The sequence below is a fragment of the Mustelus asterias genome, chromosome 27 (assembly GCF_964213995.1).
Source record: "Mustelus asterias chromosome 27, sMusAst1.hap1.1, whole genome shotgun sequence".
In the NCBI taxonomy this organism is placed as follows: domain Eukaryota; kingdom Metazoa; phylum Chordata; class Chondrichthyes; order Carcharhiniformes; family Triakidae; genus Mustelus; species Mustelus asterias.
In genome coordinates, this window is record NC_135827.1 from 13,514,761 (window position 1) to 13,586,849 (window position 72,089).

The 72,089-nt window shown below is 43.3% G+C and overlaps 1 protein-coding gene across 3 annotated transcripts; it reads right to left on the reverse strand.

Moving 5' to 3' along the window:
* Positions 1–15,287: 15,287 nt before the first annotated feature.
* msantd2 (Myb/SANT DNA binding domain containing 2) lies at positions 15,288–48,216 on the reverse strand. 3 transcript variants are annotated; one of them, XM_078198842.1, is made up of 5 exons: positions 47,823–48,216; positions 45,702–45,764; positions 39,582–39,930; positions 22,329–22,386; positions 15,288–19,469 (listed from the first exon to the last, which is right to left on the reverse strand). In XM_078198842.1, the coding sequence occupies exons 1-5, from the start codon at positions 48,198–48,200 to the stop codon at positions 18,602–18,604; spliced, it is 1,716 nt and encodes a 571-aa protein (XP_078054968.1). In that variant the 5' UTR covers positions 48,201–48,216; the 3' UTR covers positions 15,288–18,601. The 3 variants fall into 3 exon arrangements, with proteins under 3 accessions (XP_078054968.1, XP_078054967.1, XP_078054969.1); XM_078198841.1 differs by having other exon boundaries at positions 22,329–22,389; positions 47,823–48,206; XM_078198843.1 differs by lacking the exon at positions 45,702–45,764 and having other exon boundaries at positions 22,329–22,389; positions 47,823–48,208.
* Positions 48,217–72,089: the final 23,873 nt, after the last annotated feature.

Below are 72,089 nucleotides of genomic sequence, written 5' to 3' on the forward strand. Positions count from 1 at the left end.
TGTTTTAGAAACTACCAGATGTTACAAGGACTAGATTTACTAGGATGCTACTGGGACTTGATGGTTTGAGTTATAAGGAGAGGCTGGATAGACTGGAGCTTTTTTCTCTGGAACGTAGGAGGCTTAGGGGTGATCTAATAAAGGTCTATAAAATAATGAGGGGCATAGATTAGCTATATAGTCAATATCTTTTCCCAAAGGTAGGGGAGTCTAAAACTAGAGGGCATAGGTTTAAGGTGAGAGGGGAGAGATACAAAAGGGTCCAGAGAGGCAATTTTTTCACGCACAGGGTGGTGAGTGTCTGGAACAAGCTGCCAGAAGTAGTAGTAGAGGCGGGTACAATTTTGTCTTTTAAAAAACGTTTAGACAGTTACATGGGTAAGATGGGTATAGTGAGCTATGGGCCAAATGCAGGCAATTGAGACTAGCTTAGGGGTTAAAAAAGGGGCGGCATGGGACAAGTTGGGCTGAAGGGCCTGTTTCCATGCTGCAAACCTCGATGACTCTATGACTCTAAGCATAGAGACAGGAATAGCCCATTCAGCCCCTTGAGCCTGCTTCCCCCTTTCAATGATTTGATCTGTTCCATTTTGCCTGACGCGGTTCACACAACATCAAAAACCTTAAAGCCTCAGTATTGAAATTTTCAATAGGCTTGTCCTCAATATTTTAGGAGTGAGTTGACATTTCCACAACCCTTGGTGTGGAGAAGCATTTCCTGAGATCACTCCCGAATGGCCTAGCTCCAATGTTAAGGTCATGTCCCCTTGTTCTGGATTCCCTCAACAGAGAGTTTATCTTTATCAACTCCATCAAATCCTTTAATCATCTAGATCACTCCTTAATCTGTTATGCTTCTGGCTTTGCCTATGCACCTGTCCTCATAATTCATCCTTTTAGTCTTAGTAATGGCCTGGTGAGTCTGCACTGCATCCCTTTCAAGGCCAATATATCTTTCCTGGAGTGTAGTGGCCGGAACTGAATGCAATCCTCCCGATGAGACTGCATAAAGAAATGACCTTTTACAACTATGCTTTATGAGCTTTTCTACATATTTATTTCTGACCTAATTCAAACAGAAGCTGCAACGCCCAGCAATCAGTTTTCACACACGCTTCAAACAAAATATAACAGAAAGATGAGGAATGTGGAATGATGGCTCTCAAACTCCAGACGATGCCTAACTTGGTCTGTGTGCAGCCAAGATAATGTTAAAACACTGAGGTCAACAGTTTGGTTTGGCAAACTCCAGCACTGAGCGTTCTTGCCAGAAAGCAAAATCAGTCATCACAGAGCAAATTCCTGAAATGTGATTCTTTCCAATTTTCTCCCCTCTTGATTGTTGTTGCCATTCAGGCTAGCCAACCAAAGCAGCGACAAAGTCCTGTCTGTCCTTGCCCGACATCACCACTCTTTGGCCAAAAAATATATGCCCAGCATATATCCCAGTATGAATCACTGGAGCTAATCAGGATCATAAAAAATAAATCCTAACAGTGCAGAAGGATTTGGCCCATCGAGCCTGCACTGACTCTTACCCAGGCCCGACCCTGCCCCTTTTGATAAAGTGAACACAGGGAGAATACTTTCACTATGATGCACAACTAAAGGCCATCAACATGTCTACACATTCTCCTCGTGTCTGTGTGGGTTTCCTCTGGGTGCTCCGTTTTCCTCCGACAGTCCAAAGATGTGCTGGTTAGCTGGATTGGCCACGCTAAATTGACCCTTAGTGCCCCAAGATGTGTAGATTAGGGGATCAGCAGGGTAAATGCTCCGGGTTACAGGGATAGGGCAGGGCTTGTGCCTGGGAAAGAAGTTCTGTTGGAGAGTCAGTTCAGAGCTAATGGACCAAATGACCTCCTTCTGCACTGTAGGGATTCTATAATATATGATAGTCACCAAGAAATTCAATAGGGAATTCAAAGGAACTTTTTTGCCCAAAGAGTGGTGAGAATGTGGAAGTTGCGACCACAGATTGAAGCAAATAGATGTTAATAAGGGAAAATTAGTCAAATGAAGCATTTGAGGGAGAATGTACTAGAGGATTACAGTGATAAATTTAGTTGGGGAAAGATCAAGTGAAGTATAAACGTCGTTGTTGACTGGTTTGGCCTGTTTCTGTGCTGTAAATACTATGCAAATTAATCTCACCAATCCACATTAAGGTCATTTGTATCAACTGTAAATTTATAAGCAGCAAGTAGTTACTGCTAATTACTCTGACGTAACTGAACTTCCTTTGAAACCTGTTATTGTTGCAAATAACCATCTAATTACTTATATACTTGCTGTTTAATTGCTGCTAACTCTGATTCAAAGGTTAATAACTCATTTTTTTCCATTCTTTCACAGGATGGGGAACTGCTGCATTTATTGTCCATCCCAAATTGCCCTTGAGCAGGTGGTGATGAACTGCCTTCATGAACACTGCAGTCCATGTATTGTAGGAACACCCACGGTGTTGTTACAGAGTTCCAGAATTTAGATCCAGCAACAATAAAAGAATAGTGATATAGTTCCAAGTTAGGATGGTGCATGGCTTGGAGGGGAACTTGTAGGTGGTGATGTTCCTTTGCATCTGCGATGGTAGAGGTCACAAGTTAAGAGGGAGCTATTAAAGGAGCCCTGGTGAGCTGCTGCAGTGTATCTCATAGATAGTATACACTGCTGCACTGTTTGTTGATGGTGGAGGGAGTGAATGTTGAAGGTGATGGATGGGGTGCCAATCAAATGGGTTGTTTTGTCCTAGATGCTTTCCAGCTTCCTGAGTGATGTTGGAGCTGCACTCATTGGGCGGCATGGTGACACAATGGTTCGCACTGCTGCCTCACAGTGCTAAGGGACCCAGGTTCGATTCCAGCCTTGGGTGACTCTCTGTGCAGTTTGCACATTCTCCCCATGCCTATGTGGGTTTCCTCTGGGTACTCTGGTTTCCTCTCTGTCTAAAAGACGTGCTGGTTAGGTGCATTGGCCATGCTAAATTCTCCCTCAGTGTACCCGAACAAGTGCCAGAGTGTGACGATTAGGGGATTTTCACAGTAACTTCATTGCAGTGTTAATGTAAGCCTACTTGTGACACTAATAAATAATCTTAAACTAGGTGGTGGACAAGCTTTGTGGAGTTTAGGTATTGAGCTGCTCACCACAAACATCCCAGCCACTGACATAATCTTGCAGCCGTAGTTTTCTGTGGCTGATCCAGTTCAGTTTCTGAATTGAGTTGTTAATTCATGACTTTGATGCCTTTTTTTTGGTTAATTGTCAGTAAAAGATTAATCCATTCACTTGGTAGCTTGTGCTAATGATATAGAAACTCATTGATGCAAGATAGTTCAGTGATCTAAGTTTAGACATTGAGGGAGCGATTCTCCCAAAAAAGTTCTAAGTGCTGAGTTGGCAGGAAAACTGGTGTAAATCATGATTGTTTTTTTCAGTGGGAGTTCAGACTCGAATCTCCCCACTCTGTGCAATGCAGAAACCACAATTGTGAATATCATTAAAAGCTCGGGAGAGGCAGGGCCTATTCACGCCAGAGTCTGACAACTCTGCACATGCGCAGTGGCCCCAAGCTGTCAGCCTTCACTTTGCTGGCCAGCTCGATCGCTGGCCAGCCCAGGACTCCCGCAATGCTGCCCTTCCCAACACCCCCATGGCTCGATCGCGGCCTCCACAAGCATTCCCGGGCCAGCCCGACCCCCCTGATCTCCAGTCCACCCCCACCCCAGCAGTGACAATTCCCCCCACCCAGGCAGAACCCCCTGGGTGGCAGACACCGCCCCCCCCCCACCCAGCAGACCCCTCCGGCAGACCAACCCCCCAGCCTGCCCCGATCACTGGCCTCCCTCTGGACCCGACCAGATCCCAATGCAGTGTGGCAGCGGGACCCCCCCAACCCACCCCACCGACCACCCCCTAGGCCCTGCCCACAATAGGCCCCACCCCAATGGGCAGTGCCAAGGTGCCCCTGGGCATGGGCACTTTGCCACGTGAGCAATGCAAGGGGCACAAGCTACCACTACCAAGATGCCCACACCCAGGGGGCACTATCCCATCACTCTATCCCCTGGGGAGCCCCGATTGCCCCCCCTTCACTCTAGCGGGGTCTCCCACTAGTTCCCTGAAAGTGGGGAACTACTCTAAGCCCTGGAGTGAAGTTGCACTGGCGGGGTGGGAGCTGCTATCAGGCCCAAAGAGTTCAGTCCCAGGCTCTATAATCACATTTAAATCACATTGAAAATTGATTAAAATGACTTCCTGGTCTTCCCGCTGGTTTCCTGCCAAACTACTAGCGGGTCGGAATGGGAGAATCACCCCGAGTGTCAGTCAAAGACTGCATGGGTATACCCTAGATAGTTTCTTAATGAAGAATTTAGGTGGCAAGTTAAAGGGCCTTCAGATCTCTTGCCATCTACAAAATGTTACTGCTCTTTTGGAAACGTGTTTAATTTTCTCTCTCACCTCTTGTTGACTAAGGCTATTTAATTACACAAGTGAAGCTTTTACTGTTGAGGGATATGATCATGTGAAATAAAGCTTGGGCTATCTGGTGCCTATAATGAATATGTCAGAGAATCGAGCTTACGGTTAACAAGAGCTTCAGAAGTTCACTCCACCTCATCACTCTGCTTTTATCCCCCTCTTTTACAGAGGAGGGATTAGATTAATTACAGGGAGGAACATTCCTGAATTCCATCAGAATTGTAACTCCCATTCTTTCTGCCGGATATTAAACTGTTTCTTCCCATACGTGTGTGTGTGTGTGTGTGTGCGCGCGTGTGTGTGAGACTCATTTACTAATCCTTTGAGGTTCTGCAATTTAATTCGTACATTTAGCCCCTCAAATGCCTCAATATGGGTGCCATGGTGGCACAGCTGCCTCACAGCACCAGGGATCTGGGTTCGATTCCCGGGTCGGTTGATTGTCTGTGTAGAGTCAGGCACCAGAGTGTAGCAACTAGGGGATTTTCAGAGTAATTTTCATTGCAGTGTTAATGTGAGCCTATTTGTGACACCAACAAACTAAACTAGAATCTCATTCTTAATGTAAGTTTGTTCGTTCCTACATGGACTCTAACAATTGGATTCTCCTCCTCCTGCACAAGATGTTCTTATGCCTGGCACCAGGCAGGCAACACAACCTTCAGGATCCCCCAGTCTCAACTGCAGAGAACAGTATCTACCAGATATAGTTTTATAGTTTATTTTTGAATGGTCTCCACTATTATCAGATATAGATTTGCTCTTTCCACTTGAATGATCTCCAGTACTGAGGTCAATTTGTCTATCTTCCCTGCCTGGTCTGGAGAATAAGGTACAGCTGTATAAAGCTCTGGTTAGGTCCATTTGGAGTACTGTATTCAGTTCTGAGTACTTCCCCTCAGGAAGGATAAATTTGCCTTGGAGAGCATCACAAAGCAGTCACAGGAATTATATGGAGCTAAAAGGGTTAAATTAGAAGGCCAAGTTCAATAGACTGGGCTGTTTTACCTTGAATATAGAATCTGGTGTTTAATGATTAAAGGTTTTGTCAGGGCAGGTGCAGTTTCTTTGGGTGGGGAGTGCACAACAAAGAGAAAGTTAATATTAACATTCAGGGCGGTGTTAGGCAACACCTCTCCAAACAAAAGGTGATGGAAATCAAGAATTTGCCCACCACCCCACTCCCAACCCTCCACAAATAAGTGTCGAGACTTGGTCAATTGAAAATCTCAAAATCGAGATCACAGAATCGTAGAATCCCTCGTGTCGAAGGAGGCCATTTGGCCTATCAAGACTGCACCGACGCTGACAGAGTGTCTTATCTAGGCCTTCTCCCCCGCCGTATTCCAGTAACCTCGCACATTCACCACGGCTAATCCATCAAACCGACGCATCTTGGGAACTAAGGGGCAATTTACCATGGTCAATCCACCCAACCCACACATTTTTGGACTGCGGGAGGAAACCGGAGCATCCGGCGGAAACCCATGTAGACACGGGGAGTACGTGCAAAGTCCAGTCACTCGAGGCTGGAATTGAACCCGTGTCCCTGGCACTGTGAGGCAGCAGTGCTAGCCACTGGGTGGCACAGTGGTTAACACTGCTGCCCTCTTTTTAGGTCCAACCAAATAAACAAACTCAGATTAAGTTGGGATCATAGCACCAGGGACCCAAGTTCGATTCCCAGCTTGGTTCACTGTCTGTGTGGAGTCTGCCCATATCTGTGTGGGTTTCCTCCCACAGTCCAAAAGTAGTACTGGTTAGGTGCATTAGCTCTGCTAAATTCTCCCTCACCCTCAACAGGTGCTGGAGTGTGGTGACTAGGGGATTTTCGCAGTAATTTCATTGCAGTTAATGTAAGCCCACTTGTGACACTAAAACATTTTTAAAAAGCCACCATGCCATCCTAACCCGCAATCTTCTGATATCAGCATCACCATGATCACCAAAGTCAGATGGGGAGCTTTCTGTTAGCTTTGTGTATTACAGGTTACAGAACCAACGAGGATGTATAGAGCTGAGTTACAGATCAGCTGTGAGCTAACTGAATGGCAGAGCAGGCTCAAAGGGCTGAATGGCCACCTGCTGTTCCTATGTTCCCATGGAAGTGAGGAAAGTACCATCATGGCCACCCTTACACACCTTCCAGTAGTCAAGTTGATTGACACACTGGCAAAAGCATTGGTACAGATTTGGTTAACGAGGTTTAGGTTTGACATGTTTGAACTTGGGTAATTACAATACCTCACAGAGGTATTTTATGATTGCTACTGTAAGGAATGAATTGTTCCACTTTACTGGAAAACTGTTGCAGTGTACTGTTACAAATTATTATTTTGAGACAGATCTATTTTGTGAAATCTGATCTGTATTGTACTAGTTAAGGCAACGGTGGACTCCTAGAAATCAATAAGTTAAGGGATTCATTCCACTGGAAAAACCATAGATTGCCTTGCAAAATAAATAAATGTCCCAGAACTGTTTTATCATCACTAAATGTCACATTTTGGGTTACTACAATCATTGCCAATCTATACATTCTCACCATCCCCAGCTTGCCAAGTGGGACCATACACATATTTAGTCTCCTTAACAGACTTCTAAATTATTCCTCACACGTTGTGAAGAGGAGGCATGTCAAACATTTTCACCCCCTCATGAAAATCGTAAGATTTTTCACAGTGAAGATCACACGCACACGTGTTTTTCAAGCTGCCAAGAGCTTGAATATTTAAATCAACTGGGATTGCTCAATTATTGCACTTATCATTCAGAAGGATTCACTGTACTGGAGGCAAAATGGATACCTTGCACCAACTCAGGTTTGATTCAAAATTGTGCCTTTTGATTTTCTCCCAATCACGGAATGCCTGTTCATCAGCCAGATCAGATCCAATGCAGAATTCCAACTTTTCATTTGGCTGTATGTATATCTGGGATACATGGGAGTTTTATGTGACAGGCCAAGTCCCTCTGAGACATTGCCAGCCACACAGTGTGGTTTTGAATAAGGGTTAACATTCATTGATGTCCCAGAGTCCTCAGCCCTTTATTATGCCTCCAAGTAACTGGTAATGCAAATCAGCAGACACATCCTGGAATCTCACCTCGACTGAAGAGCCAAAGGATTATCAATTCTGTCTGGTAGTGGATAGGGGTCAACACACCTCCAAGTGCATGAAGTCTGGAATTATGGAAGAGGCGGGTAATCCTATGTTATGCAAACATAAACCAGATTTATCTAGAATTAAGATTCTAATTTCCAGAGAATCACTTGTAATGGTTTTCCTTTCTGCTGTTCCACCGTACCTTTATCTAAAGCACAGCATTAGTCTTCACGTGTATGCTAATGACACCAGTTCTACCTCAATACTACCTCGCTCAACTCCTTGATTGCTCAACTATCAGACTGCTTATCTAACATCCAGTATTGGATGAACAGAAATTTTCAAATATTGGGAAGACTGAAGCCATTTGCTTTTGGTCCTGACTCCAAGCTCCAGTTCCATTCCTGTCCAAGTCTGACCAAAGCAGTATGTTTACAACCTTGACGTCACATTTGACCGCATTGTACCATCACCAAAGCTGCATATTTCCACCTGTCTGACTTCACCCTTGTCTCAGCTCAACTGCTGCTGAAACCCTCAATCATGCCTTTGTTGTCGCTAGATGTGATGATTACAAGACACTCCAGCCTGGTCTCCAACACTGCAGCCTCCATAAACTTGGTCAACCAAAACTCTACAACTCATGCCTAAATTTGCACCAAATCCCATTTCCTGAGCATGTCTGTGCTTGCTGACCTATATTGGCTCCCAACCAAGTCAACTTTAAAATTCTCATCCTTTCCATTCCCCCCACCTTCATGGATTTGCTCATCCCCATCTCTTTAATAACCTCCAAGCCCACAACCTTCCTGGATATCTGCACTCTTCTAATTCCAGCTCCTCGAGTACTTCCGATTTTATTTTCTCCACCATTGGTGGCTGTTCCTTAGTTGTCTAGGTCCTAAGCCCTGGAATTCCTTCCCCACGCCTCTCTAGCTGGTTTTTGTCGTTTAAAACATTCATAAACCTATCTCTTTGACCAAGTTATTGGCAATCTGACCAAATATTTCCTAACATGACTGTCTCCAAATTGTGTGTTAGTAGTTCAGAGGAGATTCATTCAATTCAGTTCCTGTGATGAATTGTGCTTATCTTATGAAGAAAGGTTGAACAGGTTGGGTCGATACTCATTGGAATTCAGAAGAATGAGAGGTGATCTTATTGAAACATAAAATCTTGAAAGGACTTGATTGAGTGGATACTTGAAGATTGCTTCCTCTTGTGGGGAGACGCGAAAGCTAAGGGACACACTTTTAAGAATAAGAAGGTTCCCTTTTAAGACTGAAATGTGGAGAATTGATTTTTTGGCAGGGGTGGGGATATTAGTATTCCTCAGAGTGGAGGCTGGGCCATTGAATTTATTCTGAGCAGAGTTCAATTTTTGATAGATAAGGGAGTCGAGGGTTACGGGAGAAAGTGGGATTGCGACCACAACTAGATCAGCCATGATCTTATCGTGCGGCAGAGCAGACTCGAGGAGCCAAATGGCCTACTGCTGCTCAAGTATTAAACGTCATATTTTGTTTTAAAATTATAATTAAATGTTCCAAGGCACTTTACATTATTAAAGATGCTATGGAGGGTTGGTTAGCTCAGTTGATTAGACGACTAATGTATGGTTCAAAGTGACGCCAACAGCGCAGCTTTGGATCCCCATTCCAGCTGAGGCAACTTGGAACCTGCCTCCTCGACCTGCCCTATTGTAATATTACAACATGAACCATGATTGGGTGACCTTCAAATAATCAAGGATGCTACCTGAAGAAAGGCACTATGCATACATATGTTATTGTTAATCCAGCACCAGATTCTATTGCCGATTAAGTTTTGCACTGGTAATTTTAAGATTTAGAAAACGTAACTGAATGCAACCATTTCCTTTCTGTTTTGTGAATCTTCTATCCATTTCAAAACACTTTTGTACATTGTAAGCAAAATGGAAAAAAGTCATGTTTTTCTTTTACCTCGTGTTGCTTTTCCTTCCAGAGTCAGGGACACCAAGGTCAACTGTTGCGTGTCAGGTTGTGATCACATAAAGCTCCACCAGAGTATTGCCAGAGCATTGGCAGTACTGCACCAGGGAGTATTTGCTCCGTAAGGACGCTTTCTCTGCTTTAAAATAAGGTTCCGCAGTACCAATCAGTAATATACATCATCTTGTACCAGCAACATATTAATCAAGTTCTTACAAAATTGGGAAGGGGCACAAAAAATGGTCCAAGACATGAAAATGGTTTGTTTTTAAAAGAATCAACAGTTCTGAATATTTAATTTTTTTTACTTACCACTTTGGATCATCAATTCTCTATTTGCATATCTTTGTTCAGTGTTGGATATTGCCAGGGCCCAAGGCACACAATGTGCTTGTGCAAGGCCTGGCCAAATATGTTATTCGTCTTCCTGCATGGTGCTATGCTCTGATTCCAAGTGTCCCCACCCACTGGTTTAGTAGACAGTACTTTAGTTGTGCCTCTTTGGCCACTCATGTGGCACTTCTCCTTATTGATAGTGAGACCTTAAAACTTAGCCTCTGCAAAAGGTTTAAAGCTAGACAGTGGTATCTCTGGTCATCTTTTTAGCCAACCCTGGTTGCAATTGCACTCTGTTTGGGCGCCATCAGAAACTTGGAATGGCAATTGAAGTGGCAAATTGTAGAACTGCCACAGCATCGAGCTCAGAGCCACAGGACAGGTTGAAGCTACACTATTCTCCAAACATATTAGTGGGCAGTCATACCTGGGGTGAGGCGAGCAGTCCCCCGTCCCATATTTTCCCAGCTGTAAGAATGCTGGCCTTTATTTCAAAGGAAATGGAGTACAAAAATAGGGAAGCCTTGCTAAAACTATACAAAACACTAGTTCGACGACACCTGGAATTCGGTGAACAGTTTTGGTCCCCTTATCTAAAAGATATACTGGCATTGGCAACTGTCCAGAGAAAGTTGATCCTTGGAATGGAGGAATCTTATGAGCGATTGAGTAGGATAGGCCTGCACTAATTGGAGTTTAGAAGAATGAGCGTCGACCTTATTGATTCATATAGGATTCTCAGGGGCTGGACAGGGTAGAAGCTGAGAAGTTGTTTCTCCATGTAGGAGAGTCTAGAACCAGAGGGCATAACCTCAGAATAAGGGGTCACCCATTTAATACAGAGACGAGGAGGAATTTCCTCTCAGAGGATAGTGAATCTATGGAATTCTTTACCATAGGGGACTGTAGAGGCTGGGTTGTTAATGATGTTCAAAGCTAAGATAATTTTTTTTTAAATCAAAAAGGGAATCAAAGGTTATGGCGATAAGGTGAGAAGTGGATTTGAGGATTATCACATCAGATCAGTAATCTTCTCACTGAACAGCAGAGCAGATTCAATGGGCCAAATAGTCTAGTTCTGCTCCTATGTCTTATAGTCTATCAGCACATTACACCAAATTTAAATATCACGTGGCATGCCATGATAGAGAAAATACTATATTTAAAATGGAAAAAGGAGCAAATCCTAAAGTGAAAAGCTATTGCGTTTCAGCCTCAGCAATGATAGAGCCTTCAGCCATCATCCTTTTTCTCTGAAATTCTTCTAGGCTCTTTTGACTGGCTGGCTCCCAGCTTTTTATCGCTCCAACCATCACTCTGGCAATTTCCACCAGCCTTTTTAGAAGGTCCTGCTCAGCGGTGAAGCACTTTGCAATGTTCTGAAGTGTTGAAGATGTTGCAGTAGCGTATGTTGTAACTTAATGAACCCGTTTAGCTTTAAATGATATAACCTAAAAAAGTGTTTCCAGGTAGCCACACACAAACAAGAATAAAGTCATAATGGTCTTTAATATCTAATAATTTATAGCTTAATGCTGCATCAAGAGAAGAATACAAGACATATCTCACCAAAATATCCCAAAGCCGCTGGGAGTTCCCATTGAAAATAATGGAAAATCCCTAACATTCTTATGTAGGGGCAGTGAGTTCGTGAATCAAAAGATGATCGTATGTCTTTCTCACTTGGAGCCAACATTCTAATCCATATTTATTTTTAGTCACAAGCATTTGCTGATCAGCAGAGATGCTTTTTCTTTCCTTCTTAAAAGGATAAATCATTTCATAAAGTATTACAATATAATCAATAACAGCAGGGATAAATACCACATAATATTTCAGTTAAGAAAAATGGGGAAAAAAACATGTTCATGTTTTTCTTTGCCATTCTGTGATTTTCTTTTGTTGTCAAAGTTAGGTTTTAATTCCAGCACTAAATGTGGGTATTTGGACATTAGTGCAACCATCAGCCAACTGCTGATGAAACATCTTTGCACCTTGTCCTGATCTGGCCGACGTATCGTTTGTGTTACCTGGAGTGTGTGCATCAATGGTCAACTACATAAGAGGAATAGCTGCCCTGTTTAAAAATCAAAGCTCTTTAGACAGCTTAATTACCAGAGGGCAAAGAAACATCCAAAATAAAACTTTTTGGAAAAATCAAAACACAAAAATGTAAAAAATACAACTTTTTTTGTTTAAAGTTACATCTAACTATATCTTCATCTTTATATGATCAACAGTGTCTAAACTAAGAACGATAAAGTTCAGCCTGCCTGGTTGGTCATCGTTCAGAACAGTGGCTTGCTCTGGGGATTTTCTCCAGTGATTTGGTTTTGCTTTTCTGACTTTCATTTGGTCTTCATTTAAATGGGAACTCCAGTAGTCCTATGTAACTTAGAGAGTACTTAAAACTCCCACTCGGCGAATGCTTGCACTATGTAAGAACATAACATTGCACCTGGGCAAGTTTCAACATAGCGTGTACTCTGGCAATCCACGAGAGCAATGGGGGCTGTACACGATTATTGTAGATCCAGGGTCCGAAGCATTAGTGCCTTAACTGGCTGATATATTATGTACAGAGCAGTCCTACGCTTTTTGTGGTGGGATTGGAATGTTTCCAGACTGTCCAAATTGTAAATTAACGAAACCTTTCATTGGCAATTTGTGATTAAGTTGAGTGCACACTTACTAAACTGTATTTCTAAACAGAGGGATCACAGACCCAACTAATAGCGTTAATTGGATAGCTGCTGAAATCAGCAGAATTAAGAGTTTGTGTTCCCAAGGAATGAGAGATTGGAGAATGTCTTCTAGAGTGGTTCAAAATATAAAGTTGGAAGCTCCCCCACAATATTGTGGATAAGGGCACCATTAGGTACATAGCTACACTAAACACACAAGGTTCGAGATCTGATTCCTGAGCTGTATTTTATTAGCTAATACCCTAGGTAATAGCAGAATCTGTAGTTGGTTTCAGTGACCTCAATGGGACTGGGAGGAAGAAATAAAAATGAGCAAAATGTTCTTGAGCATTTTCCAATGATGCTACTAGATAAAAGTGAACACACTGATGGGAGAGATCAAGATTGGATTCAGCTGCCACACTCTTGGCCTGAGAGTGTTTGCAAATTAACAGATGAGATACTGATGGACTACTGTGCCCAAAGAACTCTACTCCAACACGAGGGGAGAAACTGGAAAAGGGAGCTAATACTATTTTCAGCTGGATGGAATTAAATCGATGTATAAAGCTGTTTCTGAAATAGAGGTTGATCATTTTTAGTTTGGATTTGATTTGGATGCACTTGACTATTATTTATAAACTGTGTTTCATTTGAGATCAGCAGCAAATCAGGAATCAAATCCAAACTAAAGGATTTATGTGAATGCCACATAGAAAGGTCATTTGCATAGTTTTCCAGAACTGGGTTTATACATTACCCAGGTTAACCCATTTCTCAGCTATCAAGCTCATAGATATACATGCTGCACTGTTATGGTTGACTTCAATTCGATTAGCTTATTTTCTTCTTAGTTAGATCTCTCATGGCAGTTTTTCAACTCTTTTGCTGCTTTATAGAAACTCTAGCTTCAAGCAACAAAGTGGTATAGATAATTTCAAAGTTCAAACATTGCGTCCAATGAAAGTTTTAAAAAAATCAGAGTGTTCTGGGTGACCTATGCAGTTACCCAGGATTAGGCATTGAAAATAAAACCCAAGTTCCACCTCTCATCACCGAAGCATAATCACACTACAGAGAGCTAGCAACATCCCCAGACCTTTCTTAATCACAAAACGTGTGGGTCAGTAAGTGTTTCAGAAGCGTGTCTCAAGTATTTTCAATTTCTTGTTTTTCATATTAAAAGCAGGCAACTGCTTTGCCAAAGTACAATATTTAAAACAGTAACGTGCAGAGTTCACCCTTGAAGATTGCGCAATGATGCTCATTTACCCAAGGCGGAGATTCTTTAATGATTCTGCAAAACAATTTGCAGAATATTTAATGATTCTTTAAAGATTCTGCAAAACAATTTGCTCAACTTCAGGGTTGTTTTACCAACTGAAAGACAATTACTTCTGTTTTTGGACTTGAGAGACAATCCCACAAGATTGCAACAGTGTCTTAAGAATGTTCATCAGTTTTCAAGTGATCTCATTGAAACATACAGGATTATGAAGGAGCTTTACAGGGTAGATACCAAAAGGTTGATTCCTCTGGCTGGAGAACCTAGAACACGGGCCACAATCTCAGGATAACAGGAAAATCATTTAGGTCTGAGAAGAGAAATTTCTTCAAAGGCTTGTGAATCTTTGGAATTCTCTACCCCAGAGGGTTATGGATGTTTCATCGTTGAGTATATTTAAGGCCGAGATAAATTTTTGGTCTCTCAGGAAGTCAAAGGATATGGGGAGTAGGTAGGAAAGTAGAATGGAGGCAGAAGATTGGCTATGATTGCTGAACGGTGGAGCAGACTCAAGGAACCACACAGTCTATTCCTGCTTGTGTATAGGACAACAGTTTGGAAATGTGATCAATACAAGAAAATTCCTACTCTTTGTGACATAAGACTATCACAAAAGTTACTGAATGTCTAGAGGGTAAGTTACTGTGACTTGCAACATCATTATGCTCAACTCTAGTACCTTTCACATTTCACTTGTCAAAAAGCTCTCTGACTAACTGGCGCTGCTGCAGTATTTTCAACACCATCTTTCACTGTTTAAAAATATGTGGGCGTACACAATTAGCGATAACAGGATATCAAATCTGGTCTGCGTAATTAATTTTTATGTTCAGGTTTGCAAATTGTCACACCTTTTGGTTACACTGTAGAGATTCCACGGAATAACACTTAGGTTAGGACTATACAATCTTGGGTCCTCACACAATGGTTCAAACGGAAGACACATCCTGGGGAAAGCTTCCGGGATACCCAACCATATTTCAGTCATAAATGTACCACCATGCCCTTTCTACACCTGACAGGAGAAAAGCCAATATTAAAAAATGAAACTTGTGGTGCACTATAACTCACCCAACACATCCTGGTTCTCAGAAGTGGAGAATCCATATTAAAAGCTGCAACGTGGCTTTACTTTTAACACTTATCTCTATGACTTCAAGACTTTATTAAGTGCCTCAGTAAATCTTAAAACATAGTTCTGGCCAACTGCAAGGGTTGACATTTTTCCAGGTCAATGGAGAATGGTGCAAAGCACCATCCCAAAAACTGATCATCGTTTCCATTAATTAACAGCACATCTCTGCCCATCAAGTTTTCTCCTTGCCAACTTTGATAGAGCTGATAGTTCGATTGATTTCCTGAAAACACTGGTGTAGACTGAGATTTTGCACTTTTGATTTCTTTGGGCTCAGGTGGTTAGGGGCTCAGGTACTCTGAATGATCAAATGTGTCAGAATATATAGGGGCTTGATGATCTTCATGTAACCTCAATGCATCTGCCTTCAGTGTAATTGCGTGATCCCTCTCAAAATGCACTGCAAATTAAACTGGTTGCACTTTGGCTCTAATATGGCACTATTATTCAAAGTACCACACCAAAGGAATTCAAGGGTCATGTCTGTGGGTAAAAAGGAATGGACAAACAAATAGCATGGAGCCATAGCACTGCAATTGACTTCAAGTAGGAAGGGAATGAAAGATCCACTTTGGACTCCCTAAAAGAGAAATTTCAGTGTGGAAGTATAGAAACAAATCGCTTGCTATCTTGCTTTAAATAATCCAAATTTTAGTTGCTCCCATGCATAACTTTGTCCCCCAAAACCTCAATGTCTGACACACCAGTCAGACCAAGGATTTCCCAAAACACTTCAGCTTTTTGCCATAGCCTCACTTCTCTCCCTCCTCTTTTGATGGAATCAATTCAGAAGTAGTTTGCATTGCTGATAAGCCTCGTTATCCCACCCAAGTAACCATTCTTCTTGTAAGCCCAGACAGCAAGTAACAGTAAATTATTTTTGAGCACATAATGGGAGCGAGGAACAGGAATAAAGTTGAAGCATCTTAACCTAACTTGATCCAGTTATAGCAACGTATCCAATGATATATGCGATCAACTGTCAATAAGGACAAGACTGATACCAACATCATGTTTGATGGTGAAAAGTAATAGGAGACCTGATGGATTTTTCCCTTCATTTCATAGAATCACTGCAGTGCAGAAGGCCATTCGGCCCATCGAGTCTGCAACGACCACAATCCCATCCGGGCCCTATTCCCATAACCTCACATATTTACCCTGCTAATCGCTGACACTAGGGTCAATTTAGCATGGCCAATCAACCTACCCCACATATCTTTGCACCATCTACCATATATGGTATATGCCTCAGCCTTGATGTGCTTACCATCTCCCTATCTAATCAGCACAGGCCGAGGATCAAACCCTCCCTGGTTCTGTTCCACTTGCCTGAAGAGTAGCCAACTGATGAAATCCATACTCTGATTTCATCTTAAAAATGTTACTCTATTAAAGGTGAAAGCACATTATTTTTTAACCTTGGGGAATAAAAGATTGTAACTACTGAAGTCCCACCAATTGCCTGTAATAACTGGAAGGCAAATATTGTTGACAGGACTTTTTATTGGACCTGCTTTTTAATGTTAACATTCTTTTTTCAATTTAGGCTCATCTGTGTTATGGCCCAGAAAACAGTACGCTTCTGAATTTCAGGTACAATAGTGCTATCAGCTGAATGACCCATTTGAAGCCTCCCACAGGATTTTACTGAAAGGTTATACATTTCCAAAGTTGGGGGAACAATATATTTAACAAGCCAGAGTTAGATTCTGAGGTACTTTGGGAGCAGTGCTCTCTCTAGTAAAAATAACTGGTCCAAAGGGAATCAATGCAATGGCCGCAATTTTTTGTTCCCTTATTCAGTCACTTGGGTCCTCAATGTATCTCAAACTTTGAAACCACACCACAAAAGATAAAAACTGATATGGGCACTACGTTTTAGACAAGGAAGAATGAAAACAGAACAGGTTCTACTGGAGACATTTTGCGCAGGAAAAACCTTGGCAGTTAACTTGTACTGAAATCTACATTGATTAAGAAGCGCCCCATGTAACTCACAACAGATAATCAAAAGGTTTAATCCATGGTGCACAGCAATGCACAAAGCCCCATTCCCTACCCCCAACATCTCAGTCACATGTGCACTGCAGGTACCCAAAACTGCACTGGAAACCCCAGTGGGTTACACCAGCGTGTAAAAGCCACAAACGCACAATCAGAACAGTGGCTTGTTAGAATTAACTAGGTACAAAGGATTGCTTTGTCTGTAACCATGATGCTATTTGGTCCTAACACAGCATTTTACTTCCATTTGTCTAATGGTAACACTTTGTTTTGCATTGAATAAATATAAGCTTCGAAAAGAAAACTGTAAAAAATAGAAGAGATCAGCTTAGGGTTGTTCTGGAAGAAAATCACTAAGATACAAATCATTCTGGGATGCTTTGCTTTGAATCTCATTCCAGGATGTTACTTATACTCATGTATAAAATTAATAGATTGTAACAGATATCTAGTCTATGTAGCAATGCACTACTGATATTAAAATGCTCCATGTAGAAATGGCCAGTGGAGGGCATCTAATTACTTGAGTCACTGCCATCATGATACTCAGGAAGCCCAATAGAATAGTTTGCACCAGGGCTCTCCTCATTAAGGGTTCTTCTGCCTTCCTGGCTTCACTCCTCCACAAACATTTTCTTCCAGCCATCTAACTTCACTGCATTTTCCCCACAACTGTTTAGCACACGCTGGAACCAAACGCTGGGATATTTTCAAGGCACTGTGCACATCAAGTGCCAGGACAATCACAGCTGTGCAGGTTGGCGCTGGGTCAGGATCCAATATTCAAAAAAAAAAGGTTCATGGAACTGTGTTTCTGATAATGGGAAGGTCATGATAGTTAGCCACAGAAAGGTTGTTCGATTGACACTTTGGTCTCCCAAGGCTACTTCTGAGCAACACGGAAGTATCCACTCCGACCATCAGATCTTGGCTAACTTCAGTAGATTAGGGATGCCTGCAGCAGACTGCGGCCCCGTTTCTCTTTCCCTTTCCTTTCCCCACCTCCAATCAAAATGCATATCTGCTACTCAGCTCACCAGTTTGTAACTTGGCCCCTAACCCAATGAAGTCACCACAAGAACGGCTGGTGGATTTTGAGTGCTGGCTAGCACCAAGACCACAGAATACAAGTGCAGCATGCATCCCAACATAATACCAGACCAGTGTGATAGATAGATGCTCTCTCACAGCTTGTATTCATGTCCTAGATGTTCGGACTGTACAGTGCAATGTACATTAATAGGGCTGTAACCAAGACATCAGACCGTTAAAGCCTTTTTAAGGTACCAAGGCTCCACCATTCACTTTCTAGAGTTGAACATTCTTCCCATAGAACCCAAATAACTGTAAACTCTTTCCTCCATGATTTCAGGTCTTGCCTTGTGCTTCCAAATCGATTCCACCCACAGTCTTGAACCCTTCAATCTTTGTTCCACCCAATCCCCTCCCTTAGCCGCAACAGCATCAAAACCCTTAGTACAGAGTGTGTGGGAAGCTTCAAAATCAAAACCCTGACATTATTACAGCTCTAAATATGACCAGGCAGAACTCTTTTGCGCATCACAACTGAATACGTGCGCTACTGTTGGGATTTACTTTGTGAATCGTAAAGAATACCCCATGGCTTTTTCCAAACACTCGAGCACGCAGCCAGCAGAGAGAGACTCTTTTTCTACTTCTATAAATTTGATGTAAATAGATCTGGAGATGGCTCCCGCCCGACAGTTTTCAGAGAGGAAGCCGTTGATGGTACATGTCTCTACGCCCAGCATCTTGATGGGTGGTTGAAAGTGTTGCAGTATACAGTGGCGGATGGTCGTCTCCTCTGCTACGCCCAAGTAACAGTAGCGGATTTTTGACTTCACCTCACCGCCGTCAACCAGTTCGTTCTCCAAGAGGGACGGTCCCGCGGTGGCACCACCAGAATCCCGCCGCAGTGAGACCCTTGGCAGCACCCGTATCCCATAATCTCGCCGTGGAGAGAAAACCTCACCCTCCGCCTCCTCGCAGCCAATGACGTAGAGCCCATTGGTGTCCGGGATCCCGCCCGGAAGCAAATACTGTATAGTGTTGTCGCCAGCCGCTCGGGAAAGTGCGATGGGTATCCATTCGAAAGCAAAGTGCAGCTCGAGACAGCGTGCCTCGCTTTTAGTGATCTCAAAAAGCTTGAAATAGACTTTCTTCCAGTTCATTTTTTGACGCTTCATAGCTATCACTTTGCCCTCTGGCTTATCCGGGTTTAAATATTCCTTCAGTCTCTTTCCAACCAGCACCTGGGAGCTGATTTCCGCGTAATGGTACCGGATGTCCTCGAACCACCTCGTATTGTAACCAATGGCGAAGATGCCCAGTTTATTTGTGAAGTGTGCACCGCTGAGGTCATCATAGCTTTGGAACTCCTGCCATCTTGGCTGGACAGCGTCTAACAATGCCGTGAGGGCCTGCAGAATCTCCGGCTTCCTTGAAAGGAGAAAACAGTAAACAAGTGAGGAAAAGAAAAAGCCCGCAGATCATAAATAACACTTTAGAATCACAGGAGGCCACTCAGCCCATCGTGCCTGGTCTTTGAAATAACTATCCAATTTTTTTTTTGTTTATATCCAATTCAATCCAATCAAAGTCCAATTCGAAGTCTCAGCAAGTGAGACATTCCCGATCCAAGCTGACAAGACAGGCTTCCCAGCTCCTGTCTTGGGCTTGATCTGCACGATCCAAGCTGATTGGAGCAGGCATTGCACCTCCTCCAAGGCTTAATCTCATTTGCATCTTAGCCAAAAGGCCTAGATGCCACTTTAAAAAATTGCTTCAAATGAAGCCACAATGTAACCTCATGACTTCAACCAAGTGCAGGATGCCAAAACTACACTTGATCTTAGCCAAAAGGCAAATAACTATCCAATTAGTTCCACTCCACAGCCCTCTATTTCACCCATGGCCCGACAAATTTCCTTTTTGTCGATACCATTAGGGAATCTGCTTCCACCTCCTTTTCAGGCTAGGCATTCCACATCATAATAGCTGGCTGTGATTTAAGAAAATACTCAACTCCCACCTCTGCTTTTTGAGAATTAACTTAACTGTATCCTCTGGTTACCCACTCTCCTGCTGGTCTTTACTCTATTAAATGCACCATAAAATCTGGTTAGAAAGTTGAATAGCAGACTGACAATTTCACCAGTTGAGTTGCTGACTGGGCTCTCTTGATGTGAAAGTGTGATTTTAACACACCAGGATGTTGTTCTCCCAGAGAGGACAGAGGTGGATGAGCATTATTCACCCAAGCACCAGGCTGCCCATCATTCCAATAGTTGTGACAATTCTTCCTCAATAGATGGAGCACTGCACTGGTCTAGAAATGCTCTGTTTGGGAAGAATGCTTCTCGTGTAACGGGTGCAGTAAATAATAATAAGGGACAGCGACAATAGGTGGTGAATGGCTTTTCTGGACAGGGAGAAATGTCAAAATACTAGTTTAGGAATAGTGATAATAAATATGCATTTCAGGATATTTAGCTTGGATAAGGATAATCAGATTAATGAATAACAGGTAAGAACGAGAAATTAATTGCAGTACAAGAGTTTTTATTCGGAGGGTGGCTTTGACCAGACCAGCATTCTACTAACAGCTCTTGCAACTGGTGATGTAGGATCCTTCAAATTGAGCAGAGCTTCAAACTTTTAATTCTTGTGATGACAACTCAGTATGTTTTCATTAATTTACACACATTTCAAAGTTGATATGAGGAATCTTGGAGTTAAGTATTTGCGTAACTCATCTAAAACGGGCTTTACTTTTAACACCCAGTGCTTCCGCTGACCCTCTCACCTATGTTAGACAATTAACTATTCACACAACTCGGGTTCATTCAACTGTGCTGTTTTAATGCTTAGTACTGCTGCCTCACTCATTTCATCTTCGGTTCCTGGCTTGGGGGGGGGGGGGGTCACTGTCTGTGCGCAGTCTGCACGTTATCCCAGTGGCTGCGTATGTTTCCTCTGGGTGCTTCAGTTTCCTCCAAAACACATACAGGTGAGGTGCATTGGTCTTGCTAAATTCTCCCTCGGTGTTCCCAAACAGGTGCCGGAGTGTGGCGACTAGGGGATTTTCACAGTAACTTCACTGCAGTGTTAATGTAAGCCTACTTGAGACACTAATAAATAAAATAAACTAAGTCCCGTACAGTAAAACTGGATTGTTCAAGCAAAGAGTGACAGAACGAGAATCAATGCCAACTGAAACAAAACACAGCAAGAGGTCAACCACTGCACTTGCTTTGTTGTCACCCCAAATATTCCTCCTTCAGCCTGGAAGTTATCATTCAGAACTAGAACTCTACTCAACACAAACTGCTTAATTAACAAAGCACCTTCAGACTAATGTTCCTCATCTTAAGCAAGGTCCTTTTACAGTAAGACATCTCACAAGACCAGGTTAAAGTCCAACAATAGATTTGAAACTCACACAAGACTTTAACCTGGTTTTGAGAGACTTCTTACTGTGCCTACCCCAGTCCAATGCCAGCATCTCCACATCAAGGTCCTTTTAACACAGGAACCTAGTGTTGGCAAACCACAGCATTCTTTGCTATTTCATGGGCACCAGCGGTCCTTTGGCACTCAAAGTGTCGTTAGATTCTGCTGTATTTTATTTACTGACCAAAAACACACATGCACACCTATAGCATTCACCGTATAGTTCAAAATCCTTGCTAATGTTTCTCACTCTCTAGATCAGCATCAAAGACAATAGAAACACCCCTACAACACAGACCAAGGACTGAACAGATGCGTTGGGTGGGATTTTCAGCCTATGCTCACCGTCTGTGGGAAATGGGGGCTCGAGACGTGGCAAAACCCAGGAGTCGCGGATCTTGCCAGCAAGATCACGACTTCTAATTTTCGCCATCGCTCTCCCACGATGGGAGCGAGCGCCTCTTCAACACCCAACAGTCAATGCCGTCACACACCCACTTCCTCCGTGGTGGGATGAGGTTTATTCATGTTCTGATCAGGGTGCCCTTTAAACATGGCCCCCCAACCTCAGTGCAGCTGGGCTTTGCCAATGTGTTTAGACCCTGCCCCACGACATGATATGTGAAACACGCCCAGCTGCTTTTTTTTTTGACGGAGTGTGGTAAGATCTGGAGAGAAACACACCAGCTTTCTCGCTGGAACCAACACTGTCAAATTCTGATAAGATCGTCCCCTTAATATCAAATATGAGAAACATTGAAATTAATTCTGTATTCTTGCATGGGATTCCATGCAAAATCCAGTAACCTCAGAGTTTTACATTCAAAATTGTGCTGAATGACTTACTGCATGTTGTCTGTAGAATTGTGCCTTGCTGGTTGCTTCTTCTTCACAAAGTTCATTTCTTCTGGAAAAAAAAGGACAGCGATTAAAAATATAGAAGCGGCCAATTTGACAACTTTAGTTTGACAAGAGGAATTTAACTACAGTACATGTTCTCTATGGTATTTAATTTATTTCAACTGCAATTTTGAAGAAAATACTACAAGTAAACCAACACACCTCAATGTTTGGCAATATGCTTCTTGTGTGATTCTCTAATTCAGTCCCTCAAACTCTTTTCAAAAACAAACTGCACAGTGTTTTGCAGCTCAAATTGTTCTCTTCAGACAACCCGACTCTGAAACCTGTAACTGTGCTGCTAGTTGGCTGTTTTTCATTGGCCAAGTGGACATGCTATCCCTGTACAGGAATTTCACATGCCCACCCTTACACTCTACCGCTGTTGCCAAGACTTCAATAAAGTGCCAGGGCTTGTGTACTAAATCGTAAGTGCGAGTTAGGAGTCAGAAAAAAAAAAGAATTTGACTGTTGGGCAACGCCCTGCCACGCACAAAATATGTTTCGGGCTCAACACCTGCAGACCTGCAAAGAACACAGGTACTATTATTTAAGTGAGCAGGATGTAAGTTTGAATTTAGAGATTTACATAAGATGCAAATCAAAAATTGTTGACATCACATAACTCCATCACTCTTCTTATTAAATTCCTTCATTAGTATATCACACAAAATATGTAGCAGTAATAAATTTACCAATTTAGGAACAGCAGAAGACTTGGAAATAACTGGGTCAAGTCACAAGGAAGGATGTAACTCAGAAATCACTCCCACATAACATGCAGCAACACCTCATTAACAACGTATTCCAATACTCACCTTCTGATTTTAAACAATTTCAATTTTCTTATTCTAGCTTAAGGCAACCTGCTTTAATGCGTAACTCTAAGAGTAACGCATTCACGAACTGGAGTGCAGCTAACTCGATACTGTCGTAATGCCACCCGATGTCCAATTTTGCACGCAGTGAATGGGAAGCGTTATTCAGATCAGTTAAAATGCCCAAAGCGTGACAGCAGTGCGAGTAGAAAAGAGATGCATTGTGACCGTCAGCACAAGATAAAGCGACTGAACTCCAGCCCATGTAATCTTATTGGACAATCGCAAAGGAAGAGCAGGAAGCACCTGTCAGTTTATACATACTCAGGAACAAATAGGCAGCTCTATGCAAAGGTAATAGAACTGTTTATTCAGTTGGACCACAGAGAAGTCTCAGCTAGATCATGGCTCTCTTATCCCCAACTCTCATCCAAGAAGTTGGATTTTGGCATTATAGACTCCGTCAGGCAATCTGTTAAAACTGAAGGAGCCCTGGGCAGCTTGAAAGTCAAAACAGGCTACAGGCAGATAAAGGAGCAACCTCCTCTGGAGACAAGAGGTCGGAGGCTCTTTCACAAGATGCCTGAAGCTTAAAATGACATTATGAATGTTCGGAAGAACCCCGAATCTCTAACAATGGGCTCTACTATATGCACACAAGCATCTAGTTGGAAAACTATAACATAATTAGAAGCCAGAAAGTGAGCAGTTTGATTTAGACTGGCCAGTTGCCAGCAAAGACTCAACCCAAGAAATCTTGGTCTACCTAGTCAAGCTAGCTACCAGAAAGGTAGAAGCAGAGATTTGGTGTACAAACTTTTGACTTCAGGTGACTCCAGCACTCGAGGTACAAATGCTTGGTTCTGCTAACTACTGTTTCGGAAGGGTCTAGATGTACTCTGCCTTAAAGACACACAATAATTAAGCCAATTGCAGAAACTCTTTCTTTTCACCTCATTAATGGGATGTGAGCACCCCGACAAGACCAACATTTATTACCTATCCCATGTTTAACCAATTTATTCTAGTTCTTTGAAGAACTAACAGGTGCTGTGGATCAAGGGAACCGGTGAATGCACTGTACTTAGATTTCCAGGAGGCATTTGATAAGGTGCCACAGAAAAGGTTGTTGCAGCAAATAAAAGCTCATGGTGCGGGGGTAACATATTGGTGTGGACAGAAGATTGGCTAGCTAACAGGAAACAGAGAGTAGGTGTCAACAGGTCATTTTCTGGTTGGCAAGATGTAACAAGTGATGTGTCACAGGGATGAGTGCTGGGCCCCAACATTTTGCAATTGATATAAATTACTCGGATGAAGGAACCAAAGGTATGGTTGCTAAATTTGCTGATGATACAAAGATAGGAAGGAAACTAAGTTGTGAAGGGGATATAAGGAGGCTACAAAGATCTGGAGTGTGTGGGGAAATGTGGAATTGTCCATTGGCAGGAAAAAAAAGCATATTATCTCAAATGGTGAGAGATTGCAGAGCTGAGGCAGAGGGGGACCTGGGCATCTTAGTGAATAGATTGCAAACGGCTAGTATACAGAAAATAACTGAGAAAGCTAACTGAAGTTATTGTTCATTACAAGGGGAATTGAATACAAAAGTAGGGTGGATGTGCCTCAGTTTTAGAGTTTGCTGAGATCACATCAGGAGTGCTGTGTGCAGTATTGGTCTCCTTATTTAAGGAAGGATGTAAATGCATTGGAATCAGTTCAGTGAAGGTTTACTAGACTGAGCTGGAATGTGCAGGTTGCCTACAACGAAAGGTTGGACAGGCTTGGCTTGTATCCACTGGATTTAGAAGAGTGATAGGTGACTTGATTGAAACATGTAAAATCCCAAGTGGCCTTGACAGGGTGGATGTGATGAGGATTTTTCTTCTTGTGGGAGAATCTAGAGTCAGGTGTCACCATTTAAAAATAAGAGGCTCCCCATCTAAAGATAGAGATGAGGAGAATTTTTTTCTCTCAAGAGGGTTGTGAACCTTTGTAATACTCTTCCTCAAAAGGTAGGAGAGAGTCTGAATATTTTTAAGTCGGGGTAAATAGATTCTTAAGCAAGAATGAAATGTTGTCAGGGTAGGAAAGAACGTGGAGCTGAGATTACAATCAGATCAGTCATGATTGTATTGAATGGCGGGAACAGGCTCGAGGGGCCCTGCCCTAATTCATTTGCCCGTATCCCTAATTGCCCTGGAGAAGGTAGTGGCAAGTTGCATTATTTCCCCACATAGTGCTGTAAGGAAAAGGATTCCAGGTTTCTGGCCCAAGCTCCTAATAAGAATTAAAATGTTATTGATTTTTGCAAGGGGAATTGAATACAAAAATAGGGAGTGGCTTGGAGGGGAACTTGCACAGGATGGTATTCCCATGTGACTGTTGCCTTTGTGTTTCTACATGGCAGAGGTTGCAGACTTTGAAGGAAACCTGGTATGTCACTGCAGTACATCCAATTATAAATGGTATACCTACTGCTCGGTGGAAGGAAGGAATGTTTAGGATAATGGATGGGGTGTTAATCAGTGAGTTTCTTGTCCTCAGAATCCCAACAGGGCAGGTGGTGGTCATTCGGCCCATCGAGTCTGCACACAATCCCCCCCAGCCCCTATCCTCACGTATTTACCCTGCTAGTCCCCCTGACACTAAGGGGCAATTTACCATGGCCAATTAACCTAACCCGCTCACCTTTGGACTGTGGGAGGAAACCGGAGCACCGGGAGGAAACCCAACACAGACACGAGAAGAATGTGCAAACTCCACAGACAGTGACCCAAACCGGAAATCAAACCTGGCGCTGTGAGGCAGCAGAGCTAACCATTGTGCCACCATGCCGCCCTGAACAATGACTTGCTCCAACATGGTGTTGGAGCTGTACTCAAACCTAGCAATTCTATCGCATGTCTAACTTGTACCGTGTAGATGGTATGCAGGCTTTTGGGAATCAAGTAGTGAGTTAATCGCCACAGAATTTCCAGTCTCAGCTGCTCTTGTAGCTACAGTATTTGTGAGGCTGGTCTTGTTAAATTTCTGGTCAACTGTAATCCTAGGATGCTGGTGAGAGGGATTTCTGCATTTTAAGTCTTGAATGGGGGGATTGGTTTGGCTGGACAGCTGGTTCGTGATGCAGAACAACGGCAATAGCACGGGTTCAATTCCTGTACCAGCTGAAGTTATTCACGAAGACCCGCCTTCTCAACCTTACACTTCGCCCGAGGTGTGGGAGTTTGACTGAATACTCCCATCTGCCTGGATGAGTGCAGCTCCAAAAATATTCAAGCAGCTTGATACCATCCAGAACAAATCAGCTAGCTTGATTGGCATCCATTCCACCTTAAACTTTCACTCCCTTCACCACAACATGGCAGCCGTGTGAACTGACTGCACAATGCAATGTATCAACTTGCCAAGGTCCCTTAGACAGCACCTTCCCAACCTGCAACCTCCACTACCCAGAAAGACAAGGATAGATGCATGGGAACACCACCGATAGCCACATATCAACCTGACCTGGATTTATATCGCTGCTCCTTCACTGTTGCTGGGTCAAGATCCTGGAACTCCCCCCACCGCCCCCCCACCCTCCCCCCTCCACCCCACCCCATCACCTCACCTCTGGAATTCACTTCTTTCATCCATTACTTGCTCAGAGGTTGGTAATGCTGTGGTCAGTAACTCACCCCAACTATGGATGTATGTCCACCACATGCAGTGGTCCAAGTTTGCTCACCACCACCTTGTCAAGTGCAATTAGAGCTAGGCAATAAAACTTCACACAATGGTTGTTTTTTTTAAAAAAAAGTAAATGGACTGTTGCATTGTAAGCAAATAATTTGAACATTCTGTACTAGATACTTCCAACATGAGACAACAGAGGAGTTTGCCGCCAAAAATACCTAATCCCAAGAATGAAGATTTTAAGAAGTACTCCTTCAGCACCACACTTAAATGCCAGTTTAAAATATATCTTCAAACCATGACCTTTATAACTCAGAACGCAAGTTATATGAATCATATCCGACTGATGCAGTACCATGGTGCTTCTGAAATTGGAGCTAAGGCATTAACCTGACAGTAGTGCAAGTTTCGCACTATACTCAAGTTATACCCAATCGGATTGTACTTCAGTGGCACCATCTGACTGGATACAATTAAAGAAATTAACATAGACAGAGATCAGGTTCTGAGTAGTCTGGCAGGTTTAAACGTACGCATTAGAGACAGAGGTCCAGGAGCTGGTGGCCTCTATTCCCCTCTTACCAGAAGAAAGGAGCAGAGAAATAAAGATGGCGAACAATTCACGATATGTTATTGGGTTAATTTTTTCTGCAAAAAAGACTTGCATTTATATAGAATCATAGAATCCTTAGTGCAGAAGGTGGCCATTCGGCCCATTGAGTCTGCACCGACTGACAAAGCATCTCACCCAGGCCCACCCCCCTGCCCTATCCCTATAAACCCACATATTTACCCCACTAATCCCACTAACCTACACACTTGAGGGGCAATTTACCACGGCCAAAGGCCCTAACTTGCACATCTTTGGACTGTGGGAGGAAACCGGAACGCCTGGAGGAAACCCATGCAGACACGGGAAGAACGTGCAGACTCTGCACAGACAGTCACATGGCATCTTTCACAACCTCGGACATCGCAAAGCACTTTATAGCCAGTTCAATGTGTCTCAAATGTAACAACTGCTGTAATGTAGGAAGTGCAGCATTCAATTTGTGCACAACATGGCCCCACAGACAGCAACGTGATAATAATCAAATAAACTGTTGTTTCGTGACGCTGGTTGAGGGATAAATATTACCAGGACACTGCTCTCCTCCACCTCTGAAATAGTTCCACAGGATCTTTGACGAAAACGTGGTAGAATAGGCAGGACCTCGGTTTAAAGGATCAGCTGAAGGGTTAAAGTGACACACTCACCCATCACTAAAATTAAAACAAACAGATTGTCCCTAATGTTGACAAATCACTGTTTCAAATTTTTATCCTTCCAAAGTCACAGTGTCTCTTTTAAGAGTCATTTAAATGAGCTGCATTGCGTGTGGAGAGAGAGAGACAGAAAAACAGATGTGTATGTGGTCCAACATACTGCAGGAAAGAGGAAGTGTGTTCACTTGAATGATCACGTATTCATGATATAAAGGGATATATCCGTAGCATTACTCGTTACTCTCCGGCTTTACCCCTGTGCTTTCTTAATAGCTGCTGGCGGAATCAGACCGAGTCGGGAGCAGAGACTTGAGTAGATTTCCTCCACAGGTCCACCACTAATGGGAAACATAAAGCAGCCCTCAAGGAGAGATTTGGCACAAAATGGCTGCTCCCAGTCACTTAACAAATAGAAGTTCAAACAGAAGACTGATAGTACAATTATGCTGCTTGATTCGAGCCAAAATGGCTGAGATCCAATAAAGACTGCAGCATAATAGCCTGACTTTGCACCTGCAATCCAGAACAAAACTGAGTTTGGTTCCTGCTTCACGAGGATCTGGGCACAATCACAAGCAAGGAAGGAGGCAGTAAATTTCAAACAGTACACATTCCTAAATGCTGCTCTCTCTGTGCGGAAATCATACATTCCTGTGGGAGGGGATGGCTGTCTGGGCTTAATCCCTCCTCCCCGCCTGTCAAAAATGCTGATTTAAAAAAAAATATTGTTAACTGTACATTCTGTTTAATGTAAATCGGTTCCAGCAGTTGATGCACTTTGTGAATCTATCTTATTTTAAACTTATGGGGGGGTTGGTCACAATATCTTGGATTCAACATGTTCAAAAATCGACAAGCATGTAAGAACACTTGGGACACCTACATTGAATTAAATTCAATCTTTACTGCAAATATCCTTGAAGAAATAAGTTCAATAATAGTGGCCTATGTGCTTGATTTTATCATGTTAATCTTATAATATTTCTATATTTCATTGCCACAATGTAAAGCAAGATTCTCCCATCCTTCCCAGTACCTGTTGCTTTAAGGAAAAAAGATAAATTGAACATTTAATGTTTATTAAAACCAAACTGAATTTTGTCCTCCTTTAAACTTTAATAGAACAAAGAACAATACAGCACAGGCCCTTCGGCCCTCCAAGCCTGCGCCGGTCATGTGCCCAACTAGACCATTCGTTTGTATCCCTCTATTCCCAGTCTGTTCATGCGGCTATCTAGATAAGTCTTAAACGATCCCAGTGTGTCCGCCTCAATCACCTTGCTTGGCAGTGCATTCCAGGCCCCCACCACCCTCTGTGTAAAATACGTCCCCCTGACATCGGTGTTGAACCTTGCCCCCCTCACCTTGAACCTGTGACCCCTTGTGTTCATCACCTCCGACCTGGGAAAAAGCTTCCTACTGTTCACCCTATCCATGCCCGTCATAATTTTATACACCTCTATTAGGTCGCCCCTCATCCTCCGTCTTTCCAGGGAGAACATCCCCAGTTTACCCAATCTCTCCTCATAGCTAAGACCCTCCATACCAGGCAACATCCTGGTAAACCTTTTCTGTACTCTCTCCAAAGCCTCCACATCCTTCTGGTGGTGTGGCGACCAGAACTGGACACAGTATTCCAAACGTGGCCTAACCAACGTTCTATACAGCCGCAACATCATATGCCAACTTTTATATTCTATGCCCCGTCCAATAAAGGCAAGCATGCCATATGCCTTCTTCACCACCCTCTCCACCTGTGCTGCCATGCCACCTTTAAGGATCTGTGGACTTGTACACCCAGGTCCCTCTGTGTGTCTATACTCCTGATGGTTCTGCCATTTATTGTATAGCTCCCCCTTATATTAGATCTACCGAAATGCAACACTTCGCATTTATCTGGATTAAATCCCATCTGCCATTTCTCCGCCCAATGTTCCAGCCTATCTATATCCTGCTGTATTCTCTAACAATGTTCATCACTATCCGCAACTCCAGCAATCTTCGTGTCGTCCGCACACTTACTGATCACACCAGCTACATCTTCCTCCAAATCATTTATATATATCACAAACAGCAGAGGTCCCAGTACAGAGCCCTGCGGAACTCCACTAGTCACAGACCTCCAACCGGAAAAAGACCGGAAATGGAGGTCAAAGGGCGATTTAATTGGGGCACTGAAAATCAGTTTTGAAAGACCAAATAAGGAGAAACTGTTTCCGGTGGCAGACGGGTAGGTAACTTGCAAAGGACCTGAGAGAGATGAGGAGAAATTTGTGTATCCAGCAAGTCATGATCAGGATTGCATTGCCTGAAAGAACGGAGTGGAAGCAGATTCAGGGGCTGCAGCGTTTCAAGAATGCAGCACAGCACCTCCATCTCAGGGGCAATTAGGGATGGGCAATCAATGCTGGCCAATCCAGTGACACCCACGTCCCATTTAAATAAATGAATTTTGAAAAAATATACCTAAATGGAATTAGATAATACTGGAAAGATTTGCAAGCTTATGGGGAAAGGGTAGAGGAATGGAACTCACTGGGAGTTTTTTTTCAAAGAGCTGGCGCAGGCAAAAGTGGGTGAAAAGCCACATTCAGTGCTGTATAATTCCAAGATTTTGAACGCAGGACATTAAGCAAATAGAATTCTTCCTGCCCACTGCTCCCGAGTATCTGCCCCCTGTGGGCTGGGGCTTCCTGGCCTGTGGTTCCCAGTAAGCTGGTCCCCTCATCCTGCCCTTCCCATATCCATGATGTGGAGATGCCGGCGTTGGACTGGGGTAAACACAGTAAGAAGTCTCACAACACCAGGTTAAAGTCCAACAGGTTTATTTGGTCGCAAATACCACAAGCTTTCGGAGCACTGCTCCTTCGTCAGATGGAGTGGATATCTGCTCTCAAACAGTGCACAGACACAGAAATCAAGTTACAGAATACTAATTAGAATGCGAATCTCTACAGCCAGCCAGGTCTTAAAGGTACAGACAATGTGGGTGGAGGGAGCATTCAACACAGGTTAAAGAGATGTGTATTGTCTCCAGACAGAACAGTTGGTGAGATTCTGCAAGACGAGGGGGAAAGCTGTGGGGGGGTTACTGATAATTACTTCCCATATCCCACAGTAAAGAAATAGGAGCAGTCGACCATTCAACCCATCAAGTCTGCTGATAGTTGATCTTGGGCTTTAACTCCATTTTCCTGTCTGCTCCCCATGTCCCTTCATTGTCTGTCTGTCCCAGCCTTCAGTGTGTCCAATGATAGAGCATCCATTCATAACCCTCTGGGCTAGAAAATTCAAGATGGAGCGTGGCAACTTCTTGCGAGCTGTCCCCAGTATACTTACTGTCTAGTTCTAACTTTTACTCTCATTCTATGATTTTAAAACTGTACTCTACAATCTGCTCCATCTCTTTTCCTACTCCCCTATTTACTCTATGAACGGTATGTTTTGTCTGTATAGCATGCAAGAAACAATACTTTTCACTGTATCCAAAGACATGTGACAATAATAAATCAAATCAAGGCTCTCATTTCATTTATCTTGGATGTAAGGAAATCACAGATCGGAGACTAAGAACCAGACTGCCTGGTGTAGGACAGATATGCTGATTGGGTTTCTGTGAATTGGTATTATAGGATAACATGTAACAGATGAGAATATTTAATACTAACCCAGCCTCTTTTGTACCTCAGCTAATCAGTTTAGGATTGCTAATCATACCCTGTAATCCAATAAATCAATAAAATACAGTTCAGTGTTCCCTGGCTTACTCTCCTGTTTGTAGACCTGAACATTGGTTGCGTGATGGGGTTAGTCTCCGAAAGGTCACTTGGGGGAGAGATTTCTGACATATTACTCTAGCTTTTCAAACTTTGCTGCATTCCACGGTCACTTTCAATGGCTCTGTACTTTCTCCATTCCTGCGCAAACCAGCCATGCTCACCTGCTGGCAGTATTTCACTTTCTCCTACCATCCCACACTTCACAAAAGGAACCCGGCATTCTCACACGGGTTTTGTCTTATTCTCAAAAAAAAAATCAAATCAGCGACTGTGGGAGAGGATAACGTTGGTCAGAAAACTGATAACTGTCCTGCTCACACTGCCCCGAGGGAAAGAAATGAACGCAGTTATTTTATTATGTATGCTGCTGATCATAAAGTTATTTATCTCAAAACTGCATACTATTATGTGACAGTCTACTTATAATTAAGATGCTAAATTTGAATCAACGGTTAATTCCAACTTTTTCCTCAAACATCAATTATCCCCCCACACTAATTTTACTGAAATTGCTGAATTTGAACAACGGACTATTCAGCAGAAATTATTTTGAATGAGTAGATTGAATAGGAAAATTGTAATCATCCTAATGCAGTTCTTCCAAGATAATTCAACCCTTCCAATTGCTTTCTAGGTGAACGGGAGACCCAGTCGGTGCTCTTTTTATGCAGCTCAAAATGCTCTCTCCAGAGAAAGTCAGATCTAATAATGCTACAAAATTCAAAACTCTTCCATAGTCATCTAAGAGACAACAATGCACACAGTGCACTAAATGTTAAAATGTGCCCAACTAACTAAATGCAAATTTTGCTTTTTAGTGCAGTTTAAACAGTCAGAATCTTTAAGTTACTAAAAACAGTGGTACAAGAAATATTAAACACATAACATGGTAGATTTTGTAGCTATAATGCACTTAAGGGGCTGCTCCTCTTTTCCACTTATGTTACTGCAGACATTTATAAAATTATGGAAAAGCTACCAATTTGGAATCTCCACTTATATTACATGAATTGTCTCGTGCAAAACAAAGATGCAGTTGAACACTGGTTCACTTAGATACACGGTCACAGCTAGCAACAACTTGAGTGACTTCAATGTAGTAAAACGCCTCACGCCACTTCACAAGGACGTAAACAGACAAAGAAAAATCAAATGAGACATTAGGATGGGTGACCAAAATTTGGTCAAAAAGATAGATTATTAGGATGGTCCTAAAGGAGGTAGGAGAGGTAAAGCCAACCATTAATATTTTGAAATTAAACCAGACCAATTCAAACCCCAGAGGTAGTAATAAAACTACTGGCTCTGCCAATACCTAATGGCAAGTATAATTTGCATTGTGGAACTGAGGCACATCGAAAAGAAAGATCCCAGCTTACATCCACAGTCTGTGCTCAGTTAATCTCTGCTAGGTTTGGTGACAGTAAGGATTGTCCTTGAATGCAATGTGCTTCAGTTGTTTCTCACAGTTCAATTGCTCACCAAGTTCCTTTGGGTATGGTAAAAGAGCAGCCGAGCTTGCAGACCATTTAAACCCGCTATAAGTAGCACGATTTGTGGCAATGCAAAGGCATTGAAGAGTGGGGAAAAACAACAAAAATTAGATCAACACTTATGGATCTGTAAAGCAGCACAATGTACAAACAGAAAGTATGAAAATGGAAGGCCAGTCAGATGTTTAAAACCATCTCGATACTGCTACTAGCTCAGGTTTTCCTTTCCCTGCCTACCATGTAAACAAGTCAAGGGATATGCAAGTACAATTGACAACTACAGATTTTTAACTGTCAGTACAGACTGGTTAATAGCAACCCGACAATGGAGAAACAAGTCTGTGCAGTCCCACTGGAAGAATCCTTCAGTTCAGAAACTTGAAGGTACAGATCCACCCTCACTTACCTCTTTGGCAACGGTTGAAAGTGCAGCGGTAACTCAAAAGTTATTTCCCTCTGAAAATGCAGCATAAGCTCGCTGATCAATGCAATTACAGATTCAATGGGATACGCAACATAAAATTCAACAACTTTTGTGGGTTGGTGAGGAGTTTTACTTGCGGAGGAGGATAATCATTAACTAGATTGCAGAGTAATTGTTGAATTAGTCAAGATACCAATCTCAAGTATACAAACAGCACCCAAGGTTCCTAAGGAGATAATCGACTATTTGTTATGGCACACTACTTACAGCGAGTTCACACAATCTATTTCTGGGGGCAATTGGGTCTCTATACTTGCTACTATGAGAGAAAAGTAAAATTTTCAACATGCAGCTTTTCAGAATAATTTTCTTCAAGAGGAATCTTCAATTTGGTTCCCTTTTACAAGTTAGGCTGTCACCATGGCAGTAAAGTAAACTTTTGAAGCCAGGACGTGACTGTACAAAACGTGTTTGACCAGTACAGCAGATTGTCAGTAACTGTGTCTAAGGCCAAAGTACACAGAACAGGGGCTGTGTCCCTGGATTTCTGGCGTTGTAACTGTTTCTTGCCTTTGTTTATACCTAGGTTTTCTTTACAGACACCTCCACTGGGAACATTCAGCAATACAAGCCAACACTCATTTCTGAATTCACCCTGTTTTTAATCCACAGCAGATTAACCCGTGGTCAGGGGCAGTTTATCACCCATCATTCCTGGCATAAACTCTCCTTGAAGTCAGGCGAGACCATTCAGCAAGCTACTAATTCAGAATCGGTACCCTGAACTTGGGCAAGCTGAATCATAGAATCCCTATAGTACAGAAGGAGGCCATTCAGCCCATTGAGCCTGCACCAACAACAATCCTACCCAGGCCTTATCCCCGTAACCCCGCATATTTATCCTGCCAATCCCCCTGACATTAATGGGCAATTTAGCACGGCCAAATAAACCTAACCCGCACATCTTTGGAGGCAGATAATCGGGGCACCCGGAGGAAACCCAAGCAGACACGGGGAGAACTCCACAGACAGTGACTAGAGGCTGGAATCGAACCCAGGTCACTGAAGCTGTGAGGCAGCAGTGCTAACCACGCTGCCGCCCCAAAATGCTGCATCCCAGCTGCTGAATGTTGCGTCCCAGCCGCTACTTCAAAAGTTCCACACAGAGAACAATACAAATCTTCATTCTCCCATTGACAGCTGCTAGGGAGCAGAAGATGATAAGTCCCTCTCGCATTCCTTCAAAAGCAACACTTCGAGAATGCTGACATTATTTGAGGTTAGTGGAGAATAAAATAAGGGCAACAGCGTAAGGGAGATGAACCAATACGAGATGGGTAATTGAGGCAAGCATGTTACAGAAGCTGGATGTTATCACATCTCCCTCACACAGCCAAGCTCATTAGCTCAACAGCTTCCTGCTGCATCAACTATCTATTACACTTGTCTACATAATTACATAACTATATGTATTTACTGATTTCAAACCATTTGAGTTTAGGAAAAAATCTGAGTAAAAGAATATTGAAGAGGGAGTGTAGTTTATCAAGCATAATCCCAATATTCCACAGGCACATACTCATACCCATCAGCCCCTCAATAGCTCTGCAGTTTCACACTTTTAAGCTGATCAAAGGCAAACACTCAACAACCAATCAGTACCGAATCTCCCCGAGTATCTGCCACAATTCTCAAATCCAACTAATCGGCATCATAGAGAAGCCCATCCAGTCATCAAAATACCAGTGTCCCCCACCCCAGGCTAGCTCTAACATGGCTTCCTTTCTTTGGGAAGCATTTGAATGAGAGTGGTAGCAGAAATTGCTTCAGAACACCAGGTTAAAGTTCAACAGGTTTATTTGGTCCAACGTCGGCATCTCCACATCAGAAATTGCTTTAGCAGATTGTTGTCAGTGCAGGCTCGATGGGCTGAATGGGCTTTCTGCACTGTAGGGATTCTATGATTTGAACAATTAGGATTGGGTGACAACTTTTCTCCGTCAATTAGAATTCCCTTGCCATTGTCAAACTTTAGAAGGATCAATTGCGATGCACCATTCATTGCAAATTGATACAGCAAGTTTAGCCAGTTGCTTACAAGGTTTCTATCCTTTTTCATGCTGCACTTAAGGTTCTTGTTCTTCTCTCTCATCTGGTGAGGAATGAATGCCGTTGGATAGAACTTTGTCTGCTGACTCAACGCTCCAGGGTCTACTATTGAAGGATTCGAGAAGGAAGAGCTTGTGTACATAACCATCAACCTAAATAAACAAGTATAGAGCATCTCCCAGATGAAATGCATTTGCACGTGAAAGAGAGAGAGAGAGGGGGGGGAAGCAGGTCTCAACAAATACATGCTATCACACTGTCAGGAAATATTACCCACTGGGACCTCTATCTGTGCTATGGAGGCTGCATGTGCAACAGAACTTCCCAGCGTTACCACAAACTGTATACACACACTATGCTGAGCTGTCAGAGTTTCATGTTTTAACATGGTCCAAGAATTATTCAACTCAGCCGAAGGAATGGATAAATTTAGATGAGATGAGCATAAATATAACACACGCACACACACACATGCAGAGCAGGTGGCTCCCACCCCAAAATCTGAGCAAATAAAACCCAGGATCATTGAGTACATTAATAACTAACCCTAGGTTCTACATTAACCTACTAGAGTAGTCAATTTCCATACATTAAGAACTGCGAACTGTTTCATGTAACAATATGGTGCAGTAAAGTCAGAGAATAATTAGCACTGATATGTCCATGGTCTAAGGGACAAATATCTAAGCAAACGCTTCTTAATATTGTGATTATTATTCCTGCATGTTCCTCTGAAAATGCCATGACCACCACCAATGACAGAGCTGTTGCCATCACTTTCAACCACAAGTCAAAATGCTCTCTTCAGACATTACCCAAGTTCAGAAGTACAAATTTAAAACAGAATTTACTGCTGAATGCTCCCCACAATTCAAGTGATGTATGATGGAACTGTCTCATGCCCCGTAGTATACTTCACGATAATCCTATCATTATGTGCCAGGAAACCTGCTGTCTGACTACAGCAATCGGTGCCTTCAAGAGGTGCAATTTAAAACCACACTTAGAGGATAGTCTGGATCTTCTGATCAGCGTTATTTTAAAACCAACAGAGATTGGATTAAAACCAATGGGATACAGTCTTTTGGAAAATTCATACAGACCAGGAAAGAAGTGATTAAAGACTGAGGACAACTGAGCAACTCACGATTGTCTACATTCATCCTCAAGAGGGAAGGCTTTTCTATCCACTGTGCTGGCCATATCGTTTTACAATAGTACAGAGCGTAAACCATTAAAGGATACGACGTGTTTCTACTGGGGAAACTTAAGGAAAAGCCTTAAATGTTGGATTATCTGAAATAAATGCTGAATTATCTAAAATAAATGCTAGATTATCTGAAATAAATATAAAGAAAATGTTGGAAATGCATAGAAATAGGCAACAAATCGGAATGAGGGCATTTTGGTGGGCTGTATCTTTGTGAGATATATGACCATCACTTTTTAATTTCCTGCATTTTGCCCTCACACTAAATTCGTACAAAATCTGGAGAGAACTACGAATGCCAGATGATTTACTGATTTATGATTTCCACTAAGTTTTTATATTCTCACTACTGTGGAAACACATAATTATATTTTAATTGGGAGTTAAAGGAGAACACACACACACTATACTAATTGTGTTACTCCTTCACCAACACTCTTTGGTGTTGTATAAGCAGCAATCCATTTGTCAGACAAATAGAAGTTTGTAACATCATAGTCATGTGCCATTATAGGCTAGTTTTAAAGTTAATGAAAGGCACAACTTGTGTGGACTGACAAAACCATGCCAGTGACGTCACCTGGTCCATCTCCAAAAAACAAACTAGTCTGCAGCACTGTATGGTACAATGTTGAAAAGTTTTCTTTGAGTAAGGTGTGTGCTTTTAAGCCCCATGTGTGAATCAGTGTCTGGAAGCAGTTTTAAAATCAAGCTTCTGTTTTAAAGGCTTGTTTTGGAAACTCACCTCACTGTAGGTTACGCAAAGAAACATTTTGCTGTTGATTTTGGCGGTTCTTGAATAGTTCTGACAGACAAAATAAAAAGTGTCAATTTCTGCAACCGCATCCTGCAGCAGCGATGGGAGCAGCAGCTGACGTAATAGCACAACACTGGCACCAACATGTTTGTATTGGTGACCTGCCTCAATGGCTGCAGACTGGGAGAGAGAGTTCACTGGGATTGAGAAGTTTGGTTTTTAGCAAGGGTGAAGTCACATTTGAGAAAGTTGCCTTTGTTTTATTTCAATTTGCACTTATTCTTACCCACATTCCATAGTGGAATTGAAACTATGACTTCCTCGAGTGCTTTCAGCCAAGAAGGAGTGCTGCCAATTTCACTTCTGCATCACACACTTTTCCTCTCATCGTAAATTGAATTACAAGCAGAGAAACTGGAAGGGAAAGGTTTGTCCAGAAAATTGTTTAAAGTTTATTTATTATTGTCATAAGTAGGTTTATATTAACACCGTAATGAAGTTACTGTGATCATTGTTAAGCTTAGGGTCCTTTTTCAGCCTGTCCTTTTGAAATGAAGCATATTTAGGTTACTTCTATTATATCCTCTATAGCCAGTGTCGCTAAAACTCAGCTCTCCCCTACAATCTTCTTTACTCTTATTAAGTGGCTCGCAGGCTGAATATGTGATCTGCGCTGAGCTCTAGGGTCTGTAGGGGTACTCTAACTTTCCTTAACCATGAACTGCTGGGATGGGGAGAGAAAAATCATAGAGGTTCTTGCTGTTGATTACACTGCTGGAGTGTGCAAATGTATCACAATCAGGTGAAGACAGTATTGAGCTTAGCATTGTTGCTTCCCAATCAATAAGGGTGTAGCTTTCACTGCCCAGGATTATATATTAACAATGGATGAACAGCTGGAGGGCAACAAATAGGAAGATAATCCTGCATGAACAGGGAGATGCACCTCAGGAACAGGGAGACCATAATTTAAGGGAAAAAGAGCCATGGGATGAGTTCTGCAGGGAAGTGAAAACTTTGCCCATGTCAGCCTTTGTCCAGCACCCAAATTAACAACCATATATTCAAAATCTTCCTCAGCAAAGCTGTTGGATGGAACACTGTGATAAAAAAAACAGGAATTTTATTTCAGATTTAAACGAACGTTGAAGCTGTTGATGACCGCACACACACACTTTTAGAACGGGAGAGCTCAGGTTTGGTGAAAATGTAGAAGTCCAGACTCTGCGGCTTTACAAATTCAGAGAGGAACGGAATCAGGAAGCATCTCATTCCCTGATCTGTGTTGCTATTTGATTTTAATCAGGAAAACAGGAATTACAATTGTCCCAGTGGCCTTTGGTTAGGGAAGGTGACACTTGACATGCAGCCCTACAGGCTGCCAGGGGGCACTGTTGACAGCCCTATTCATGGCCATGGGTAATTATTGTTGACAACAGATAATTATTGCCCCTGCCCTGAAGGTAATGACTCCACTCTACTCAAACCTGTAATGTTCATGGCTCTGTCTCATTCAAAGGTAATAAATTAACCAATGGAGACATTGGTGAAGTTTGACCAGATCTAAAGCAAAGACACAGACCATCATCAAATGTCACAGATCCCACAAACAGTACAAACCACTGGTTTTCCATCAAAGTATGAAACAAATAAGTTACTCACCTATGTCCTCATCTGCATCCTGGTAGACTGAGAGATCCTGCTTCGGGTAGGCCTGCAATTCTTGCTTCTGGTTCATAAGTAGCTCCTGCTTAATGAGCAAATCTGGCTTCTGGTTCCCCCAATCTTCCAACTGAGTTGGCTGCACCTCCCGGCTGTCATCCAGGTTAATAGTGTCTGATTTTGTGTCCTGGTACAGTCCGCTGCTGTCAATAAGAACTGGCTGATAGGCGTGCGGTTCCCACACAACAGGCACCCGCCCGAAGACCTGCTCCAGCTGCTGAAACGTGTAGTTACAGGTTCTCTTACCTCGACCTCGTTCCTTTACCCTACTATAACACCTCTTTAGAGTCTGTGTGGGAAAAGAAACAAGTCAGACCTCAAAAGCAGTTGACAAATATCCATGCCAAAGTCAAAACTCATCACACCAACTCATTCTCTCAGGAGCCCAGAACTATGGTACTCCTGAACTCGCTCAGTCTTGAAGTCCAGCCGCAGAGATTTAGAAACCCAAATTCTGTACCTCCTAGTCACTAATTCTTATTTGATCTGGCCTTTTCTCCTCTTGGTGCTGCCCTGCTTTGCATGCCTAGGTTTTTACCTTCAATTTATTTTGCAAAAAGTGGGTTTACTCAATTTTTAATTACTCTACACGTGCAAAGGTAAAACAGGAAAGGTAGAAAAGATGGCATTCTCTCTCGCAATATCAAATTTATCACACTTTGATGACAGAGACGCCTCCCACAACACTGATAGAAAGAGTGCCAAACAACTAGTTTTGTTAGCACCACACAGAACCACCTTCTACACGGAACAGAGCTGTGCTTCTTTCCATGAAAGGGCCAACAGCAAATTACAATAAAATACTCTGATTTCTTACTCCGTGTCAGGTACAATCCGGTACTAAATATTCCCACCAGGATTCTGATGCACCGATGATCTGACACCCCTATGTTTTAAGAGCTTTTTTTGAGACAGCACATAACAATGTTGAGTAGTGAATCTCACATAAGATCATGGAACTCATTTGAAGTTCCGAGCATACTTGGAGCAATTTCCCATTAAAACAACATTCACTCAAAAATATCAACTTTATTTTGTCTGGGGAATATGGACAACACCGGCATGGCTGTTTTTTTTTTCCTAAGTGGACCAAGTAGCTGGTTAATAGGCCTTCTTGAACCACTGTGGTATCTGTGCACCCAGCATCATGCTAGGCAGAGAATTTGAAGAATTTCACTCTGTAACAATGAAATAACAGTGACTGATATCAGGAGGGTGTGACCTGGGGGACTATTTTGAAAACCAGAAGTGGAACATAATACTGCACTTTGAGCTGCTGAACACAGGGCCATTCCCTATACAGGGAAAGACAGGAAATATGGCAAATGCTACCAGCTCCATCAGCATCTCTGAAGAGAAAAGTCCAGGTAATGTTTCGGGTACAGTTCTACTTGAAACAGTCCCCTTACCAATGGTCTATACACAAAACATTAACCCAACTTCTCTCCTGACAAAGGTCAAGTAATCTGAAGTATACTCTCGTGTATGACACACACACTGGATACCAGACAAGTAGTGATGGAGTCTGGTATAGATTAAGTGGTGTAACTGTCAATAAACAGTGTCATCTACAGTATGTTATTCACACAACAGAGGTGTACAGCTCAGATTCAAAAATAAATTGACCATCTAGCAATGAAATGCTGGTCTAACACATCCCGGCCACGGATGACTGTGTGAAGTTTGCACATTCTCCCAGTGTCTGCGTGGGTTTCCTCCGGGTGCTCCGGTTTCCTCCCACAGTCCAAAGATCTGCAGGTTAGGTTGATTGGCCATGCTAAATTAACCGTAGTGTCAGAGGGTAAATATGAAGGCTTATGGGAATAGGGCCTGGGTGGGATTGTGGCCAGTGCAGACTCAATGGGCCGAATGGCCTCCTTCTGCACTGCAGGGATTCTATAAAAAAATCATTGTGATATCCAGTAATGTTACAGCAATATCATTGTAGCGTTAATATTGTAATCAAATGGTTCATATGTTGGTTACGACGATGTATAATTAGGAAAGGAAATTAAAACCTAGAGATACTTCAAACTCTTGCATGTCTCTAGTTATGCGGCATAATGAGACTGCCTTTTTTAAACTCACAGCTGTTTTGATGCTTTCTTAAAGACGCAACACGTTAAATTTGAAATTGTAGGCGATGAAACAAATACTGATGACTCTGCCAAAATCTGTTGTGTGTATTTAATTTTTAAAATGATTATTTCACAGGCAGTTGTACCTCTGCTCCGTTTTGGAGTTGCGAGTTTTGCATATAATTTCATAGAACATTCCATTCCTACCCATCAAAAAAAGCCCAATTTCTGAAGCAACACAGAATATTGATGAGAAATATGACATACGCCATGTCATGTATTTCAATGGCTAGGCGAGATTGATTGGGATTAGGCGATTGACTCATTCCTCAACACACAGGAAGGTTAGGATTTGATTTTGAAGTCAAAGGACATGTATAGGTCCCAGAGTCTCATCTTTTGAGCCCCCACTCAAGTCCTGACCACCAAACAACATTCCAAAGATAATTGTAATGTAATTACCCTTTCTTATTCTGCCCAAGATCACCTCAGCACAAAGCAGGGTTCAACCCTGGGCCTTTAAGCCAACAAAGTGCCCGAATCGTTGGGTAGACTTTTTCACCATTTACTAATTTTACCATCATCACTTTGTATGGGTTAAGATACATCTGTCTTTCGTATTTTTCTATGCTGTTTGCAAGTTCAAACGCTATCGTTTTTTTTAACAAAAAGAAGAGGATTTCCTTTCATAATCCAGTGATCTGAAACCTAAACCATACAAAAGGGAAGGAATTGACTCCAAATGGTGACTGCAGCTTCCTTTCAGGTGCCCCATAGCACAGCAAACCAGTCCCTGAATGGATAAGAAGGAGCAAACAAAATGAAATGTGCTCCAGTTTATTTTGTCACCGGGATTTGTTTTCTGATTTACCAAGTGAGGATGTGAGAGAGACACCGTGTGTTGCATGGTGCGAGTGCAAATGGGATCGACTATGCTGGTGAGGTGCAGGGTATTATAGATGCGCTGTTCTGATAGACAGTCACTGACCTGAAATGTTGGCCGCGATTCTCCCATCGCGACCCGCAACTTTTCTGTTGGGTCGCAGTGGGAGATGCGCGTCGCTGGCCTTGGATTAGCACGTGTCGGGAACACATGCACATCTCCCAGAGCCAGTGAACAGTCGCCGGTCAGACCACGCTGTAAACCAGCGGGAAGTCAGGTAAGTGATTTAAATCTTTTATTACTATGTTTATTCGTTCATCATCAGGGCCTGAAAGGTCCCGATTGAATCCCCCACCCCACCAGGAGTACTTCATTCCAGTGGGGTTCAGTGTAGCTCCCCACGTTCGGGGAACTAGCGGTAGACCCCGTCCGAATGACTAGGGGGAGGAAAAAAACCGGGGCCTCCCAGGGGGTCGGGCAGCGGGGGTTAGTGCCCCCCTGGGCATTGGCAGACTGGCAGTGCTAGCCTGTGCTCCCTGGCACTGCCCAAGGGGAAAAGTGCCCCTGCCAGTGGGGCACCTTGGCACTGCCCAATTTGGGGGGGGGGGGGGGGGGGGGGGGAGAGCTGGAGGGGCAGTACTGCGGGGATCCGGACCACTGCGCGTGTGCAGAGTTCCAGAACTGTCAAACTCCGACGCAAATATGCCCTGCCCCCTGGGTTTTTAATGACATTCATGACTGGGACCTCTGCAGTACACAGAGTGCAGAGATTCAGGTGAGAAGCTCAACTGACAAAACAGTCGGGATTTAGCAGTTTTCCCGCCAATTCAGCACTTTTGGGAGAATTGCGCCCATTAACTCTGCTTCTCTCCAGATGCTTCCTGACCTACTGAATATTTCCAGATTATTTTCTCATGCAGGGTACTACTTACTGGGTTACAAGCAGAGTACTGGTTACTGCATGACTCTCTTTATTGATTTAGGTGATTATTGAGGTACAAAGTAATTGATTTAAAGTAAAGTTTATTAATCACAAGTGAGGCTTACATTAACACTGCAATGAAGTTACTGTGAAATTCCGCTAGTCGCCACACTCCGACGCCTGTTCAGGTCAACACACCTAATCAGCACGTCTTTCAGACTTTGGGAGGAAACCGGAGCATCCGGAGGAAACGGTTCGCAGTGACAGAGGTTCTGTCTTTCAATCAAGCAAGGCTCTATTGGCCTACTCAGGTGAATGCAATGAGGGGATCTAGAACAAGGAGACATGGTCTTAGAATGAGGTAGGCCATTTCGGACTGGGATGATGCAGAATTTATTTAATCAGAGGATGATGAACCTTTGGAATTCTCTATCCCAGGGGGCTGTGGAGGCTTGGTCATTGAGTTTGTTTGAAGCAGATGTTAATAATTTCTAGATATTAATGACATCTGGGATATTGTGGGGAGGTGGTATAGAAGATCAGCCACAATCTAGTTCTAATTGAATGGCAGAGCAGGTTCAAGGGGCTGAATGACCTACCCCTGTTCCAAAAATATCTCTCAACACTAAAAACTGCAGGAAACATTACTTTCTCATTAATGGAACATTGCTTTGTGAGAATTGGTTATTGCATCAACCCACAGAACAACCATTGTACTCCAAAAAAGTGGTCAATTGTTTGTAAATTGCCTTCAGCCATGACATGTTATGAATACAACTTTTCATTTCTTGAAGTGAAGGGTTAGAGGTGCAAGCCACTGGTATCAGAAAGGTTGCTACTTGATGGTCACTGTATGCTATTGTCCAGATGTGAAGGTGCTGGCGTTGGACTGGAAGACTGTGAGACTAAGAAGTCTCACAATACCAGGTTAAAGTCCAACAGATTTATTTGGTAACAAAAGCCACCAGCTTTCGGAGCGCTGCTCCTTCGTCAGGTAAGTGGGAGTTCTGTTCACAAACAGGGTATATAAAGACACAAACTCAATTTACAAAATAATGGTTGGAATGCGAGTCTTTACATATAATCAAATCTTAAAGGTACAGACAATGTGAGTGGAGAGAGGGTTAAGCACAGGTTAAAGAGATGTGTATTGTCTCCAGCCAGGACAGTTAGTGAGATTTTGCAAGCCTAGGCAAGTCGTGGGGGTTACAGATAGTGTGACGTGAACCCAAAATCCCGGTTGAGGCTGTCCTCATGTATGCGGAACTTGGCTATCAGTCTGTGCTCAGAGATTCTGCGTTGTGTGTCGTGAAGGCCGCCTTGGTGTTCAGTAGTCACGGGCATTCGGCCTCTGAACTTCGGGTAAGCGTTCTCCAAGGCGGCCTTCACGACAATGCAGAGTCGCTGAGCAGAGACAGATAGCCACGTTCTGCACACATGAGGACGGCCTCAACAGAGATCTTGGGTTCATGTCACACTATCTGTAACCACCACGACTTGCCTGGGCTTGCAAAATCTCACTAACTGTCTGGCTGGAGACAAAACACATCTCTTTAACTGTGCTTAACCCTCTCTCCACTCACATTGTCTGTACCTTTAAGACTTGATTACCTGTAAAGACTCGCATTCCAACCATTATTTTGTAAATTGAGTTTGTGTCTTTATATGTCCTGTTTATGAACAGAACTCCCACTTACCTGACGAAGGAGCAGCGGTCTGAAAGCTAGTGGCTTTTGCTACAAAATAAACCTGTTGGACTTTAACCTGGTGTTGTGAGACTTCTAACTGTGCTATTGTCCACACATTTTAGATTAAGAGTTGGTGATGTGCAGAATGCCACACAGGGAGATATAGGGCATTAGCTACTAAATTGCAGGATATGAACTACTCCTTACTTGCTCTTAGCGACTGAGTATATAATTATTAATTGAAGAAGCAAATTGCATCTTGTAACCAGATTGGTGGTCATGGATTTACACTACAAACATGCAAGTCTGTTGTACTGATGAGAATCTGATTGAGATTACCACGTGATTCAGGTGTAGAATTTCAATTATATTTGCAAATGTAGAATTGTTAAATTTGTCACAAAGTCAAACTTCAAAAGAATTAAGGGGTTGAAAACAGATCCTCCAAAACATTAACTGTTCATTTCCTTTATATAGATGCTGACTGACCTGCTGTGGGTTTCCACTGCCTGTTTTTATTTCTCCTGAAATGTAGTCAAGTTCTTGCTTTCTCTGATGACAAATACGACAAAAGACATTTTTAATGTCCTCGAGATGTTTAATATGTTATGCTGATACCAGAATATGAAACCTAACGAAATTTCCTCACCAGAACGATGATCATTAACTGGACTTTGTTTTTCTACATTCAAGAAGCCGTTACATTCCTACAGAATATCTTACAGAATTTCTTACAATGACTAATTGATCCATTATGGATTATTCTTAAGGTATGTTTGTTTAACATAGTACTGGTATTTGCCAAACTTTTGCACTTCATCTTTATTTAATAAAACTAAATATAATTAGTTACTTATGAAAGTATTAGTTACTACTGAGATTAATATCAGCCAAACTAAAAATTAATTATTTGAAAATAACTAACTTGCATTTATCTGTCCAAGTGTTTCAGGATCAATGAAGTACCATTGATACGTCATTACTGCTGGGATGCAAGATTTTTGCACACAGCAAGGTCCCAGAAACACCAAAGAAATAGATGAGTGGATAAACTATTTTAGTAAGTTTGGCTGATAGATAAAGCATGAATTCAGAATGGTGCCATCTGCACAAGGGGGCAGACAGGTTCTCTGTTTAACACCCATTCAAAAGATGGCATCTCCGGTGGTGCAAAAATCCATTAGTATTGTACTGATGTCAGACTAGATTTTATGTGAAGTTTCTGGAGTAGGCCTTTAATTAAGCAGTCGGTGTAATAATTATATATGAAGAACAGTCAGCGTGGTAATCATATGTGAAAAACAGAGTGCAGCTCGGAAGAAGTCATTCTCAAGCTGTACAATACTCTCACCAGACCACACCTTGAATATTGCAGTCAATTCAAGACACAGACAGGAGTAATTCTAGTCCTGGATGCAATTCAAAGGCAAGGTATAAGGATGATCTTTTGTCAAAATGAATTAAAATGATGAAAGTCTGGAGAAATCCAGTCTTCGTAGCCTTAGAAGGAGGCAATGGAGACAGAACAAGAGGAGAACAATGGAGACAGAACTGAAAATTACTCAAAATTTGGGAATCAGACAAAAGTTCAAGCATTCAAATTTAGGTGAGATATTAGTAATTGCTTCGTTGAAAAATAAATGATTACTACACAGTCGATTTCAAGGCAGTGGGGAAATGCCAGTCATTTGAGGGGCAATCGGATGGTAAAGGAATTGTGGGTCTTTTCTGAATGGGTAAAGCATAATAGACTTCCTACATTTATACTGATCTTCTAAGTGCGGTAGCATAGTTTGACTTCTTTTAGCCAGGAAACAGATTACTACAATGGCCTTATTAATTAATCGTCTGGTCCAGCAACTCTACCAGCTATCATTTCCAGGTCAAAGGGAGAATGAATCAGTTGTTGGAACTGTTCTTTATTTTTCTCTCTCCTAAATGTGCTACAGAACACCCAAACCGAATCAATTAATAAACAAGATATTACTTGGGAAGTATTCTAAGTGTGTTGCTCAAAACTAATTACTAACCAGAGAACATCAAATTAGTTACAGAAAATTAATTACTGACTGCAGGACATTGGTTAGTTGTGGAAATCTAGTTACTGACCAGCGAAGATTAAATTAGTTGTAGAAAATTAATTACTGACTGCAGGACATTGGTTAGTTGTGGAAATCTAGTCACTAACCAGAGAACATCAAATTAGTCGCAGAAAATTAATTACTGACTGTAGGACATTAGTTAGTTGTGGAAATCTAGTTACTGACCAGCGAAGATTAAATTAGTTGTAGAAAATTAATTACTGACTGCAAGACGTAAGTAGCTTTGTGGAAAACTAGTTACTATTAGTTGCAGAAAATTAGTGATTGACTGTAGGATATGAGCTGATTGTAGAAAGTTAGTTACAGTATTCAGCACAAAGTTATTGACTCTAGAAGATTAGTTAGTTGCAGGATGCTAGTTATTCAACGTCAGTACCTTGAAACTGGCATTTGTAATTAAGTTGCAACGTGGTCTTAAGTAGGTGCTAGTTACTGCCCGCAGAGCGCCAGTTACAAAGTATTAAATGAGCTGGTTACTAATTACTTTGCTAGTTAAGAGTCCGGGTACCTTGATTCTTTCCTTGCACTGGTTTGCGCTTCTCTCATAGCCCATTTCCCGCAGGGCCTGCGAGATCCTGTCGAATATGTGCGAGTTGCGCAGGTTGCCCTCCAGCACGTCCTGCAGCCGCTCGTCCCCCCACACGGCGATAAGCGCGTTGGTCTCGGCCGGGGTCCAGGAGATCCCGCGGCAGGCGGCCGGCCGGCTGGGGCTGGGCGCCGGGTTGTCGGTCGCCCCGCCCGTCCAGCTGGGGGTGGGCGGCCCGGCGGACGGGTCGCCCGCTACCTCGGCCCAGGCGGGGGCCGCGATCTCTATCGGGGCCTCGGCCGCCGCCGCCGCGCTCGTCCAGCTCGGGCTCGGGGAGTCCGCTGCGCTGGGCGCCGCCATCGTCCACCGTCCACATCCGGGCACCGGCCCGGGGGCTTGTGGGATACAGCGGGGCAACCACCCCGCCACACACACACTGGGAGGGCAGCACCTGCCACCCCCACCCTGAATACAGATCCGGGGGAGAGGGAGCCGGATGATCAGTCCCAGGCACACCAGTCACTTCAACAACACCACACCGGTGGAGGTGAAGGGGTTAATAGCAATGGCCAGAGGCGCACATTCCATGAGGATAGCTGCTGCCCCGCACTAAGATGGCTGCCGGCCCCCCCCGCCCCGGGGGATTGTGGGCGGCGCCCCGCTACAAAATGGCGCCGGCTTCAACTGGCGGCGGGAAATCCGCTGACTAAAACACAGAACCCGCTCTGACTGGGAAAAAAAACCCCTCGCAATCAGCAGTGTAGGCCGCCTGTCGACGTTTCGTGTAACTTACTAAGCGCCGACGACGAGTCGGGTTCGGACGCGGCTCGAGCACATGGGCCGCCCGAGAGCTCGGGGCGGCCGCCAATATATTTTTATTCAATCGAGTGCTTGACCGCACACACGAAAGGCAGGCAAATAATATTTCTTTGAAATATAGATTATAAATCTTAGGGGTGTATGGGGAGGGGCGGTGGAATTGTGAGATTATGGAAAGCGGATGATCAGCCGGTTGAGGCCTGAGAGGCCTGGCGGGCCGGGCTGAGCGAGGCCGAGCCGCTGCCCCCCACAAAGATGGAGGCCGCAGCGAAGGTGGATTCTCCCACGTTTCGTGGTTCGAACAGGCAGCCGGGCGGTTTCTGCGGTGCCCGAGCCCCCCCTTCCCGAATTGACCCTTGACGAGGAATTAGTATATCTTAAAGCTTCGACTTTACCCACACACCCCCGTCTCCCTCCCTCCCCGATCACGCTCGAAGGTGATGTGAAAAGACGAAAGTACGTACTTTAGATTAAATGATAGCAGGTCAGAGGGGAAGGCAGGATGGCGCCCCCTTCAAAGATGGCGCCGCTCACTGCAGCCTGCTGCATTGTGGGGCTGCCAGGCGCAAGATGGAGGCTGTGACCCCCCCCCCCCCCCCCAAAAGATGGCGCCCACTTGTGTATATTTTTATTTTTTTAAAAGTACTTTCTCCTGCTTGTATCAGCACAGGAGCCCGTTCTTGATTATTCTACATTGCTGAAATCAGTTTAGAAACACTTTTAAAACGTATCTTGTGCCAGTTTGTTAACACACTTATGGCCATTGTTTCCTTTGCAAGGTAGGATGGTGCCCCGCACAAAGATGGCGATAGCATTGTGTACCTGGGGGCTCATGGGATGAAGAGGGGACTTTCTCACCACCTGCTTCAGCAACACTTGTCCAGAGTCATGAAGAGGAGCCTGTCACTACTAATATTACACGGCAAGGCCCCCAGATACATTTTAAACCAGGATTTTTAAAAGTACATTAAGTTGTCATCCTCCAATTTCGTTTAAGTAACCTTCCATCTCTTTAAATAAATTTGTTGGAAGTGTATTTTCTTCTATTTGGTCCTGCACCTATGAATGTAATTCAATACAAGTCTTAATCACTACTTTAGGATAGGCTGTGATTTGATTTTTTTCCCCCCAAGAGTCAGTTGCTCCTTCAGAGTGCTAGCACAAACAATGACTAGCTTTAGTATCTACCACAAGGGAAACATCCACTCTCAAGTCCCCCCAGGATCGGATAGATTTCAACAAGTTCACATCTCAGTCCTCTAACCAAAAGAGAAAATGCTGGAAAATCTCAGCAGGTCTGGCAGCATCTAGAAGGAGAGAAAAGAACTGACGTTTCAAATCCAGATGACCCTTAAAGGTTCATCTAAAGTGACCTTAAAGGGTCATCTGGACTTGAAACGTCAGCTCTTTTCTCTCCTTACAGTTGCTGCCAGACTGGCTGAGATTTTCCAGCATTTTCTCTTTTGGTTTCAGACTCCAGCATCTGCAGTAAGTTGCTTTTATCGCAGTCTTCTAACCTCAGGCCCAACCTGTCCAACCTTTTCTCATAAGATAAATCTCCCGCTCCATCTCAGCTGTCAGTTGACTGAGCCTTCTGTTTCTAATGTGTTTTTGTTAAGTTTTGAATTTGGGGACATGATCAGAATCCAAACTTGAGTTTTGAGTAAGTCAAGAGATAGCATAAGATGTGAATTCCGCAAATGCTTTTGTATTGGTCCATCCACTCGAGGGGCGGCATTCCATCCATTGTCCTTCAGTTAGAAACTTTCCAGAAATTTGAGATACTTTTGAGTCTGCAGAAATTGCAAAAGTCAACTGACTCTTGGCAGCCATCTTAACTACCTTTTAATGTCCATTTTCATAAGGGACAGCAATTCCAGAAAATTATGTACTGAATATTGTCCATGTTCAAAATTACAAATGTAACATGACACTCATGAATAATCTGATCATAAGAGCCTGGACAGAATAGGCATTCTCTCATAATAGCCAGGTTTGGCAGCATGCCACATGCTACCACCAATCTTTCTTTGCATTCAGCTCAGTACTGGAGGCTTCCTTAGTATTTAGAGAATGGAAGCATTGCTTGAGGATGATGATCATAATCTATAATGTTTATTGCACCAACATAGCTCTTACTTATGGCCATTGTGTATCAGTGTATGGTTTCTGGACAGAAGTCATGAACCATGTCATGAGGTGTCACCTTGTAGCAATTCCTTAACCATGGAATTATGAGTCAAGTACTGGCACAGCAGATAGCAGTAGAATAAAGGAATCATGAGTACTGTCAGGATAATGAGGGGGGATCTAATTGAAACTTACAGAATACTGCGGGGCCTGGATAGAGTGGACGTGGAGAGGATGTTTCCACTCGTAGAAAAAACTAGAACCAGAGGACACAACGTCAGACTAAAGGGATGATCGTTTAAAACAGAGATTAGGAGGAATTTCTGTGGAACTCTTTGCCGCAGAAGGCTGTGGAGGCCAGGTCATTGAGTGTCTTTAAGACAGAGGTAGATAGATAGGTTCTGGATTAATAAGAGAATCAGGGGTTATGGGGAAAAGGCAGGAGAACGGGGATGAGAAAAATATCAGCCATGATTGAATGGCGGAGCAGACTCGATGGGCCGAGTGGCCTAATTCTGCTCCTATGTATTATGGTCTTATAATGGGCATTCACCTGTGCGTTGCCTGAGGTCACACTGCAGGTACACATGGAGTGGAATCCCCCTCAGTTCTTGAAAATGGCAGACTTCATATGAGGCACATGCATCGCCATATCTGCATCAAGAGCACCCTTCACCGTGGGGAAACCTGTAATCTTTGCACACTCTCCTGCTCAATTTATCCGATTGATTCTGGCAAGAGTGAATAAGATGCATAAAGAGCATCAGTGTCCTCTTTTATGCAGAATTGTACTGCAAAATGTGAGATGTTGCCAATATTTCTAGCAGTACCCAAGAAGGAACTGGACCCATTAAAATTAAGCACCATGCTTCGCTTGACAGCCACAGGCAATGTGGTCCTCTCCCTGCTTTGAGGCTGTGATCATGGCTGCACCAATGGCAGATTTCAGTGACAAAACATTTTACGTGTAGACATCAGGAGCATCAAAATCCATGACGAGACCTTGGACAATGCGGACCAATTTCCATACCCTGGGAGTCTACTGTCAACAAGGGCAGAAATCCCTGCTGTTGAGATATGAGAATTGCTCTATGAAGATTCTCGATGAATACAGCTCCGGCTGAGAGCCCACCTCCATCTTCCAGCAGCTTGTCCTCTGCACAGCCTCTCTTCGTTCCCCCACTTCGACTCAATTCCCAGAGGAAGGAAGCCCGCTAGCAGGGCATCCTCGTCTAGAAGCAACTTGTTTCTGCGCAAGCTTTTAAATCAATAAAAAGAAGTAATTTAGTGCAAGACCAACTACTCCTTGCAATGATAGAAATGCTCCAAAAATCTTTCTCTCAGGTAGTCCCTCAGGGTCAAGGATGATTTCCTCCCACACTAAAAATGAATTCTCAGGTGACTGAGGAGTTTAATATGTGCCCTTACAGTCTCTGTCACAAGTGGCGCAGATGGTGGTTGGAGGAGTGGGTGGGTGGGGTGCCCAGGCTGCCATTTGTTCCTTTCGCTGTCGACGCTTGGCTGCAGCTTGCTGTCAGTGAAGAAACTTGGAAGTGTTCAGCACCTTCCTGGATGCTTTCTCTCCACTCCAGGCGGTCTTTGGCCAGGGATTTCCAGGTGTTGACGGGATCATGCACATTTTCAAGTAGGCTTTGAGGGTGTCCTTGAAGCATTTCTTCTGCCCTCCTGGCTCTTGCTTGCCACGTTAAAGCTGTTTAAGGAGTCTCGTGTAAGACATGTGGACGATGTGGTCTGCCCAGCGGAGCTGATCGAAGATGCTGGGGATGTTGGCCTGAATGAAAACGCTGACATTAGTGTGCTTATGCTGCCAACGGATTCACAGGATCTTGCAGCGGCAATGCTGGTGGTACTTCCCCAGAGTTCTGAGGTGCCTGCTGTAAGTAGTCCACATCTCTGAGCCATAGAGGAGGACAGATGCCGGGTCTGAGGTCCTAGTTTTCAAACACTTTCTTCCTCAGCCGACTGAAGGTTGCACTGGCACACTGAAGGTGGTGCTGAACCTCATTGTCGATATCTGTCCTTGTTGACAGTAGGCTCCCAAGTTATGGAAAGTGATTAACATTGTCCAAGGCCTAATGTGGATTTTGATAACTGGGAAGCAGGAGAGTGCTGTGTGATGGGAGTAGGTTGGTCTAAAACCTTTGTCTTACGGATCTTAGTGTAAGGCCCAATTCTCTTGCTGGTGGCTTTGAGCTCGGCCTCTTAGTGTGCGCAGATGGAAGCATTGTCTGCATACTGTAGTTATGCATAGAAATGCCCAGCAGCAAGAAGAGTATTGCATAGCATTTCAGAAATGGCAGCGTTAGCCTAAGGTCAGCATAGTACACTGATTAACATCAAGCTCAATTTGCTCTGCTTCTGGCAATATTCATTAGGCACACACACATATACCCTTTTTATCAAGGTGGGGGTCCAATATCTTTCCTGTTATCGCATATCTCTGCCACCATTTCATTTTCAAGCATAAGGAAGCCCAGAAAACAGGCACTTCAGAGCCTAATTTCTACTCATGAACATCCACACTGTTTATAAATTCCAGTTCTATTTCTTGTCTGTTTTCATGTTTGTGTTAAACTCTGTCTTCAAGTAAAACATCTAATGTTGCAATCTCACCAAGCCCTCCTCCAATTTTGCCTCTGTCACTGAGTCAACTCCATTACGTGGGGGGCAAGAACAGAACCTCCTCGTCCAGTGGCATGCGGATTGCCAAATTATGCACACCACATTCAGTCCTGTTTCTCTCCCAGGCATTGTGGGGCCTGATTCTCCCGAAATGAGGTGTGACATTGCTCTGATGTTTATTCTCAAGTACATTAACACTTACAAGCTCTGTGAGGAATGTATAGTCTTCACAATGATGGTTGGTGATGCATTTGGGTGGGACAAACAAGGCAAGGGAATACATGATGAACGGTAGGACCCTGGAAGCACTGAGGATCAGAGGGACCTTGGTGTGCATATCCCTTAAGGTAGCAGGACAGGTGAATAAAGTGGTTAAGAAGGCATATGGCACACTTGCCTTTATTAGCCAAGCCATTGAGTTTAAGAGCAGGGAGATTATGCTGTAACCAGATTAAATGTTGGTTTGGCCATAGCTAGAGTATTGTGTGCATTTCTGGAATCCACATTATAGGAGGGATGTGATAGCACAAGAAAGGGTGCAGAGGGAATTTTCCAAAGCTGTGCAAATCTGTGTGTTTTAACCTCTAATAGCGAACAAAGTCAACCTTAAATATTTAAACATAATTTTATTTATTTTGTAGTTTTTGTAACTATTTAGAAAAGAGTTATTACTTGCAATATGTAGGTAGCACAGTAGTTAGCACTGCTGCTTCACAGTGCTAGGGACCCGGGTTCGATTCCTGGCTTGGGTCGTCACTGTGTGGAGTTTGCACGTTCTCCCCGTGTCTGCGTGGGTTTCCTCCGGGTGCTCCGGTTTCCTTCCACATTCTGAAAGACATGCTGGTCAGGTGCATTGACCTGAACAGGCGGCGGACTATGGCGACGAGGGGAATTTCACAGTAATTTCATTGCAGTGTTAATGTAAGCCTTATTTGTGACGAATAAATAAACTTTACTTCACATTTTATTAAATACTCACTATCCATTACTTAACTTAAAGCTGATTTTGATTTATTATTGACACATGTACTAGTATAAAGTGAAAAGTATTGCTTCTTGCATGCTCTACAGACAAATCATACCGTTCCTAGAGAAGGAAACGAGAGAGTGCAGAATGTAGTGTTACAATCATAGCTAGGGTGTAGAGAAAGATCAACTTAATGCACCAAATCTGTAAGAGGTTGAGTTAGAGCATTGTTAGAGAGTTTAAAAGAGTTAGAATGAAGTTTTAGAAGCGTGGAAAGAGAGTAAAATATAGACTGAGAGAGTAAAAGATAGAATTAGAAGGTATGCTGGGCACTGCTTGCAAGAAGTCGCCTCACTCCGGCGCCATCTTGGAAAAAAGGAATTTCCACTTGCATATGAAACCTGGCCAGGGTTTTGTCAAATGGTCTTTCTCTTTCAGAGGTTGTCTTCTTCTGTGAATGTTGGTCCCAAGTTTGGCAACCGGCCGAAGAATTAAATCAGAAACCTGATTGCATCGTTCGAATAGGCCTATCAGATACAGCCAGCACAGATAGGGTGGGGACCCTCCAGACCCCATCATGCTTAGGCCTAACTACACATAGCCCACATTCTAATGTCCATATAAGGCAATACTGGCTCGAAAGGGTCTGTAAATAACTCCTTCGGCTCTGTTTGGGAACAAGCTGTAACTTGGTTTAATACCTTGTGTGCTTTGATAAGTCTCAGGCCAATTTGGCCACAAGAAATCTCAGCATACTTAAAAAACAACTTTGGCCAAAAATCAGGTATTATTGATTGAAGATCTTTCAGCATATTAAAAGTTAAATCTGCAGGTCATTCGGCCACACCAGGATGTTGCCTGGGCTGCAGAGTTTTAGTTATGAAGAGAGATTGGTAGACTGGGGTTGATTTCCTTGGAGCAGAGGAGACTGAGAGAGGACATGATTGAACTGTATAAAATTATGAGGTGGAGATGCCGGCGTTGGACTGGGGTAAGCACAATAAGAAGTCTCACAACACCAAGTTAAAGTCTAACAGGTTTATTTGGTAGCACAAGCCACCAGCTTTCAAAGCGCTGCTCCTTCATCAGGTGAGTGGGAGTTCTGTTCACAAACAGGGCATATAAAGACACAAACTCAATTTACAAAATAAAGGTTGGAATGTGAGTCTTTACAGGTAATCAAGTCTTAAAGGTACAGACAATGTGAGTGGAGAGAGGGTTAAGCACAGGTTAAAGAGATGTGTATTGTCTCCAGCCAGGACAGTTAGTGAGATTTTGCAAGCCCAGGCAAGTCATGGGGGTTACAGATAGTGTGACATGAACCCAAGATCCCAGCTGAGGGTTGTCATCATGTGTGCGGAACTTGGCTATCAGTTTCTGCTCAGCGATTCTGCGTTGTGTGTCGTGAAGGCCATCTTGGAGAACGCTTACCCGAAGATCAGAGGCTGAATGCCCATGCCAAAATTATGAGGGACATAGATAGAGTAGACAGGAACAAACTTTTCCCCTTTACTGGAGTGACCAATGACTAGAGGGCATAGATTTAAGGTAAAGAGCAGGAGGTTTAGAGGGGATGTGATGAAAAAGTTTTTCACCCAAAGAGTAGTCGAAGTCTGGCATATGTACCAAGTGCTGGAAAATGGGATTCGAATAGTTAAGTGGTTTGTCTTTGATGGCATAGACATGACAGCATTGAGGAGATATCAAGGCCACAAGCAGTGGCACTGGTGCATAATGCTGCCTCTGACGTCAGAGGTACACTTAAGGCTTGAGCATTTTCGAGCCTTCCATGTACCTTCCCTTACTTACCCTTGCAGATCAGAGAAGGTCATTTAGTCTCTTCCTGCATCACCTACAGTTTTGCTGATTGAGGGCGGTCTACCCTCCCATCAGCTGGCATTAGGACCTCAGGCCTTATGGACATAATCTGGAGGAGAGTGCGGAGGCAGTCATCGAAACACAGGGTGGTTCGGGACCTTCTTCCTTGCCTCTCCCTTTGCTCCCTTCACTTGACCATCTAGGGAGGAAAACAAGTTAGAACTGAGCAGCTGCTCAAGATTCAGATCTTCACATATAGACAAACAGAATTCATACCATGTGTGTTCACCACGAAAAACACTTAACTCTAAACCTTTGCAGAATTTGAAGCATTTTTCAGAATAATAATACTTGCCTCAGACAATGCCTGAGGATCTTGCTGAAAACAAACATTTCCTTCTGTCTTTGAACTTCAGTAAATCGCTAGGTCACCTGACGCACTGCCCTGTGCCAAGTGCCCCTTTAAATCCATGACCATGATCTCCTTCCAGGTCACAGCTTTCTTCTTCAGCCACTGGACATCCCGCCCTGTATCTCTGGTTGGAACAATAATGCAGCGATATTACAGTTTGAAAACCCGCCCTGCAGGCATCAATTGGATTATTGCCATTTTATACGGCATGCTGAATCAGCAATCCACCCACTTCCGGATGCACATCCCACCCACCACAATGCGCTGTATTATTTAGCCCTGTTCATTAAAAAAACGCCACTTCTTGCAGCCACAATGCATCTTTTCTTTCAGAGGCGCAGGCTGCCTTTAATTAGCATAAGCCCCACCTGTAAATTGGGCCTATTGCTAATGCGTGGAACCAATGAACAGCACAGCTAGCAATGGCTGCATGAGGCAAACATGTAAAGCCCAGGTAGCACCTATATAATTTGCAACTTGCAAACAAAGAGCATCTTCAGGACTCAGTTAATTCCTGTGAGGGGATTAACTGGGATTTAGAGAGTGTCAGGGGGTAACTCGGATTTAGAGTCGGGGTAACTGGGATTTACTGACGGGGTAACTGGGATTTAGAGAGAGCCAGAGGGTAACTGGGATTTAGAGAGAGTCAGGGGGGTGACTGGGATTTAGAGAGAGTCAGGGGGTGACTGGGATTTAGAGAGAGTCAGGGGTAAATGGGATTTGTAGACAGGATAAAGAGTCAGGGAGTACCCTGGATTTACCGTCGGGGTAACTGGGATTTGCAGGCAGTCAGGCGGTAACTGGGGTTTAGAGATTTGGGGGGAACTGGAATTTACAAGCAATCGGGGTAGCTGGAATTTACAGACAGTCGGGTTAACACCTCATCTGCAGCCTGGATTTTAATTTCCAATGTGCTGGAGTGGAGGGTTTTGGGGGGCAGGTGGTTGTAGCGCCCCTGTGGCATGTGGAAGATCTACAAGGAAGTGTGCTGGGTCTGCCATTAAGAACAAAACATGATCATATTATTTCTGGATTTCCCAGGTAATTAGCCTGAGTGGCTGCAATGATGCGTGAGTCAATTTCAATTCCAATATTGTCAGTGCTTGTCAAACAGAGGCAGCTTCATTGGCTCGGGCACATCGGCAGGATGCTCGAGTCACGTACCCAAGGACTTCTGTATGATGAGGATACCTGAGCCAGACAACCAGTAAGAACCAAAAGTTCTGCTTCAGGGATGCTTGCAAATGTAACATGGAGGCCCTAGACATCTGGGAGTCACTCGCTGATGACAGGGAAATGGCAACAACTCCAGTGGTCTGGCATGCACCGCCACAATGACCAGTGGTTTCAGCGGCTTGGCAACAAAATACCTCTGCTGAAAATAACAAACCACAATGACACTTGGTAGCACTTATGGCAGAACCTGCCTCCTGAGGATTGGCCTCTTCAACCATCAGCAAAGATGTGTCATATGAAGACACTCCGTCTGAAATGGATTGTTTGCTCCATGTCCATCTTTTGTAGTTGTCACTAAAAAATTAAAGAGACTTTGCAAACATGAGATCAGATGGATTTTGTAGCTGGGACCTGGAGCGCACACATTCAAATGTTTTAGTGATGTCTTCCTGGAGGTGATGTGGGAGCTGAGAGGAGAGTCAGGGAGATCCTGTTCCTTACTGATAGGAGGAAAAACTGCCAAGACGGTGTGGAGGTAGCTGAAGATCTCAGCAGCATGAGTGTCGTGCCCTGCTCGTGTATTCAAGTGCTGGAAGCAATTTAATGACCCAAGCGGTGAATACAGCGGTATATTCAAATATATCCTGATGTGTGGATCACACCAACAGCCTCACTCTGTTTTTCCAAACCTGCTCCAGCATATCACATCTCACACAATGTATCTCGAAGCTGCACCCATCCCTCTCTGAACAACACAAAACACTTGCATTTCCAGAGTGCTTTTCATGACCACTGGGTGTCTCAAATCTCTTCACAGCCATTGAAATACTTTTGAGTGGTAGTCACTGTTGTAAGAAAGTCTATGCAGATTTATTCATTCATGGGACATGGGTGTCACTGGCTGGCCAGCATTTATTGCCCATCCCTAGTTGCCCTTGAGAAAGTGGTGGTGAGCTGCTTTCTTGAATCGCTGCAGTCCACGTTCTGTGGGTTGACCCACAATGCCGTTAGGGAAGGAATTCCAGGATTTTGACTCAGCAACTGCGAAGGAATGGCGATATATTTCCAAGTTATGATGGTGAGTGGCTTCGAGGGGAACTTGCAGGGGGTGGTGTTCCCATGTATCTGCTGCCCTTGTCCTAGATAGAACTGGTCGTGGGTTTGGAAGGTGCAGTCTAAGGATCTTTGGTGAATTGCAGCAGTGCATCTTGTAGATAGTGCACACTGCTGCTACTGAGCGTCGGTGGTGGAAGGATTGAATGTTTGGAGATGTGATGCCAATCAAATGGGCTGCTTTGTCCTGGATGGTGTCAAACTTCTTGAGTGTTGTTGGGGATGCACCAATCCAGGCAAGTGGGGAGTATTCCATCACACTCCTGACTTGTGCTTTGCAGATGGTGTAGATACATCCATCCCTCTCTGTCTCCGCTTCCTCACTTCTTCTGTCCACCACTGGCACTCTTCCTCATTCTCATACAATGTCGTACCTCTTGCTCAAAATCAGAACAAATGTTCTTGATCCATCTGTTCAACACATGCGATGACTCTTTTTCACTCACTCTTTTGTTGCTTCCGTGAAGAGAGCACACAACAGAATGAAGTGACAGTGAACAAGAGATAGTCCTTAACAACTCGCAGCTCAGAGGAGGAGGCATTGGACATCAGCGGGGTTTCCGTGTGCCTGACCATCCGTGTGCCTGAGATGGAGAGATGGGAGTCTCCCTGCTAACCGTAATACAATTAAATATTGGACAGCCACATGGCATGTAACACTTATTAATGTTGACTTGATGTCAGCAACGAGTGAAATATAAGTGCATAATGATCACTTAAACATTCTTAGCTTGACAGTTCTAGTTCACGTCTTCAATTGCCCACAGGGTCTTCAAGCATCTCATGAGAGGGTGCAGGAGGACGATAATGACTCGTCAGAGGAGACCTCACACTGTGAGGTGCACTGTTGCAGGACTCACCCAGGCCATGTACTAGCTCAGTGGAACTGTGGAGGCTGATAGTTGGGGTTTTCACTAGATGATTCACCCACCACAAGTGAGAAAGAGCAGATGTTGGAAATAAGGACAGCATTGGATACTCTGCATCAGAGGCCACGGAATATGCCAAGGTCTGCTGAACTGGACACAGACCCGGAACATGTGTGCAGATGAAGAGAATTCTCCTGGACCAGCTGCTCAATCTGAGTGGCATTATCAGTGGCCATAGTGACAAAATTACCTGCAAACAAGCCATCAATCAACTAACTGTCCTGCGAATTTGTGGGTCACTGACCGTGAGATCCTATGAACATCTTTGACAGAGCCCCAGAAGTATCCGGAAGCAAAGAAGTTAAGGGTGGTGGTGACTTTGACGGTCAATGGTAAAACATGGACATCAGACAGGGAGGTGATGGCCTAGTGGTATTATCGCAAGACTATTAATCCAGAAATTCAGCTAATGTACTGGGGACCCATGTTCGAACCCCGCCACAGCAGCTGGTAGAATTTGAATTCAATAAAAAAAATCCATAATTAAGAATCTACTGATGATCATGAAACCATTGTTGATTGTTGGAAAAACCCATCTGGTTCACTAATATCCTTTAGGGAAGGAAATGTGCCATCCTTACCTGGTCTGGCCTACATGTGACTCCAGATCCATGGCAATGTGGTTGACACTCAACTGCCCTCGGGCAGCTAGGGACGGGCAATAAATGATGGCCAGCTAGTGACGCCCATGCCCCACAATAAACAAAAAGATATATTTGGCAGTAGGTCTTCAAGCAAGCTGCAAATACCTGACACCAGACTTTGAGTCTCTGATATTAAGGTATTTAATTCCTGTATACCCCATGATATGCATATGCCCTCCTGCAAGCTTCAACTCTCTACACAACCCCCTATCTCTTGTTCAGAAGCAGCTGTGCGATGTTACAACTGATCCTTGGGTGATGTTCCCCAATTATGATTCTGGATGAGATGTCCCAAGATTGTTATGCCCCCGGGGCGGGCGGGGGGCGGGGGGTGGGGGGAATGAACAAGTTCCCTTTCTTTATTCAACCCCCTCAGTTGGTTGCAACCAGGTTAATTTAAGAAGAATCTCTTCCCTCAGGGCTGCTTTTCTTCCCCAGTCCAAATGTATTAAAGCTTTAAAAGGAACCAGTTTAACCAGGCTTTCGTGAGGTAAAGAAAGAGTGAGTTTAATCATTACTAAAATGCATGAAGAAAATAATAAAACACAACAAGCATATGCACAGATTCGAAATGAGAAGTGCATCCAAAAATAAAAGTTAAAAAGATACACAAATCAGTGTTTGACTTGTCTGTGAGGAGTGAGTGGTGAAATGCTGTGGCCGTTAAGTTGGGTGATTCAGGTAGCATTGACTTTGGTAGCTGAGCCATTGATTTGGAGATTCTTGGTTCTGCAGGTTAGCTGAAAGGAGTTGCCCTGTCTCTTTCGCATGTGGCTTTACTGACTTGTGACTTGTGAAAGATTTGTTTTACCTGGAAGCGCAAGGATGCCGAGTGGATGTTGTTAAGCTGTGACCTTCAAAGCACACACTGGCACAGTAGGACTAGAATCCTAGACAAGCACACAGAGGCCAGGATTGTAGTTAGTTTTTAACCTCTTTTCTTGTGTATTCCTGGAAGGGGAAAAAAGCACCAGAATTGCTTCCTTTCAACTCGCATCATGTCTGCAGTCTGGAATATAGCTCACTGGAGATGGTTTCTGCTGAGATGGTGAGCAGCCTTCATTATCTCTACAGGAGATTACAGTTCAGTTTTTGCATTGCATCTCTTCTTTTGAAGTGTCTCTGACTGAAAAAGGTACGACATTGTGTTCTCTCTGGACAAATTGGTCACGTGTAATCCACTTGGAATTTCAGTAGGTGGTTATTTTGCAGTCTCAGCCAGTTTTTGCCAGTATATCCTTTTTTAAAAAACTCGTCTTACATAAAAATTCAATATGTCCAAAAGTAATTCAGGGCCATGATCCGTTGTTAGGACAGTGAATAACTTGCTGGTGCAGTTCTTGCTGCTGCCGTGATGTTGCTGACCATCCATCTTAGTCCTCATCTGAGGGCCAAAGTAAAACAGCATAAGAAGCACCCACATTGATTTGATAGATCAAAACTCCAAAGTGGAAATCTGTGCATCCACAATTAAATTCCAAAAATGCAATTAACGTAGCCAATCTGAATCTCCTGAAGGTTTCCCCCTGCAGTGCTCATAAACATACATTTGACCTTGCCACCAGAATGCCTCCCTCCTACTGGGATCATCTCTCTGCATGCTCCTGTGTCCTTTCTCCAGCATGCTCCCCAAATCAGCAGGATGACCTCCGGGCAGGGGTCCTGTAGAAGACAAACAGTTATGCGCTGTAGAGTTAGAACTGCATTGCATCACTGAGCCAAACCAATACTCTACAATAACCTGCTTGTGAAATCTGCTGCAGTTGAATTGGTTCCTTAGGATGTAACACTGACAGGGGGCATTACTGGAATTTATCGACTGAACACAGATTTACAGACAATTGGAGGTGGGGGGGGGTGGTAAAACTGAGAATTACAGACACGGTAACACTGGGATTGATAACTGTTGGAGTATGATGTGATTTTCAGATATTGGAGAACAAAAGAAAGATGAGAAAAAATGGCACTATGGTTACTTGCAATAAATTACATAGTGCCAAAGTATCTGATTCATTTTTAGATGGGTGCCATTGTCTAAATGCCATGGGGCGGGCGAGCATGGTCTTCCAAACACCCCGATCACTGCAACAGTGGATGAAGCCGGTCTTTAATATTTGGCTGCTTCCTTCACTGATTGGCCCCTTGCTTTTCTTCCATCAGTCCTTCTGGTGGTGGTTAGGCCCTTGCTGGTGCAGCGAAAATCTGCACAGATAACCTATCCGAAGACCTCCATTTGTCTTCCTTTGATTTCATTTAACTATTTTTAATTATTTGAATTGTAAGACAACATATAAATAGCCTTGAATCTTTATCCATGAACAGTGTTAGGCGTTGCAGAGATTAGCCCTCGCCTTTGGGTTCTCCCTTGCCTCACCTTTCCTGCTGTCCTGCTTTTTTTTAATTGCGCAATAGAATGGTGAAACAGAACTAGAACACTGGGTGGCAGTATTGGTGCTGTGTTTGATCAGTTCTGCCTGCAGTAAGACAGCATTCGGCTGAGCTTCAATAATTAGCTCCTCTTGTTTCCAAGTTTTATTTTCCTCCTGGATCCTGTTCAAATATTTGAGCGAAATCAGTTACGCAGAAACCTGTGCTGTTCCAAGCCAAGAACAAAATCGATATCGTTTTTGCGGTTTAATCAATAGATTAATTCTGGAAGGAACAGATAAAATATTTAAAGCATAATAAACACAACTGTAGGAACAAAAGTACTTAATAGATTTATCTTTACTTGCAAGGGAATCGTCACAGATACCAGTGCAAATTCAGGCAGTTTAAGACAGTCCTTATAAAGGTTTTGGTCACCTGACTGTAGATCTCCTTATTTTGTGCTGTATTTGGTTTATAATAATCCTGTGGCGCACCTTGAGACATTTTACTAAGTTATAGGTGCTTTTTCAATAGAAGTTGTTGAAAGATAAGGATTCCGGACTTTTGATATGTTTTAATAATTAAAGCTAAATCTGATATTAAAAATGAAAAGATAGAGATTTTTAATCAGATAAGGGTATCAAATGATATGGATCACAGGTGAGTAAATCGAGTTGAGGTGGAGATCAGCCAAGGATCACTTGAATGCTAGACATGCTTAAGGGGCAGAATGTCCTCCTTCAGTTCCTATATCTTAAAATGTGACAGTGAAGGATTTGATTTTCATCATTAGCCCTATTTCAATGCCTCCTTCCCCTTGGAATATTTTTCAGCTGTTGTGATATAGGTGCTCTTTGCTTTAGTAAAAGAAAATCGGTGCTCCCTGTGCCAGCCAGGAAGAGCGTCATTGTAGGTGCTGATACTGACATTCATGGATTTTATTTGGTCATACCCCTTGTAGATTTTATTCTTCATATGTAATTACTCAGAGTCAACATTATTTATTGAGATTAAAACAGAAAATGTTGAAAGCCTGTGGAGGGAGAAAAATGACAGTTTCTTTCAGCACATCAGAAAACCATAATATGTAGAGGATGAGTTTGACTTCTTATAACAAGCTCCCCTTTTTAGCTGCATAGCTAGACCAGCAGAGGACTGGAACACACAGCCTGGTGATGCATATAGCACCACACTTCGGTGTGATTCGCTTCAGCTGTGGTTTTCGAACGTACTGTCGTGCTGTCAGTGAGAGTGGATGGGGCTAAAGGGAACAGAGCTTCTTTCTAATGACACACAATGATCATTGTGTCGCTACAGAAAAACAACCAGAACTGGGTAAGCTCGGTCCTATATCCTGTGCCACAACGAGTTCAACTTATTCTTTTGTTTTTTTCCCTGTCTTACTCATTGCTTTATATCTTAGGCCATTGTTCTTTTAGGGCAAAAAACTTGCATTTAAATAGTACTTTCCCAAACTCAGGCCTCTCAAAAGCAATGAAGTGCTTTTGAAGTGTGGTCATTCTTGTAGTGCAGGAATCACAGCAGCCAATTTATGTACAGAAAGATCCCAAAACAACAATGAACAGATCATCTTTTATTTTGGGCATTGGCTGAGGGATAATAACATCAGGAAAAACTCCCCAACTTTTCTTCAGTGTTGTAGGATCTTTTGCATCCACTTAAGAAGGCAGACTAAGCCTAGGTTTATTATATCAACTGACAGACAGCTCCGCTGGCAGTGAAGCACTCCCTCAGTACTGTGCTGAAGTGTCAACTTGCATTTTTGCTCAGGTTTCTTCAGTAACACTTAAATCTGTGATCTTCTGACTGAGGGGGCAGGAGTGCTATTGACTGAGTTACAGCTGCCACACAAGATGTCTTGTTGGTGCTTTTCCACTTTTAATTTTTTTTCTGTCTCTTGCTTTAAGATGCTGTCTGTTACCGTGGTACAGTCTCGTGGATATCAATGGCTATCTGCCGAGACTCGCAAGTAAAATTCGGCAGCGAAAATCAGCAGGCTGTTGGACTGCAGAGGCTATCACATCTTCATCTCTCACACTAATTTTTAAATTTTAATTTTCTTGCTAAATGCTAACAAGCTGACATGTTGATTGGAGCCAATCTGGTTTCTAGCGCCAAGGCAAGAGAAAAGCAAATTCGTCTCAAGCAATGTCATCTGTCCACACTAAACATTAGTATCAATACTTTCACCAAAGAGATCTAGAGATCTTGCTCTGAGAAGGAAGTCAGACAACTAGCCTACCAAGCTCTGTTAATAATTTTATGTCACTCAGGCACTAAGAAATGAATGAGAATGGGTTTGCAACATGTTCTTCATAGAGGAACTGAGGCTGTACTCCAAGGTGGCCGTGGTAAGCACTGCTGCTTCACAGCGCCAAGGACCCAGTTTCAATTCCCGGCTTGGGTCACTGTCTGTACGGAGTCTGCACGTTCTCCCCATGTCTGCGTGCGTTTCCTCCAGGCGCTCCGGTTTCCTCACACAGTCCGAAACATGTGCTGGTTAGGTGCATTGACCGTGCTAAATTCTCCCTCAGTGTACCCAAACAGGCACTGGAGTGTGGCAACTAAGGGATTTTCACAGTAACTTCATTGCAGTATTAATCTAAGCCTATTTGTGGCATTAATACTTAAACTTAAGTAGGTGGAAGTAAATTGAATAATAATGTTCAAATGGGAATTGAATATGCACTTCAAAAGAAAAAGATATTGCAGGATTATGGGGAAAAAGCAGGGGATAGGTCCTTCAAAGAGCCAGAACAACAATGAATCAAGTGGCCTCCTGCTATGATATATATTTACAGAATTGCAAGTTACAGATGGATGAATGAACTTAAAAGAAGTAATAAAGAGGTATTTAATTTTCCAAATATAGACAGGAACGTAACAGTTAAAGGACAAAGAGGAGGAGGAATTCTTGAAAAGTGTGGAAGAGAAATTTATTGATCAGTATGTACCCAACCCAATGAGGAAGGTAGCAGTACTGGATCTAGTTTGGGGATTGAGGTTGGACAAGTCAAGCATGTTTCGAAGGTGGGCATTTAGGAAATAGTGATCATGATATCATTTGGTTTACAGTAGTTAAGGAAAAGTACAAGGAACAATTAATAATGAAAATACTTAATTGGGTGAGGGCTAAATTTAGTTGGAAAGTGGTCTCGTATTAGAATTAAAGAATGGGAGGTCAAATATTAACCAAGCAAGAAGAGATGATTTGGGTACAGACTTAAACACATTTCCATAAGGGGAAAATGAAAGGCATCCAAAGTTAGAGCTCTCAGGCTGACAATAGAAACAACAATTAAAAGAGAAACACAAAAGGTGTATAATTCAGCAGTGAACCAAGCAGAGTACAGAAAATACAGAGGAGAATTGAAGAGGAGCATGGAGGACATTTGAGAATAGACATTTAGCAGTTGACATAAGAGAACCCTGTTGTCTTTTATAAACATAGAATCATAGAAACCCTACAGTGCAGAAAGAGGTCATTCGGCCCATCGAGTCTGCACCGACCACAATCCCACCCAGGCCCTGCCCACATATCCCTACATATTTTACCCGTTAATCCCTCTAATCTACGCATCTCAGGACACTAAGGGGCAATTTTAGCATGGCTAATCAATCTAACCCGCACATCTTTGGACTGTGGGAGGAAACCGGAGCACCCGGAGGAAACCCACGCAGACACGAGGAGAATGTGCAAACTCCACACAGACAGTGACCCGAGCCGGGAATCGAACCCAGTTCCCTGGAGCTGTGAAGCAGCAGTGCTAACCACTGTGCTACCATGCCGCCATATAAATTATAAGAGGGTATTGAAGCAAGGTTGAACTAAATAGGGCTCAAAAGGAAGATCTTGAGGCAGAGGAACTCGGGTACTTTGTGTCTGCCTCTGAGTCAGAAGGCCTTGGGTTCAAGTCCCACTCCTGAGATTCAAGCACAAATGCAAGTTAAGATTCCAGGAGTGCTATATTTTTGGAGGTGATGTTTTTCAGAGGAGATGTTAAATTTACTCCTCCCTCCCCCCTCAGTTTTCAAAAGATCCTATGATGCTATTTTGAAGAAGTGTGGGAGATTCCCCCCGGTGTCATGGCCAATGTTCATATCTCAACCAAAATTAGTGGAAAAATAAGATAATCTGATGATTATCGCGTTGCTGTTTTGTGGGAGCTTGCTGTGTGCAAAGTGGTTGCCCCATTTCCTACATGACACTGCTTCAAAAGCCCTTTGTTGACTGTAAAACTCTTTGGGATGTGCAAAGGCAGTGACAGGTGCCATATAAATGCAAGTATTTATTTCTTACTTTCCTGTGCGGTTAATCACAATATTAGCAAGCTATTCTTCTTCATGGGGTGCGAGGGAATTGCAGCAGAGTCCAATTCTGCCCATGCCTGACATTCACACCCATGCTCCATCTCAGCACAGGACTGCTGAGGCCAAATGTAGAAGTCCTACCAACCGGCCACCTCCTGTTCATTAGAGAACGATTCATGTACAAATCCTGTAGCTAATTAAAAATACGTTAAGGCACGTTGTGGAGAGCAACAGTAATATGGAGGGAATCAGGCAAGTTAGCTAACTTTGAAAAAAAATGTAGTTTAGCATGTAAACGGCAAATTAAATTAAATCCCCAAATAAAATTACCAGCAACTAACTTTCTACAATGCTGACAGGTAGTGGATCACTTGTTAAAGCTGCCAGAATCAAAGGTTTAAAATCAGGAATATATTTGGTCATGTTCAATTCACTGCCTCTCACCAGGCTCCTACAGTAATGTAGCTGCAATCTCACATATGATCCTTTCACTACCTGTTCCAAATCACATCATTATGTGGAATTGTTCATTTGGAAAAGGAGATGGTTCATTTTGACATTAAAATTGAAAGAATATACATTTTTGTTTAGGAATTATATGTAATGAGATGAATAGAATGTTAAAAATTTTATTCATCTACTCCCTTGTTACAGTTTTCTTTCTGTCCCGAAAGGCACTGGACACAGTTGCAGTTCATCTTTCTGTAATTCACCATAAGGTTGTAACGTTAGTGTAAACAGTGAATCTCAGCAGCTTCATGAAGAGCAACACAACTAATTTTGGCCTTGTGCAATATATGTACTCTTTCACTCTCCAGCTCTCTCACTCTGGGTGTGATCTTACCGGCCATTCACTCCATGCTCCTGCTGCAGTGAGGTCAGAGAATTTGGCGCCCAGTCAAATCTCCGTTCACTGCAGTTGGATGAGAAAATCCCACCGGCATGAACGGCCGTAAGACTGCGGCCTCTGTCTCTCTCGCTCACTTTCTTACTCACACACTTTTTCTCTCTCACTCTATCCCTTTCTATTTTACTCTCATGAGCTTTCACCACCTCTTTCTCTTACTCACTTTCACTTAGTCTTTCTCTTACTTTCACTCTCACTGTCCCTCACCCTTTCTCACTTTCACTCACTGGCTGCCACTCACTCCTGCTCCCTGTCACTCACACTCACTTCTTCCTGCAAGGATCACTCATTAACAATCGAGGACAGGAGGAACCTGGGTTGGTTCTCTCTCTCTCTCTCCCTCCCACCAACCACCCTCCCCCCACTTAGTTGTTAAGGGGAGTTGACTCCCACCATTCCAACTGGCTAACCAAGCACAACCAGATATCTGGTCGGTGTGGCCTGGCACCACACCAGGCAGAGTGCAATAGGGAAACTAGATTTTTATTAAAAGCAGAAAATTAAAGGTAATTTTGCATTTTAAGGAGGCTTTGCAACTGAAAGGATTAAATATACTGTTGATGTGTGTGCTATGAGTGGCAATCTATTCACATTGAATGGATATGATTGAGTCTGTTAAAGAAATTTTCTTCATTCATGGTGGGGGAATTACCTTGCTTCAAACAACAATGTGCCTTCTGTAATGCCAAACCACTTAACAGGCATGATAAAATTGGTTTCCTGGCAATAAGAATGTGTTTATTTTGATGCAAAAACCGTATAGAAGTCACAGTGGGGAGCTGGCATGACAGGGTGGAATACAAAATTTTTAAATTCTCATGCTTATATTTGAAATCCTCCATTACCTCATCCCTTCTTATCCTCCAGGCCTACAACCGCCTAAGATTCCAGTACTCCTCCATTCTTAAAGTTACAAAACCAATGCACAGAGTGGATGGGGCAAGCTTTTAATCCATCAAGGTGCTTGGAGGAAAAATCTTGAGGGACCAAATGGTCTACTGATGCTATTCTTCCTTATGCACCCATGTATCTGGTACTGCCTGAAAGAACTCTCTTCCCCATTGGAAGCAGGTGTGAGTGTAAAATGTGTGCACCTTGCCAAGGTAAGATTTCATGCTGCTTTCAATGTGCCATGCCTATGGACTTTGTGAGGACATGGGAAACATTTCATTTCTACTTATAGGTATAGAATCCCTCCAGTACACAAGGAGGCCATTTGGCCCATCGAACCTGCACTGACAACTATCTCATCCAAACCCTTTCCCCCTAACCCCACATATTTACTCTGCTGATCCCCCGACACTAAGGGTCAATTTAGCATGGCCAATCCACCTAACCCGCACATCTTTGGAGTGTGGGAGGAAGCCGGAGCACCCGGAGGAAACCCACGCAGACACAGGGAGAACGTGCAAACTCCACACACACAGTCGTCACCTGAGGCTGGAATTGAACCTGGGTCCCTGGCCCAGGGCCCCTGTGCTAACCACTGTGCCATCGTGCTGCCCATAATACTGAGGTTGCAGGAGAATGGAGTGCTGTGCAAGTTCTGATATGTGTATTGACGCAAAGGATCTATGTATTGCAAAGAATTGCATGACCAGCAACACCGATGTTAAGTAGTGCAATTTAATTCAGTTATCATGAAGCTAACCCAAATCTCCCAACCCCATCCCCACCCCATTAGCACGAGGTTATTCAGGGCCCAGCAGACAATGATGATCTTTCTCTGGCGGGTATTGGAGAGCCCTGCCTGAGTAGTCCAAACATCTAAACCTTAAACCTCTCCTTTAGGAGGCCTATTGTCTGCTTGTAAGAAGGGATACAGAAACCCCTGCTTTTTGAAGACTATTAAAACATAATAGATTAGTTTAAAATAGGGACCACAGTGTGCCTTATATATGAAAGGTATCGCAATGTGAGGCCTGTGACTAGTGGCATTCCTCAGGGATCAGTGCTGGGACCTTTGCTGTTTGTAATATATATAAATGATTTGGAGGAAAATGTAACTGGTTTGATTAGTAAGTTAGCGGACGACACAAAGGTTGGTGGAATTGTGGATAGCGATGAGGATTGTCGGAAGATATAGATATAGATCGGTTCGAGACTTGGGCGTAGAGATGGAGATGGAGGTTAATCCGAACAAATGTGAATTAATGCATTTTGGAAGGTCTAATAGAGATAATATACAGTAAATAGCAGAACCCTTCAGAGTATTGATAGGCAGAGGGATCTGGATGTTCAGGTACACAGGTCTCTGAAAGTGGCAATGCAGGTGGAGAAGATAGTCAAGAAAGCATAAGGCATGCTTGCCTTCATCGGCCAGGGCATTGAATTTAAAAATTGGCAAGTCATGTTGCAGCTTTATAGAACCTTAGTTAGGCTGCACTTGGAATATAAATGTTCAATTCTGGTCGCCACACTACCAGAAGGATGTGGAGGCTCTGGAGAGGATACAGAAAAAATTTACTAGGGTGTTGCCTGGTATGGAGGGCATTAGCTATGAGGAGAGGTTGGAGTTTGTTCTCACTAGAATGACAGAGGTTGAGGGGTGACCTGATAGAAACCTACATGATTATGAGGGGCATGACAGAATGGATGGTCAGAAGCTTTTTCCCACGGTGGAAGAGTCAATTACTAGGGAACATAGGTTTAATGTGTGTGGGGCGAGGTTTAAAGGAGATGCACGAGGCAAGCTTTTTTATACAGAGGATGGTGAGTGCCTGGAACTCACTGCTCGGGGAAGTAGTTGAAGCAGATACAAAAGTGACTTTTAAGGGGCGTCTTGACAAATACATGAATAAGATGGGAATAGAGGGATATGGTCCCTGGAAGGGTAAGGGGTTTTAGTTCAGATGAGGAGCACGGTTGGTGCAAGCTTGAAGGGCCGAAGGGTATGTTCCTGTGCTGTAATTTTCTTTGTTCTTTGGCCAACAAGCAATTTACCCCTTGGCATAATGGGAAATATGTTTAATTAGATATACCACATTCTTTTGGAACAATGAAGCACAGAGCCGATACCCTATTATCAGGGGCAGGCCAAGCAGCTACAAGCTACCAAGGCTTCTGAAAATGAATAGAAAGTGTATTAATGTAATTGGACCATCCAGCTTGGATGACAGGTTGGGCAGGAGGGTCAAATCTTCAGAAATGTATCTCTGTTGTGCTCATGTGATGTAACATCAGAGAGAGGTTTGGAATCTATCCGGCATCTCTCTCCCAATACGTGTTGGTCAAATAAAGAATGTCTTTAACTGCAAGTCTTTGTGTTAAGCTGAGACCGGCTGAATGCAAGACCCTCCAGAGGGAAACTCTGGGAAATCCCCGTACAAGACGTGTTTCCTAGAAGTGGATGAGCACATTTTATAATTACCACCCAGCAGTTAGGGGGTCATGCATCTGGCAGCCGGGAGCTGGAAGTTGAGAGCTTCAGACCGGAGAAGTGGTGTGAAAGGAGGGGTGCAAAATTGATACGCTGACCTGAAGAGGGCATCTATAACTTCTTGGGTGCACTTGTGCATCACTGACTGGGAAATGCAGGTCCCAGAGGAGCCCTGAAAGAATTTTGGGGTGGTGGTGACCTTTACGACCACCGGCATGGGATTGCCTCCAAGCCCTTGTGGTCTTCATGGAGGAGCTGGCAAATGTGAGTAACCACATTCCAGACATCCTTAGGTGCCTCGAGCATTGTTTTTCACTCATCTGTAGGTAGCTGCACCATCTGCAATATACCCGAGTTCATGCCCCGCTGCCTCTTGCTGCTCAGGCTGTTGCTCCTCCTGGGCCTGGGCTAACCTGCGTCAGTCCCTCCTCACCCGGAGAGCTAGTAGAAAGACAGGATTACACGGAGCCTTCGTCATCTCGGCCTCAGTGGAACTGTGAACAAATTGCAGTGGTCCAGCTAGTGAGCATTTTCTTTGTAGATTCGCCTCCATCTCTGAGCCTCTAAGCCAATGCTAAACTCTGTACTGACTTCCATCTAGACATGGCAT

Coding starts and splice junctions, on each gene's coding strand:
- msantd2 (XM_078198841.1), bottom strand. CDS start 48,200: ATGGCGGCGCCCAGCGCAGCGGACTCCCCGAGCCCGAGCTGGACGAGC. Junction 45,765..47,822: donor AGTGCAAGGAAAGAATCAAG/GTACCCGGACTC, acceptor ATTTGTCATCAG/AGAAAGCAAGAACTTGACTA. Junction 19,470..22,328: donor AATTCTACAGACAACATGCA/GTAAGTCATTCA, acceptor TCTCCTTTCAAG/GAAGCCGGAGATTCTGCAGG.